Consider the following 72,089-nt stretch of genomic DNA (forward strand, 5'->3'; position numbering starts at 1 on the left):
TGTGCTGGACACTGAACTAAATTAATATAATATTCCCACTCCAATCTACATTTAATTAAGATAAGTGCTGGACACTGAACTTATTAATTTACTATTCTCAATAAAAACTATATTAAATTACAGTAGGTGCTGGACAATGAACTGAATACATTTACTATTCGCACTCCAATCTATATTTAATTAAGATAAGTGCTGCACACTGAACTTAATTAATTTACTATTCTCACTCCAACCTATATTAAATTAGGGTAGGTGCTGGACACTGAACTAAATTAATTTACTATTCCCACTCCAGTCTATATTAAATTCAAATAAGTGTTGGACAGTGAACTTAATTAATTTACTATTCTCACTCCAACCTATATTAAATTAGGGTAGGTGCTGGACACTGAACTAAATTAATTTACTATTCCCACTCCAGTCTATATTAAATTAAAATAAGTGCTGGACACTGAACTTAATTAATTTACTATTCTCACTCCAACCTATATTTAATTATAGTATGTGCTGGACACTGAACTGAATTAATTTACTATTCCCACTCCAATCTATATTTTAGTAAGATAAGTGCTGGACACTGAACTTAATTAATTTACTATTCTCACTCCCAACTATATTAAATTACAGTAGGTGCTGGACAATGAACTTAATTAATTTACTATTCCCACTCCACTCTATATTTAATTAAGATAAGTGCTGGACACTGAACTAAATTAATTTACTATTCTCACTCCAACCTATATTAAATTAGGGTAGGTGCTGGACACTGAACTAAATTAATTTACTATTCCCACTCCAGTCTATATTAAATTAAAATAAGTGCTGGACAGTGAACTTAATTAATTTACTATTCTCACTCCAACCTATATTTAATTAGAGTATGTGCTGGACACTGAACTAAATTAATATAATATTCCCACTCCAATCTACATTTAATTAAGATAAGTGCTGGACACTGAACTTATTAATTTACTATTCTCAATAAAAACTATATTAAATTACAGTAGGTGCTGGACAATGAACTGAATACATTTACTATTCCCACTCCAATCTATATTTAATTAAGATAAGTGCTGCACACTGAACTTAATTAATTTACTATTCTCACTCCAACCTATATTAAATTAGGGTAGGTGCTGGACACTGAACTAAATTAATTTACTATTCCCACTCCAATCTATATTAAATTCAAATAAGTGCTGGACACTTAACTTAATGAATTTCCTATTCTCACTCCAACCTATATTTAATTACAGTATGTGCTGGACACTGAACTAAATTAATTTACTATTCCCACTCCATTCTATATTAAATTAAAATAAGTGCTGGACAGTGAACTTAATTAATTTAATACTCTGACTGAAATCTATATTTAATTATGGGATTAGTTAAATTCAAAAATAAATTTAAACTTTCTAAATATTAATATTTTAGAAATTAACAATATATAAACATGTTAAATTAACTTCCCACCCTTATCCCCTATAACCCAACATTCCGCTCCTACAATTATTTGTAACATTCTAAAAAAAAATTACAATTTCGAAATTTTTTTTTTTTTAAATTAACAGATATATAAACATTTTTACAACACTTCCCACCCTTATCCCCTATCAACCAACATCCCGCAGCGAAATATATTTGTAAAAATCGAAAATTTATTTCATATTTATTAATTTTTTAAAAAAATAATTAACAAATATATAAAAAAAAAATTAAAAAATCCCACCCTTATCCCCTATAAACCAACATCCCGCTCCTAAAATTTTATTTAAACTTCAAAATTTAATTTACAATTTCTAAATTAATGTTTTTGTTTTAAATTAAATAATATATAAACATTTGTAAAACACTTCCCACCCTTATCCCCTATAAACCAACATCCCGCTCCTAAAATTATTTCTAAAATTCTAAATTTAATTTACAATTTCTAAATAAATTTCAAAAAAATTCTAACAATATATAAACATTTTTAATACACTTCCCACCCTTATCCCCGATAAACCAACATCCCGCTCCTAAATTTTTAAAACATTTCAAAATATAATTTAGAATTTCTAGAAATTTTTTTTTTTAAATTTACAAATATATAAAATATTTTAAAACACTTCCCACCCTTATCCCCTATAAACCAACATCCCGCTCCTAAAATTTTTTTAAAAATTCTAAATTTAATTTACAATTTCTAAATAATTTTTAAAATAATTCTAACAATATATAAGCATTTTTAACACACTTCCCACCCTTATCCCCTATAAACCAACATCCCGCTCCTAAATTTTTTTTTAAAATTCTAAATTTAATTTACAATTTTTAACTAATTTTTCAACAAATTCAAACAATATATAAACATTTTTAATACACTTCCCACCCTTATCCCCTATAATCCAACATCCCGCTCCTAAAATTAAATATACATTTCACATTTTAAATTAAATTTAATAATTAAATTTTACAATATATTAAAAAAAAATATTAACTTTTTTAAAACACTCCCCACCCTTATCCCCTATAACCCAACATCCCGCCCCTAAAACAATATAAATATTTCTCATATTATATACATTTTAAATATTTATACAAACAACTTCAAAATATTTACTAAACACATTATAACGATATTTTCACATGTCGATATTATTACGAACGATATTACTTACATCGACATATAAGTAAAAAAAAAATAACGATATTTTTCACATCGATATTAGCTATTTCGATATTTTGGACATTCGGGTGCCGATTAGGATCCTGGAAAAAATTTCCCCAACCTAATTGAATCTGGACTTTTTTCCGTACAAATGGCAAAAGCGCCGTACAAACTGCCAAGTACGATTCGTATGGGAAAAAGTCCATACAAATCGCATTGGGAAAATTCCCCCACACGTCCTCGGGTCGGGAAAAGTCTCTGACACGTCCCCGGACATTTTTACGTACAAATGGGAAAACTGAAGTCCAAATGCGCAAGTACGATCCGTCCCATCCGTCCGATTGTACAACTGTATGGAAAAAAGACGGTCCGGAGCGAACTCCCATAGCAACCATGGAGATGTCCAAACAAGTGCCCGGTATGCGCCGTACCCCCCCCCGCCCCCCGTATGTTCGCGCCATACCCCCAGCCCCCCCGCGGATGGGCGCGCTGTACCCCCCAGCCCCCCGTATGTATGGAGCGTACCCCCAGCCCCCCGTATGTACGGAGCGTACCCCCAGTCCCCCGTATGTACGGAGCATACCCCCGTAGCCCCCAGCCCCCCGTATGTACGGAGCGTACCCCCCAATCCCCCGTATGTACAGAGCGTACCCCCGTACCCCCCAGCCCCCCGTATGTACGGAGCGTACCCCCGTACCCCCGGCCCCCCCGTATGTACGGAGCATACCCCCGTACCCCCCAGCCCCCCGTATGTACGGAGCATACCCCCAGCCCCCCGTATGTACGGAGCGTACCCCCCAGTCCCCCGTATGTACGGAGCGTACCCCTGTACCCCCCAGCCCCCCGTATGTACGGAGCGTACCCCCCAGTCCCCCGTATGTACGGAGCGTACCCCCGTTCCCCCAGCCCCCCGTATGTACGGAGCGTACCCCCCAGTCCCCCATATGTACGTAGCGTACCCCCCAGCCCCCCGTATGTATGGAGCGTACCCCCCAGTCCACCGTATGTACGGAGCGTACCCCCGTACCCCCCAGCCCCCCGTATGTATGGAGCGTACCCCCGTACCCCCCAGCCCCCCCCGTATGTACGGAGCATACCCCCGTACCCCCCAGCCCCCCGTATGTATGGAGCGTACCCCCATACCCCCCAGCCCCCCGTATGTACGGAGCATACCCCCACCGTACCTGCACCGTACATACGGGGTGGGGGTACGCTCCATACATATGGGGGCTGGGGGGTACGGGGGTACGCTCCGTACATACGGGGGGGCTGGGGGGTATGGGGGTACGCTCCGTACAAACGGGGGGCTGGGGGGTACGGGGGTACGCTCTGTACATACGGGGGACTGGGGGGTACGCTCCATACATACGGGGGGCTGGGGGGTACGGGGGTACGCTCCGTACATACGGGGGGCTGGGGGGTACGGCGCGTCCATCCGCGGGGGGCTGGGGGTACGGCGTGAACATACGGGCGGCGGGGGGGGGGTACGGCGCATACCGGGCCCCCTAATCAGCTCGCATCGCTGCGTACTTAGCTTTTCCGGCACTTTTTAGGTGCCGTAAAAATATTCCCATCCGGACTGCAGTCGGTGCGAATCGTAATTGCTGGTACGTAAAAACATGCCTAACTCCGTCCGGACGTCACATCCGCGGTGTCCCGGATCATATTTGTATGTATGTTTCTGTCGGTTGGTCTTTTTTCCGATTCGGACGGAAATGGTGTTTCCGTACGAATCGTAATTGCATGTTTGTAAAGTTTTACAACCCGGTACGAGTCGGACGGAGAAAACGCTCCGACCCACGGTTTGTACCGGGTTTTTCCAGGATCGTAATCGGCCCCTCGATATTTTTGACTCGATATTTATGTCCATCGATATTAAAAAGTCGATATATAGACTGCTCACCTGCTAAGTCCCCCTCAGCAGTTCCTTGGCTTTCAGAAAGATTTAAAAATGTACAGATCTCTGCTGCCTGTCCAGTTGTATCGTACTCAGGAGAAATGTGTTGATGGTTGTGCTGTTGGTGCTGTTTGTTTTTCTTTCTTTTCCAGAGGTAAACAAAGATGGAAAAATGCACTTACCCACACTTTTTCTTTGTGAATCCTCGCCTTTCACCCCCACAGCGTCTCCAGTGCTTCCGCTCTTGCTGCCTCTATTCAAATTTGAGGAGCTCTTTACGGCTCCAGCCGTATCCATCTGGATACAAGATTTCCCTCTACCAGCCTTTGTAGGCATTTCCAGGTCAGTTCTGCCCACTCTCGGCACGTAGTTCCCTGCCATCGTGGCAGACACATAGCATAAAAATGCCAATACCACGGCGATCACCATGCAAACCCCAGGGCCCGCAGCAGCCTGACACGTGAAGTCACCGAAATGGTCCTGTTCATGCCGGACCAGGAGAGACAGGTGAGTACAGTTTATAGTCAGTGGGGTTTAGCATAATTTTAAGATGCAGGTAGGGGGGCCGTGGAGCGCCAGCTTACAAGTCCAGCAGTGCGGACTCCATCTTGCCTCCCATCCACCATCCATCATTGACAAGTTACTGTCCAACTACATAAGTGTAGCAACCAAACTATAAGCTCAAGATAAATGTGAGTTTACCAGCCAATCCCACACCTGCATACCCGGACCTTTATTCTGTACCCAACCCGAGTACCTGAATGTTGGTGTAGATCAATGTCAAGATTAGTAGGCACATCCTATCACATGGTGATGTTGTGTAACAATCAGGCTACAACAATCTTGTACACAACTTCTAGAGAGTACACCAGCATCCCCCGTGTACCTCCCAAGGCATCTGATTGGCAAATTGAGGACCCCAAAAGTGTGTTTAATATTGGCTCATGCACGTATGTGTGGCCTATTGTAACTCTGCTGAGACACTGTGGTTGTATCGCGATCTAGGGGTTTGCCCACTTGATCCTACCACAATCTGGGAATAAAACAAAATCTAAACATGTGCAAGTGTGGGAAAAGATACACTGGAAATATAAATGAGAGAAAATATTAGTTAATCTCTCTTGTGGCATGACATTATGCCAACCATAATTTCTTTGTCCCTTCAAAAATACAAGCAAGAACCTCTTCAAAGCATTGTAGATTGTTATATCTCGCAGACAAATGAAGACAAAAGAACATTCACAAAACAGATATGACATATATAGTGCAAAACATCGAAAACATATTAGATAACATCAAATAATACTCAATTTCTCTTCTGACATGTGATTTGTCAATTTGGCTGCAGAAATTCATTAAGCAAAGCAGTCCACAAAGAAGATAGTCCCATACAGGAATACATAAAGGACACCAATAATAGGCCTGTTAATCAATCATAGAGTGTATTCTCAATCAATGTATTATTCCTTAATTTGATTTGCCGGGCTTCTCCAATCCAGAACATCTGTTGACGTATTTCAGCCAATTCATTCAGGCCTCTTCAGGACAATGTAAGAAGAGACAAAAACGCAGTCACTCTGCTGGCAAACAAGCCCTTGTTGCCATACGGGCAAGCCAATACCCCTGCTACATGCAAAGTGTGCTAAAAGATACACGGTCACGGGGGATCCGAGGAGCCTAACCGGTCTGCCTCATTGTCACGGAAAAAAGAGTCTGTGAAATTCAAACAGGGTGGTGAAGATACACCTCCTGGGCGTATATGCAGAAGCTCAAAAAATGTGATACTATGGTTGGACATCTGTAGGGTGTGAGGAGGTAGGGAGAGAGAGCATACTCAGTATCACCTGCAAAAAAGAATGGGTAATTTGTAACAAAAGGGGCTATATTTAAATTGTACTACACCAAGCCTACCAACATGCAGCGTGTGTCAGGGTAATCTGCTGTGTATTATGTTATAGTGTTTATTAGTTATGTTTGATATGCCACCCCCAGTTGCAAATGTGCAGATATCAGCCCAGTGAAAGGGATTACTACTTACTAATAAGTCACATGCCACTGAAATCTCCAGCAGCCAAGCGATTTGCAGGATGTGAGTGTGAGAAAAGGTAGCTGTAGTGTGTGTTTCCAGGAAAGGCAGTGTAGACATCAGTGAAGAGGCCCCTGACATTGGAGACAGCCTGCATTTTGATGGCGCATGATTAACTTAATTTTGATTTAAATAGGTATATATTTGCACAATATTGAATTATTTTAAACATACCTTTTCTGAAGTTTACTTTAAAATAACACGTAAAATAAAAATATGACATTTTTATTATGCATTAATAATTATTAGAAGTGATGTATAAAAATTAATTTCATAAAAAGTAATTATATTTTATTGAAAACTAATCTTACATTAATTATTAAATTACAAAAAGATTGTTATCATACTTTGAAATAAAATAATATATTTGCATTGGTTTCCAAAATTGTTGGTAACATACAATTATATTTAATTATATTTTGAACAATTTAAAAAAAAAAAAAATTAACATTATTTCTTATGGGTCTTTTTAAGTCCTAAACTCCATTATTCCCTATCAAGTATGTTGAGGTTCCTGTGGATGGCCATGTGTGGTGCTGTTTTCAGCTCTAAGCTAATGTTTTGGATCGCTTTTCGGTTGTAGTAACTTTAGATTTGTAGTTTGGCAATAGCAATGGGCTTACTATTTTTTTGGTGGGTGCATGTCCCTCCTTAAACCCCTCCTCACCCTCCTTAAACCCCTCTCTAGCCCTATCTAAACCCTTCCTTACTCCTCTCCTAACCACTCCTCTTTAGCTGTAAGTATTGCCCATTTTTCAGTCACTCCATCCTCTCTCCTATATTTACTATAAAAACATATACTTACTTACATGCAAGGAGACTCCACAGTCGGGGTGGAAATCTCTCAGAAAAAGAAAGGACTGGCGGAGGCGGAAACTCTGCATGTGAGTTTGTGAATAGCATTTTGTAGTACGATTGCAGTGCTACAAAATGTTGCTTGTGAATTGGAACCATTGAATTTAAGTCAGTGAATTTAAAAATATGACTTCCATCCTCCCATTGCAACCTTTAATAGCTGTTGTTACAAGACTGTAGAAACTTAAGTCAAAGAGAACGATTTATGACGCGTAACAAAATCTGCACTAAACATTAGATAAGCCACCCCTATGACTAGCCTAGAGCCTACGAGTGTTACAAGGCATAAAGTGGAGAGCTCAATAATAAGATTAGCATGTCCCTGCCTTGACAAGAATAAAAGTTAAATGCTACTGCACGGAGTGCAGTTGTTATTCCCTATCATAGTGAAGACAGACATTAATAGATGTGATATACGTTCTGTGAAGAAAAATAGGTCTTGAACTACTGGCAAGAAGGAGTTAATTACAGGCCATTAGCCTGTACTTAGCTTGTATTGTGGGAGAGGGAAGGCTACAGGAACAACGGATTGGCATTACCAAGCACAGCCTGTAATCCTTGTAGGCGGGGGTCAGGACCTTAATGGTGATCTAGTCTTGCACAAGCTGTATTTGCTGCCAGTGGAGGACTGGGATTTAGAAACAGCCAGAGATAGATTTTAGGGGGCTTTCCTGTTTTTTATTGAAGAGCTCCTGGGTGTGGATTTAGATTTCTGCACTTAAACAGGAGTGCAGCCAATTTCAAGTACCTGAAGAACAAGATTTCATGGTATTGTTTGCAGTAACGAAACAGTAACTATTGAAAAGCAGGACTACCTTGACTTTAGAAACTTTCTTTGTATTGGGGTATGACTTATCACCAATTAATGGATACTGCTCATTATAAAAAACAGCTTCTAAGAACCTCAGAACAAGACTTGGGGAAGATAAGGAGCGGGAGAACAGACTGTCTGATTATACTTAGAAAAGGCAAGAGCCCTGGGAGCCAGCTCTTGCACCTAAACTTTGGAAGTGTTTTAAATACTCAGGCCAGCTAGACTACTGTAGTCCACGGGCATAAAGGACCAGATTGGCACATTGCTGAAGACATAGATGATCAGTCAACTAACCTATGCTGGATCCCTGGCTGGAGTGAATTGGTAGGCCTGCATCACTTTGATGTCTGTGACTAGTTCTTGTGGAAGTTACCCCTAGCAGTTTGTGAGAACTAGTAGAAAGGACGTATCCCGCCTTTGAAAAACTGACACTATTGGCGGTGTCCTAAGGAGGCAGGAGGGTAAACAAATTATATTCACTTGAAATAAAGAGGGAGTTTTTAATTAAATATGTATGCCAAAAGGTGTTGATCACATTGGGTATATTCTTGTATCCCAAAGCCATTAGAGTAGATTCCATATGCCATGAGGAGCAGAGCACCTGGTCAAATTTCCCACAGCCCCTTCCTCAGGGTGTAACAAAAGGAAACCTACAATGGTCCCGTACCTCTAGCCCAGCCACAGACTAGTCCTTCATTACTAATGTCCCCTCAGCTAACCAGTCACATTAGCACTCACTTGCAGAATGCATAGATTCTTATATGATGCATCTTTATTATGCAGTAACCTAGTATAGACCATATGTAGAAAAATGAAGTAAAAATCCTAAGAGTATTGACAAAAGTGAGCATGGCAAAAGTATGCAGTATGCAGGATATTGAACATAAACAATATGTTGTGTGTGTCCTACATAGCTAGCATCCTAATTGGTAGTAGTTAACAACCTGCTATTATCAAAAGTGAGATATGAGAGCCATAAACTTGCAAGGTGTGAGCACATCCATGGGTGAGTGGGTAGGATAACATGTATCCTTGTAGACAGAGTTCCCTGGCGGGTTCAGTCCTCCCTGTCTGTGTATGGAGCAAAAATAATTCTTCATCCTACTGATATGTCTCGGGACATGATAATACTGCTTCAGGTTTAGAGTGGCAAATAAATTATTCAAAACAGGAAGCAAGGAATTCTGGGTAGTTCCCAAGTTTAGGTTGAGAACAGCTCCCTTATGTAGAGCACCCTATAACACCAGCAACACTCGGAATCTTCTCACCCCAAGTGTCTGTTTTTTCAACAGAGATTTAAGCAAAGGATTTACACAGTGCCATCCATGCTGAGCTAGAAAGAGACAAAACCTTTTGCTTTTCCTTTGGACTTGCTAGCACTCTTTTTTCCATAATTTATTCAGCCCTCTAAGCTTGAAAGGGTATTGTCTTGACTTATACTGAGTGCTCCCTTGTGTGTGGACAAAGGTGTACCTCTCTAACTAGAGCAAAATGTTTGTCAGGAGTTGCTTGTATTCATTTCAGGTTGTCTGGGATCGTATTTTACCAATCTAAAGCGATAAATATGGGCCCGGAGTGGTAATAGGCATTTGCAATTTTTCGTTTCATGCTAATCCTATGTATCAAAGACGTTGCTGTAAAAATTGAAAAAGGCTTTGTCCCTTTCTAGCTCGGCATGGATGACACCTTCATAAATATTATTGGGGCAGTGTGCAGGACTGAATCAGAAAATAGACCCATGTACTATATTGAAAGTTGTCCCCATTAATAAATCAGACATTCCCTGCCTTCCAAAATACCGATGAGGAGCTGTCATATACATAGGATAATGTATGGTCCACTTGAGGCCTTCAGCGCTTAGAGGTTGACCCATGTGCCAATTACTGAGGTGCCCTATTTTACTTTATGTACTGTGGCAACAGACTGCTGAATGAATCAAAAATTCACCCAAGTCAAGAGATCTAGGTTAAATCCATGATGCACAATTCCACAATAAACAGGAAACTTCTGATCGTGGAATTCAAGGAAACCTTTACGTAGATTCACAGTTACATCTAAGTGAGTAGGGGCATTCGGACACTGCACACAGCAGCACAGACTGGGAAATGCTGGTGTCTAGAATAGCGGTACAAAAGAGAAGGTCACAGTGGACAACTGTTTTTCTGATATACGTACATGGAACTCAATTCAAATGAATTAAATAGTTCAGACGTCACTAGAATTAAACAAACAATTAGTATAGGATATTAATCAACATAGGTACACATTGGTGCTCAGAAGAAGAGGGAGGTAGTGAGTGCTCAGGGAGAGTTGAGTGATTGTGTACGGGAACGGAAAGGTAATGTGGTTCAAATGCATTAAAGTTTTTAGAACCGATCCACCTTTTTACTTGGCAAATTAATATACTCATAAACATAACATTCTAGGCACAGATAAACATGTCTCTGTTGCCTATGTTTGATTTCAATAACAATGTGTCAACGTTTCGACCCCTATTGTCATAAAGGTAGCTTCGTCCTTATTGGGGGGTCTTCATCAGGACTCTAGGAAATAGCAAATGAGGGTAAGGAGCACCTAAAAGTAAATAGGCCAAAATTAGGTGACGTCAATAGTGAAGCAAAGCTATATTACAAGGTAGTCAGTGGTAATTACCATTAGATGACAGCATGTGCAATCTGGCTGTCTTTTCAAGATGAGGGCCCGTAAGCTCCTAAAAAAGAAATCAGATGAGGAGACATACGGTCACAATGACAACTACCAACACAGTCTCATAAAGATGTAATTACAGTGAGACTCACTTAGGAAAAACAGACCAAGATTTAAGTAAATTAGAGTGATGGGTGCCATGAGTTCAACTCAGTATCCAGGCAAGGTTGCTTAGTAACCTGTAGAATACAAAAATGACCAGGAAATGCTTCAGACTGTAGCAAATCATAATACCAAAACATGAAGATAACATACGATTAGTGGAGAAAGCGCAATCAGGTCATATGGATATGCACAAAACGCAAAAACAAATGTAACTCAAGAAAAAGCGGCCTTGCATGGACCAACCTACTAAGGTTAAGATACAATTGAAACCTGTAAATTGTATGGAACTCATTCATACGACCCATTGATCTCAAATAAGCAAAATGAGTCCGGCAATATTAATGGTGTAAATAGCACTGGTCAAAAAAGCCAGAAATGCATATTTAAGCAAAGGCACACCGTGCCGCACACAACTAAAAGGGCCCTTAAACTTAAAGTATGTGTGGCTAAATGAACAAATGAGAAACTCACGAGTTTCATCCAAGTCACCGTAAAATTCAGCCCTGAAATATAGAAATATATCATATCAAAAACCCAGTGGCTAATTGCAAAGAGGATTATAAAACACCCGTACCACGAGTTCACCTCAGTATCCAGGCAGGGTGGCTTAGTAACCTGTAGAATACAAAAATGACCAGGACGTGTTTCAGACTGTAGCAAATCATAATACAAAACAGGAAGATAATATACGATTAGTGGAGCAAGCGCAATCAGGTCATATGGATATGCGCAAAACGCAAAAAAAACATGTAACTCAAGGAAAAGCTGGCCTTGCATGGACCAACCTACTAAGGCTAAGATACAATCGAGACCTGTAAATTGTATGTAACTCATTCAAACGACCCATTGATCTCAAATAAGCAAAATGAGGCCGGCAATATTAATGGTGTAAATGGCACTGGTCAAAAAAGCCAGAGATGCAAACTAATGAAATATGACGCATCTACAAACCCGGGTCAAGTTGCAATAATGATTATAAACCCTCCGGTGCAGAAAGAACCCCGCGTGAAACACTAAAGACAGGCTCAATCAGCATAAAGAAGAAGATCATAAAAAAGAGAGAGAGAACGAGACCTTTGTGTTGGGTTGCAATGGGGTGGCGGCCTATGACCCATACTTAAACAAAGGCACACCGTGCGGCACACAACTAAAAGTGCCCTTAAACTTTAAGTATTTGTGGCTAAATGAACAAATGAGAAACTCACGAGTTTCATCCAAGTCACCGTAAAAGCCAGCACTGAAATATAGAAATATATTGTATCAAAAACCCAGTGGCTAATTTGCACAGAGGATTATAAAACACCTGTAAAGGAAAGTACTGAAACCAGGCTAAGTCTGCATCCTAGGATGGAAACTCAAGAAGAGTCACCAGGACCTTTGAGGTAGTATACATTGTGACTAGATTCTCGAAAAACAAGCAAACAGAAAATCGGGTCATTGCCTATGACCCGTATTAACCCCTTGTGTGCCCTTGACGGAACCACGCCGTCATGAGCCACGGGCACCGTGTGCTCATGACGGCGTGGTTCCGTCATGGAGCGGCCGCTCCTCCCACGCGGTTCGAATTCCCCGCCTGTGCGGGCGAATTAGAGAGTGGGCGGACTCGTGACGGAACCACGCCGTCATGAGCACAGCTCGCCCGTGACTCATGACGGCGCGGTTCCGTCATGAGCACCGCGCCACCGTGCTGCCCCCAAACCCCCCCAGCGCTGCGGCAGAATTCGCGCCGCAGCGAAGGGGTTAAAACACAATATCTCACTTTGCCGCACGCACACCAAACTAACCGTAAACTATGACTATGAGTACTAAAATAATGGCAGAGTAAATCATTCACCCCCGGCGGCTCTGGATTAACTCGGAACGGCAGCACAACCGCAGTAGCGGTGTCTATTTCAAGGGAGTGTAGACGTGTGCATTTGGGTTACGTTTTTCAAAAGACCCTCGATGCTGACTATAGCCTCACAAGAAAGTATGGGGCATATCAGCAACAACCGGCGATAATTATCGCTAAGCGCACTTAGCGCTAGGATAATTATCGCCGGCTAGCGTGGATTTTTATCGCTGAGATAGCGTGCTATTAGCAACGCTTATCTCAAAAATGATAAAAATCCTAGCGCTAACTGCCTAACGTGAGATTATCGCTGGAAACCCAGCGAGAATCTCACAAAATGTGGCGTTAGTTTGTTGATAGGGACTCACAAACTTATCCATGATATCCACCTTCCATAGGATATCATGGCTAAGTCAGTCCTGAAGCAGGCGTAAGGAAAGTAGCGATAACAAGGGTTAAGAATAGGTGCGCTAATGCAAGATTTCACGCGTTAGCGTGACCTTGCTAATTAGGCGATAAAATTATTGCTGCTTTTCGAACGGAAACGGCTGCATAAGCGGTGATAATTTTCTATCGCCACCTTATAAATATGCCCCAAATTAACTTAGAAGACATAGTAAAAAGACAGGTTGTTCTGGAAAGCTGACTGTGTTACAAATTGGAGCCCAAATTGATTCTGCATGGAAATACTTATCATATTGGCATTCTGCGCAAACAATAAAACGTTGGAACGTTGAATCAATAAGAAGTGTCATACTGCACAGAATCTCTTGATTTTTACAGGGTTCTTGCCAACTTTGAAAAGATGTACAGTGTGCAAATGGCCAAGCATGTTTGCATAATTCATTTTGGGCCCTGTTGCCGACCATCACCATTATGCTGTAGTCAATATATGCTCTAAATGTTATACTTATAGTCACTGTCCAACAAAAAGGCCCACAATATATATGTAAATATAGCATGTTGGCATATATTAGCACAGAAACTTAAAACACTATACAGCTTCGATGTTATCTGTGATTGTAAACTTTCAGAAAAACATATTTAAGAACAGTGTAAATGACCATTGGACACAGGTCCGAGGAAGATCCCGAACTATTGATGTTCTTCAGATTGGGAGGAGAGGGGCATGTGGGGGGCATAGACAGGATGCTACCAAATGTCTTCATTTTATGCAGATCTAAAGGTGTATGCATACTAATCTTTAAACAAAACAGACAATTGGGCGTATGTGGCATCCATCTCATTCAGGCCATCTCTGACGGAATTAAAAAGATCCATCCATTTACACTCACAAATGTTTAATATTGAGTCCAGGTCACCCCCCCTGGGTCCCAATGTGATTTTCTCCAGAACCACCCATTTCATAGATTCTGGTTGGTGATTGTTTGCTTGGAAATGTTCCACCAATGGGGCTTCAACAGTGTTACACCGAATCCTGCTGCAATGTTGGAGTATCTGTGCCTTTATTTTCTGTCTGGTTTGGCCAACGTAGATTAGGCCACAAGGACACAGAATTGCATATCTCAAATCCTGCATATTACAGTTAGTGTGTACAGTGAGATCAATCTTGTGCTGCCGGTAGCAAAATTGTTTGGTTTGTACAGTCATTTTGCAAGCTTTACAGCGGCTGCACTTAAAATGGCCAACAACTGCCAGAAGGTGCCACAATGTCTGGATAGTTGGCTCCGGTGGTATTGCAAGTAAGGATCTAACCACATGATTCTTAATGTTCTTCCCTTTCTTAAAGGAATGCATTGGAGGATCCTGTACCTCCAGATCGTCAGCAAGCATTCCCCAATGCTTGTTGACGGCTTGTCTGATAGCGTTGCTGCAGGTATTGAAAGTTGTGACGCATATCATCCTTTCTTTGTTATCAGTGGTTCGGTCTTTCGGAGTAAGTAGTGTGTCACGTTGGTTGAACCAAGCCACTTTCCTTGCCCTCTTCACCAGCCTTTTCGGGTATCCATGTTCGATCAGCCGTGATAGTAGGTCGGCACATTCTAGAATAGAGCAGGCCAGGTCACAGGACATGCTTCAATACGAGGCATACATCATCTCCCTTGATGCACAGAGATAAGGAGGCCTCATGCCCCAGTGATTATTTATTTGAATGCAAGAACATTTTAGTCTCTCAATGTATCCGGGTGGCTGCAGCAAGATGCTGGACTGCCTATCAATCACTCAGGGCCAGATATACGACCGGGATTTCGGCCCCTTTGCGACCGCAAAATAGGTCTGCCCAATGTACTAACCCTATTTTGCGAGTCGATAACCTATTAGTGACTTGAAAAATAGGGTTAGAGACTCTTAGGAAGGGGTGTGCCAAGGGAGTCCCTTCCTAACAGCGGGCCCTTGTGCACTGTATGATTGTTTTGCGACAGCAATTTTGTTTGCAAAACACTTGCAGTTTACCAAGCATGCACAAACAGGAATGGGTCCCCAGGGGACCACCTTCCTCTTTGTGAATTGAAGCGCAAATATTTTTTAAGAGAAGGCAGTGGTCCCAGAGACCATTGCCTGCCCTTAAAAAATGAAACTGAAAAGTTTCATTTTTTTTTAAAATGCATCCGGTTTCCCTTTAAGGAAAACGGGTTGCATTTTATTTTTAAACTGCTTTATTGACAAAGCAGTCCCAGACATGGTGGTCTGCTGACCCCAGCAGGCCACCATCCCTAGGAGTGCTAGCTATTCCCAATGGGGCCGCAAATTGTGAAAGCCTCTTTAATGTTCATGAGGCATGCTATTTGCGACCCCATTGGGAATTGCAAACAGTGTCTGAGACACTGTTGTACATTGAATTTTGCGACTCGCAAATTGCGACTCGCAAAATTCAATGGTCGCACATTTGGCCCTCAGAGTATTGACAAGCACGTTGTGTCTCTTGCTGCACCATTCCCTTTCATGCTGTGCTTCATGGTGCCGCCATTAGTGGATAATGGAGGGACGGACTAAATATAGGCAGAAAAAAAGCATTCCAAGTAATACTTCTGAATTTGATCTCAAAAGGTATGGCACACTTTCCTACTTTGATTTTAGAATGTTATCCCACTTTGCCTCATTCTTTCATTTGCAATCACTGTCCATTAGTATCATTTGATTAATGCACGTTATTACTTTTCCTATCACCTTATTTTTCTTTACAGCCTCCTTTTAGGAAATTTGATGGAGAAAAACTGCGATGTGATGTATCTTCTACAACAAAAGTAGGTTCTCCCAGGATGAGAAATGCTGTAAGTTGATTGGGAGAGCAAACCTCAGTAGTTTATACATTATTTACAGGTTGCCCGGGGTCTGTAATTAAAAGTGAATCGCATTGCATTCTAGCACCATACTTAACGAAACACGCTCTGATTACAGCACATCAGAATGGAATAATTTATTATTGAATGATTCATGGAATACTGACACCTGATGGGTAGTGGAGCTGAATTGTTAATGCTTTCCTTCTCCTCCTATCCGATAACCTACAGATTTTATTTTTAACAGTTGAAGCTTTTTGAGATGCCCTTTAATGATTTCTGTCCAGGATAGTATGAGAGAGCGTTCTGGGTAATTGTTTTCCAGTCAGTGCCTGCCTGGCTCACTAATGCGTGGGTATACTCCCTGTTTATGTATCTGTTTCCTTTGACGAAAGAATGGACCGCAGGTCATTGGCTCCATTGTACTGCGGTGCAAAGCCTGTCATTGGAAATGCGCTGTATGCGCACCTACAATTAGGTCTTTTCAAAGATGTGTAATCACTCTCACCTTATTTGTCCGCGAAGGTTCTTTTGCGGAAAATGGAGTGTGGGCAATACTTTATTGTAATCAGTTTCTACTGTATAAATACAAAAACTACAATATATGAATTGTTTTCTATTGTCATGTTGGGCTATGGCACTGCAAAACCGCAGACATGAAAATCCAGTCACAGCACAACCTTGTGTTCTAATGGAAAAAGGTAAAACAGCACCTTGCTTATTGCGCCCAACTACTGTTTTATTGTGTTCACCTCAAAGCGCTTGGAGGGTCGGGAGGCCATTTTTGTTTTTGATTCGGCAATCCAAGCGTTTTACGTTTGGTAACTGATGTAAGCATTTGAGTAACTGCAGCTTTGAATTTTTGTATTATGATATATAATCATTTAACATTATTATAAAGGAAAACAATTAACTCAGATTTTTCCTTCCTCATTTAGAAAATATAGGCTTGAGGCACAAAGACAACTTTTTTTTAACACTATGTCATTCTATAATTTACACATTTTTTTGTGTGGCCCTCTTACTAGTAGCATACATAAGTGGTTTCTCTTTCTCTGAACAAATTTAATTTTTAATTTTCCTGACTCAGTGTTAACCAGGGGAAAAAAGGTAATTGTTGTCAAGAGTATTCAAACTGTCAGAATATCCTTCAATCTAAAAGCTGTTAGAATCTGTGCAGAAGTAATTACTGAAACTCCATTCAGCTATAATAATAACCTGCCACTGATGACAGCAATTACTGGTAAAAGTGTAATAGAAATCAAAGGCACATTTTTCTCTGACAAGTACATTTCTAGCTAAGGTTTGCTTTGCCTGAATAGTGTTGACAATGCTGATGTGCTGTATCATTCTTAATCACTGCTGGCATGATGCTACAGTCTGAGCTGCTCACTGTAAGAGGGAGGTTAATTGTGTGTTTTATTTGTCACTGTCCATACTTCCACTGCAGAGGGGTGGGGGGTATGCATTTTAGAGGCTGGGCGTTCGTTTTGTTTGACTGGCTCACATCCCTTGTAAATGTAGGGTATTAGTATTTCTATATATAAAATAAGAGCTCCACATGTCCTCACCAAATTGGTGACAGCATCATATGCGTCTCTAATGTGGCCCGCCATACTGTGAGGTTGACTGGCCTGACTTTAAAAACAAAATGGACAACAGCATTGAAAAGCCCTCGCTCTCGTGTATGATTCTTGACGAGAAACCTAGATGTGAGGCTCAGTGGAATCTTGTCAACAATACCGAACTCTCGAGCGTCCGCACAAGAACTGCTGGATCTTGTGACGAATGCAAGCTCTGTGCATCTATTGATAAAGGTTATAACAACAACTGGATTTCTATTTTAGTTTTAAATTCCAGCGCTATTTCAGTTTCATGCACTGTAAATAACAAGCATTACTATTACAAATTCAACAGCACTGAAGGTCATGGCCAAAGAAGCATTAAAGGCTGAGTTGGTCTTCCAAGAATTGGCGACATGCAGGTCACACACCGATGTCAGCTGCTACTCTTGAAATGATGGAAGACCCAGGACTTGTTCTTGTTCTAAATGTCACGTGAGCACGCCTTATTAACATCCACCTTACTTCAAGTCAGGTTCCATAAACTATTATAAATAGAGACACATTGGCTAATTCACTCGTGTCATGAGGGGGATTTTCAGTTCTGTTTTTTAAATCAAAGAATGGGTCCTGATGCCCGTGTACCCATATTTATACTCATTGCTGCGAAACTACAAATTCCAGCATGCTTTGTGCTGCGAGTTGAGAAACCAGGGCTGATGGGTTTAGGTGACGGATTAGCAGGTCACCTTAAACATGCAGGGGCAGATTTACAAGCCCCTTGCGCCACTTTTGCATCATTTTTCCCATGTTAAAAATGACGCAAAAGTGGCACAAGGGGCTTGTACATCTGTCCCGCAGTTTACAAGGAAATGTTAATTCTCTCACAACAAGTCACCCAATTAAAGTGCGAGTTTTGGGTTAGAGGCAGAAACTTGACATAAAGTTAGAATAACAAATACAGATAAATGCATTTTACAGTGAAGATGAGACGATGATACTTCTAGATTTTGTCAGAGGAAGAAACAGAAACGTCTGCATGAAAAACGGCAGGGATGCACGTGAAAATACAACTGAGAATGAACCACAATAGTTGTTCCAATTTCTGTTAACCTGGCACTCCTCTGAACAACAACAAGAGCATCATTTGCCAATTGAGGAAACATACCAGCTAGGATAACCTCATGGGGGACAATTGCCCATTGAATGCAGAGACAGAGGCCAGATCTTTCTTGGAGCCACCATCCATGCAGCAAAATTTGTTTGCAATGAAGCACAGATAAACACCCTTCGAGGGTGAGATTGGTCTATTGGGCAACCTGGCAGTGCCCGAAAGGATAGTCTAACATATAGGCATATTAGATGTTTTTTGGCTGCTTGTAAGCTGATTTTATTGTTGATTTCTCTGATATTACCACAAGCATTGCCTGCAACAAGCACACATGCATGGTCTCTCATAGCTTACAAAACACCTGTATAGGTTGTCTTTGTAGTTATAAAGTTGCCTTCATTTCAAAATGTAGGCCGTAAGTATAAAACTGCCTCCATATGAAAATGTAGGCCATTCTTTTGAATGTCTGATTCATTAATGGGTACCTCTTTTAATTTGGTGCATGGGCCTTTTTTCTGATTCAGTCCTGCACACTGCCCCAAACACATTTATGAAGACGCCTCTCTGTGCTACAATGCATCGGTACTTTCAGAGCAGCACTGAGGCCTAGACAGATTGTAATACGCTATTGTTAAACCTGGCATCCTTGGCATAATTTCCCCAGTCTTTTTGCCTCTACTTTCTGTATTTTTTCACTGTGTGCTGGACTTGGTTTTTGTACTCTAGGCAGTTTACCACTGCTGATCAGGGCTAACATGCAAGTGTTCCCTGTGTGAATTGTGATTATGATTGGTTATCCATGATTGGCATATTTGATTTACTAGTAAGTCCCTAGTAAAGTGCACTGTGCGTGCCCAGGGCCTGTAAATCAAATGCTACTAGTGGGCTTGCAGTATTGGTTGTGCCCTGTAAACTTGTCTCAGACCTGCCATTGCAATGTCTATAAATGCAGTTTTTAAACTGCCATGTCAACCAAGCAAGTGCACCCACTTGCTGGACCCAACCATTCCCTTTTACAACATGTAAGGTACCCCTAATGTAAGCCCAAGGTAGCCCAATAGGCAGAGCGCAGTGTATGTGAAAGGTAGGACAAGTACTGGTGTGTTTTACATGTCCTTATAGTGAAATACTGCCAATTATGTTATTCACAATTGCATGGCCTATCTCTCCCATAACTTATCATTAGAGCTGCATTGTAACAGCTTACAAGTGTAACTTTCAATTGGGAAGTGATGGAGATTTGGAGTTCGGGTTCCCTGAACTTAGCATTTAAAATACATCCTTTAGTGAAGTTGGTTTTTAAATTGTGTGTTTGAAATTGGCACTTTTAGAAAGTGGGCATTTTCGGGGCGTGACAACGGCAGCCACCAAGATAGCCGCAATTTTGTGAGGTTCCAGCAGTAGTGGCCTCTATCCTTGCTGAATCACCGCCATCATTACCCTCTACTCCAGGACGATGCCCAGCTGCTGCTCCTACATCAGGCAAATTCAGTGCAGCAGTAATGAGGGTTAGAGAGTGAAGGATCCAGCTCCTTTAGGTGTTGCCTCTCGTGGAGGGGATGCCCTGGAGGGAATCTTTTTACAGAAATAAGTCACTTCCACTGGAGTTTCAAAGATGCAAGACTTTCCATTGGGTTTGACTTGTAGACAAGCAGAATGGAGCATTGTGTACCTTAGGCCAAGTTTGCGTAGAGATTTCTTAATGTCATTGAATTTTTGAAGGGACTCCTGCAAAGTAATGGTGAAATCCGGATAAAGCGAGATATTGGTGTTCTGATAGTGAAGAGGCTGCCGCTCCCGAGCCAAGCAAAGAGCTAGGTTGCTGTCTTTATAATTGAGGGGACGGGCTATAAGAGAGCGAGGTGGAGCGCCATGGGGGCAATGGGGCCGAGGGAGCGGTAAGCACGTTCTACTGTGAAGGTAGACAAGAAGCAGGTGCGATCTAAAAGCTGAGTGAGTAGATGCTCCACAAAGGCGCCTGGTTTCTCTAGGTTCGTTGTTTCCTCAATACCAGGAATTTGAATGTTATTTCTTTAGGACCTATCCCCTAGGTCCTCGTTCTTGATAGTGATCTGCTTTAGGATATGTTCCATCTTATCCAAGTATTTTAGCATAGCAGCAGCACCATCCTCCAGTCCAGAAATCCGCTCATCTGCACCATTTATTACTGCACTCTGGTGATCAAGACGCTCCACCAATCAATCGATGAGGCCAATCAGGGTTTTGAAGAGAGTGTTCATAGCACGGAACCCTACCTTGAGTTCTGCCAAAATGGCAATTGTGCTGCTGGTGCTATCAGTATCAGGTTAGCTACTCAGCGGTTCCTCCATATTGGAATGGGAGCCCTGTCCCCTCTGTGGCTTTACCCTGTCAAACTCAGTTTACGCTTTTTTTGGTCTGTGCAGCCCACTTATGTGGGAGTTTGGATTACGACGAAGAGCAGTAGGGGGAGGTATGCTGCCACAGTAATGAAAAAGCTGCAAAGAAATATTGACAGTCAAAGCCTTGGTTAGAAGGAGATATAGATATGGGGGAGGAGTTGAGATGTCCAGTTAATTAAGCAAGATCAGGAACAATAGCAACAGGTGAGAGGATGCAGTGGAGTTGAGGGTGAGTAGGTAACAATATCAGAGTAGGCCTGCAGCAGTACTGAGTGAGTGTCCCAACAGTATAGGCCAAGGCAGCGTAAGATGGGTAACAGGGCAGTGGTTATTGTGCCAATGAGCAATCCCCAGATAACATTCAAAGACCAAAGGAACACTGCTAGAGAACCAAGGAGTCCAGGCTACCAGCCGAGGAGGAGTTCAATAAAGAGAAATTATTGCTAGGCCCAGGGAAGGCTAAGGGCTTGTTAGCTGGGTTAGCAGAAGATCATGGCAAATACAATCAGTTGACCCTGGGGGGAGCACTTACCACTTACACAGGTGGGCCAGGTGAGGCTGTTGAAGAGGTCGGGCACAGGCTCCCAGGTTGGCGGTCAGTAGCACAAGTAGGCCCAGCCACAGAGCAGTACGGCGGCAGGAAGTGGAAGGCACCCATCACTGCGCCACCGACAATCCCAACCTGGTAGCACTAGGGCCGGCGATGCTCACAGGCCAGAGCAGGAGCAATTCTGCGATGCCCGCAGGCCCAGACTCCTTGGGGCTCTGTAGGTTGCACAACACTACCACCAGGGAGAGGCTAAGCACAGGCCTCAGTGTTGAGGCCGGTCACAGTAGCCCATGGCAACCAAGGAACAATATAAGGGTGGGGGCATCCCTTGAGCACAACACATCCACTGGTGTCTGCCGGATGACAAGGTTAGAGTGTGGCACTGATGAGATTGGGGCATCTTGGCCTCTGGCTCGCCTGTCACAGCGGGGCCTCTGAGACAATGCCAGGCCCCTTGGTCAGGAATGATGCCTTAAAAATGTCAGGAGCACCCGGACACAGCATATTCGGCAGGCAGGAGTCAGGTCACCCGGGTCACTCTCGACCTCCTCTAGCCTGCCAAGAATGAAGAGTCGATGAAGCAGTAGAGAATACAAGCAAACTAGTTTATTAAAAAAATACACTGCGTGGAGTTCAATCAGACCAGCCTCCTATGATGGCTGACAAGGGACTGACCTTAACAAGGATAAAGTTACATTATGTATGTTGCGGACTCCACAAAGACCCGCCTACGATGGAAAAAACACTGGTAGATGTCTTAATACAATGTGGTGCGTAACATAAGTCTCGATTCCGCAGCCTGGTACAAGCTATCTACTCTTCAAGTCCGTCTGGCCTATCCTCCCCTCTAGACAGGTGGGAGAAGGCCTTGGTCAAAGAGAAAAGGCATGCGCCAACGAGCTAACATGGGCATTGAAGAAACAAAACTTACCAAGGACCATTTCTCATAAATGAACAAAATACAGTTTTGAGTATGCAAGTAACAGTTTTGATTGCATCAGAACATGGCTTCCTTCTAACTAAACTGGTGGCACAGATGTCAACCTAACTGACGTGACATCTGTATAGACTGATTACGTCTTACACTCACTATGAAACTATATTGTATTAGCTATATGAATGCTAACATATTGTAGATTAAAACACACTTGAAGTAGTAAATCTACCTTTTAACCCCTTCAGTGCCCATGGCGAGCTGGACTCGTCATGGGCTGCGGTGGCGCTGTGCCCATGACGAGTCCAGCTCGTCATGAACTCCGCCCGCTAATGCAAGGCGCGGCACTGGGCGGGGAAAGGGGCGGGCATGCAAGGGGTTAATTCTATCAACACCTGAACCATGTCCTTCATATTGTGTATCACTCATTTGTCTATTATTATTATAATAAAAAAAAATTGTAAATTGATACTTGTATAGTGCACTACTCACCAGCAAGGGTCTCAAGGCGCTTGTACGAATACCGCTGTGGAACCCATCCTGGCTTTCCCTGTGAGGCGTCCACTCCTGGGCACCCCCAAGGTGGAGGTCAGGCATCCTTAGCGTTGTGGGAGCTGCTGTGGAGATTAAGCAAGCTTTTGCCCAGAGTTTCACTCCATGATTGGAATAGGCACCGAGGCGAGAATTATCAGGTCTGTGGAATTTTTGAGCCCAAGACCCGCCAAGGCAGGGAATTGAACCCTGGTCCCAGGGTAGACCTCTGCAACAGGGACTGCTGCTCTAATCATTGAGCCACACTTCTCCACTTTGTCCATGTTGTTATTGCATATATGTGGTTGTTTCTCCTTTACTTTTCAGGGACCCTTTTTCTTAGTAGGCTGCATCATGTCGAGTGGTCACCTCGCTCCAATGGTGAACACCACGTTTATACAGTTGGAATTGTTTTGTATTCTGTTTCCTTTTATTGAGATTTGCTGGATATATTATTATCTGGTATGGGTGGGGGGGGTCGGGGTTACAATTCTTTTTTGTTATTGGTTAATTTTTCTTTATCTTTGCTTGTTGTTACACATCACCCAATCTATGCACCACTCCTTGACAATGTGTCATACTCTATACACTTTACTTTTTCACAATGCCTCTCCCGGATCGGAATAGAATGGCTAACATTTCTCTCATTACCTGGAACACACCTGGAATTAACAACCGACGAAAGGGAAAGCAGGTATTATCTTATTTGAACAGAAACTGTGTTAAAATTGCCTTCCTACAAGAGACACTTCTCCCCCATAGCACTGACCCTCCCTATGCAAAAGTTTTGGGACCACATTGATACTTCTCCTTTTATAGTTCATATTTCCATGGCACATGCATTCTCATACATCAAAGTGTCCCCTTCATTTTCCACAATTGCCATTCGTAAAAGAATGGTCGCTATATTCAACTTCAGGGCATCCTCTACAACAAACATGTTGTATTGCTAAATGTCTATGCCCCTAATATAGATGACCCCACATTTTTCCAGGAGCTCTGTGTTCATATGGGACGCCTGGACATTGAATATATGATACTGGGTGGTGATCCTAATATGTTGTATTATCTGCAACTTGACTCTACCAACATCCACCCCAGAAGTCAATCTGGAGCTCGGGATGTGTTCCGCCATGTCATTGACACGTACACATTATGGGATGCCTGGCACACTCAGTATCCTTCTGACCCCGGATCCACTTTCTATCCCGCTCCCCACTCTGTGTATACAAGGTTGGCCTATTGTTTCCTCTCCGCTAATATCTATCTCAGTGTCACTGGGGTCACTTTATTATTGCAGACCTTATCTGACCATAGCCCAGTTCTCCTACCATTGCACATGCCATATGGATGCAGCTCAGATCGCACCTGGAGGTTCTATGATGAGGCCCTTTTTGACCCAGTATTCCAGAGCGAGATTCTAGACTCTGTCAATGAGTAGTTTACATTGAATACTTGAACAGTATCAACACAAGCCACCCTTTGGGAGGCATTCAAGGCTTTCATGGAGTATCCAAACACACTTGCATTCTTCATGATAGCCATACCTAGCTGCAACATATCGAGGCGTTATTGCGAGATTTATACCGAATTGCCACCTCTGATGGAGATCCTCAGTTACATCACCATTCAACCCTGTTGGTCAAATTCTACAATCTTGCTGATAGGGAGATTGCATATCTTTGAGAAGTATACTCGGGCCATGCTGTTATGGTGAGGGGAACATCCGGGCCGCACCCTTACACTACTTTTGTATCCAAACAGGCTCAATAACATATGTCGCTGAACTGCAGATGGACTCTGGTTCATGTATGCGGGACGGTGAAAGTGTCCTGGTCAAATTCCAGCGATATTATGAATGTCTCTATGCTTCCAGTATAATTTACTCTCCATTGGAGATGACATCATACCTTGAGGAGAATGCGATGGTCTGGCTCACTGATGGTCAGAAGTACTTTCTTAGCAAGACGGTTACGGTCGAATAAATAATTCAAGCCATCGATTCCTTGGATGTGTCTAAAGTACCTGGACTAGATGGCTTAACAGGAGCCTTCAATAAAGATTTTAAGCATCAACTCTCTCCTCATCTTTTAGCATTGTACAATGAGTCTTTAACAACTGGTATATTACCCCCTACCCTATGAGAAACAGTTGTTACTCTCCTGCTGAAACCAGGCAAGTATCCCCATCTCTGTGCCTCCTATAGACCCCTCTCCCACTTAAACCTCAATAATAATATGTTAGCTAAGTTCCTCACTACTAGATTATTCCTTTTGAAGGAGCAGAGTATCTCCCCTGTCCAATCTGTATTTGTACCTCTTAGATCTAAATCCTTTAATCTGCACACCATGTTTTAGGTACTTAATAACATTTCCCTGTCTATAGCCGCAATGGTGGCTTTGTTGGATGCCGAAAAAGCACTTGACTCTCTTGAGTGGTCCTTTTTGAGAGCAGTATTGTCAAATTCGGTATTCACACACCCTTCATTTCCTTGATCATGCTTTTATATTCCAAACGGGTGGATTATCTGTGAGTCAATGGCTCATTAACCGAAGCATTTCCTATCATGACAGGGACTAGACAGGGGTGCCCACCATCTCTTCTCCTTATCATCATCACAATGAATCCCCTAGTCTGTTACATGCAAGAACGCTATTCCCATCGCGGCCTTTAACTCACACACAGTCCCATTTTGCTTTCTTTATATGCAGAGAGCACATTATTATTTATACATAATCCATCAGATAATCTTTTTCCACTCCTGCAAGAGAATGCTTGATTCTGAAATTTGTCTGGGCTTCAGATTAACTGGACCAAATCTGAGATCGTCCCCCTCACAGATGTCACCCAACCCGCACCAGCAGACTACCCTTTAACATGGGCTGTAGATAGTACTAAATACCTGGGCATTCAATTCCACAGAGACAAAGACCAAATAGTACAGCTTAATTGTGGCCCAACATTAGCTGCTCTTGTCAAGCAAGTAGACCTCTGGATTCAATTACAGCACTTCCTGGCAGGACGTGTAGCCAACATTAAAATGGTCATACGCCTTTGTTTTCTGTAACTTTTCCCATCGATCTCACACAAAGGTTTCTTCATTTTCTGTTCAGTCCTACTCTGTGCTTGGAGACCACCCTCGTGTCCGCTGGGACACTTTCATTCTACATTTTGACCGCAGTGGATTTGGTGTCCCGATCTTTACGTATATTATCTCGCAGCCCAATGCCAATATCCACATCAGTGGTATCACCCAGGTGCTCGTATTCCATATCTGAGGCCTGATCAAGACCAATATGGTGGCCTTTCTCATCCCTCAATCCTGCCAAAAGACATTCGCTTGGATGCCAATGACATCCAAACCGTGTCCACAACATGCTGGGCATGGTGGAGACTTTGTAGGCTATTGGATGGCAGCCCTCTCTATTCCCCTGCTCTTCCATTAAAGGATAACCCCTGGCTGCCATCAACACATGAAAAGTTGGTGCAAATTGCACTTCATCATCATAACCTGTTCATTTTAGGGGACCTCTTTCCTGGCAAACATGTCCTGCAACCTTCTGTCGATTCCCACCTACATGACGTTGTGTACATGGACCATTTTATTTTTCACAACACTCTATGATTCCTCTTCCCTTCTTATACATTGGCACAAGAGGATTTTCCAACTCTCATTCATGTGGTGTCTGACATAGATGGCGAGCGGGTGCTCTCCAGATTATACCTCCTTTGCATTACTATGAAACCAGTTACCACTGTGGACCTACAAGAACCTTGGGCGGAAGAACTCAGAATGGCCCTCACCGATAAAATATGGTTTTACTGTTGTTCTCAGATCCAACACAGTTTAATTAACGCTAGACACAAATTGGTACATTTAAATTACATCATTGTTTTATCTTCCCACCAGACATTGCTAAATTCAACCTCATAGGCTCCAACCATTGTCTCAAATTCTTGCTCTGGGAGCAGATTTTGCATATCTGACACAGACCTGCCCATTGATATCCATGTACTGGACTCCTGTTTTCATCCATATCTCCGCTATGACTGAAGTAGCGCTCACACCGACCCCCTTCTCACCTTTTTAGGCTATACCAGTGAAATACTGTGACCTATGTGCCCACTGGCCTCAATGGCCTTTCTCTTAGCCAAGAATGAGATAGCTCTCCATTGGAGCAGAAATAAAGTCCCTACTTCTTCATCTTGGCTTAAAAGTATGACATATTGCAATAGTATCAGTGAGGATTATGCCCTTCTTCAACCCCCTATGTCCCACCCCAAATATTTCAGGTAACACTTGCATGATTACCTGCGCACCTTTGAATACGAATCTACAGATTGAATTACTGTCCCCCTTCCCTCATTTGTTGGCTTCCCTTTATTCTATGTTCCACCTACCCACTTTATAAATGAATGTATTGATCATATCAATTTGTGATCTTTTTCCTCAAGCTCAATTATGATGGTGCTCTCTATCTGTCATTGTATCTTTACAATGTATCTCTATGATGAATGTTACTAATGTCTCTGCCTGCCTGTGGAATTAATGTCTGTTCAAGGTGGTTTTGCTGTTTTAAGAACTGAAAATCTATGCATCACCTTTTAGCGCCCTTTTTCCTTCCAAAAGCTTGCAATGCAGTTGAGAAACCAATGCATCAAGCCAGTGAGACTGAAAAATCAACACAGCTTCTGCTCGCAGCCTGAAAAACTGCCACAGCCCTAGTCCAGAGCACCCAGTCTCCAAAGTCCGAGATCCCCGCTCTGACTTCTGCGCAGGCCCTGCTGTGTGGCTGAAGGAATCAACGCATCGCCTGTCTGCAGCTGTGGAAATTGATGCGGCACTTTTTTAACCGCCACATTGACCTGCATCACCTGGATTTTCTCGCACATCGTATCTGTGCACTAAATATTCCTCAACAGCGCCCGGCAGATACAAAGCAAGGCAGAGTGGCTTAAATTCAACACATCAATTCCCTTGCAGTAAGCATTTGACGCAATGCTTCTCCTGTGCACAGAAAGAACTGATGCCTCCACTCCCCTGGGTTTAAGGAATCGATGTCTCACTTGTGTTTTCCGATACATCCTCTGTTATGGCTGTTTTTCATGTTGAATTTTAACGCATCACAGGTACTTTGTGTAAAATTATCACATCCATTAGGTGCTATGGATAAAATTGCTAAACCTTTTACAAGTGATATTTTAAGTTCTGTCTGTTGGATTCTTGTCATTTAGGTCTTGTTTGGTTGAGATAAAGAGTGTATATTTTTCTAAACTGGTGTGGTGTCCATTTGTAGTGTTTTCACAGTGTTACTGTGTGTGTGAGTGTGGTGCAGATACTTTACACTTTGCCGCTGAGATAAGCCTGACTGCTCATGCCAAGCTATCAAGGGGTTGACCAGGGGTTATCTGAGTGTGTAACTCCCTTATCCTGACTAGAACGAAAGGTCCCTACTTGGACCGGGTGCATACCACTGACAACTAGGGACACCAGTTTCTAACAGCTGTAAACCAGCCAAATGCCTCTTCTGGCAGCTAATTCTCAAGAGGAAATGAAACAGCTATCCATTTTCAAGTTGATGCTCGTCGATGTATTCACATAAATACCTACAGAGGTATGGATAATTAAGATAGGATGACTATGACAGGATTACTTAAAGATCATTGTATTGTTTGTATCACCAGAAACCATGAATACAACTCAGTGTTATTTAGATCGACTATATGATTTTCCTATTGGAGGACAACCTCTTTAAGAGTAAATAGGTTATGCACTCACTCTGTGGCAGATATTTTTCTCTGGGATGGATGCTGTAGTCTTCATTGAGAGGAATCTTATGGCTATCCTGTCATTTGACATCGTAATCAGGTAAACATGGCAAGGCATTTACCAGAGCAAGGTCATTGAGGGACACATATGAAGAGGAACCAGCAGCATACAATTGAAAAGCTATTTTCAATATATACATAGTCAGTCCTTTCTGAAGTACTCATGGGACTCATCTTGAGAAGATGATTTATATCTGTAGAAATTGCATCTTTTGTGCATGGTCACCCCATATCCATGGCCTATTCCCAGACCTTATTTCTGCTAGAATTTGTAATTTATGCAAATGACAGCTATTCAGTGCCACAGTTTGTGAGGTCTGGACATAAAATGCTATTGGTAAATCTGGTTTCATGCAATTGTTCTGTGGAACTACCATGTAAGGCTATAGTAGAAGCATAGAAACTGCACAGCAGGAAAATTAAATATATGTTGGCTGCAGAGTGTATTTACATCATCTACGGATATACCAAAAAAATATATAGCTGGGCTGCAGTGTAAAGTCCCAGCAGTGACGTATGGCAGGGAAATGTGCCTTCATCATGCAGGAATATACATTTTAATAGATAAATAGGTCTCGCCTAAAGTCTGCCTTGTAAATCCACAAAGAAATGTGCCTAATATGTAAAAAAAAAAGCGACACACTGTATATTTATTAAGTGTGCCCTCACATTATTTGAAGCTTTACAATGTATTTCACTGTGTAGGTTCAGGTTCAAATTTCCATAGGGCAGACCAAGGTGAGATTAATTATTTAACCATGTATCTCCACATGGGAAAATGGTAGCAACGTATTTTCCCACCAAATGTTCAGAATTTGATTTAATTGTGATTTTTTTTTTATAACTTGGATGGAAAAGTAACTGTATAAAAAATGTACTTTAGACTCCTGGAGCCAGAACCGTTTAAATCGGTTATGCCTCTCATCACATATCCAGGCTTAGACTATACATCCTTGGTTGGGAGAGTTAATGACCGAGGCTCAGAAGACAATGTCCTGCCTCTGATCCCAATAAAGAGAGGTTTCTGTTAACTGCTGATCACTTAGCTGAGGTTAGCTACATAGGAGTGGACAAAAGCAGCAGGCAGAACAAAGGCCGCCCTTAGCCTTAGCACCACCTCTTTGACTGGAAGTTGCCAGGGAAAACTTCTCCTATTCTATCCTTTGACATTTTTATCCAGCCTGGCTCCTGTTCCAGTTGGGGAGAAAACTAGTTTGGAACTTAAGAAATGGTAGGAGAGTTCATCTAAATTGGGAAGTGACTAAGGAGCGGAACAAAGAACTGCCTGTTGTAATAAGTGTTTACCATATTGAAACTGGGATAACTGGGTAATTTTAAAGTAAGGTAAAGAGGACATGCTAAAAAAGGAGTTGAGAGGACTGCAAGACAATAGTTGAGCTTGGGTGGCAGAATTTATCTGAATTATTGCACAGGACAAATCTGATTTCTCAACCACTACCTCTGCTGAACATTTCTGTACATTACCCAGAAAAAGACTCCTAAGTCTTGACTCTTGCTGTAGAAGAGGATTCACTCAAGGGCTCCAGTCTCCTACTAGCTCCCAGGGGCTGGAAGAGGCAAGTGGTTGACCTACTATTTGTCTGCTTTGGGGACACAAAAAGGAGAAGTACTTCAGGTTTACCCTGCTCAGGGCTTTTTGCTATGCTCAAAACATGTTCAGTGGCATCCCGCTGTAAAGGAATCAAACCTTGGGGGCCCTGCCTGCCTGCAGCTTTCAGCCTTGCCCCCATGGGAATGTTGTCTTTCAAAAAAGGTGTATAAGTCAAAAGGAAAGATTTTGGTTCAGGCTAAAATGGCAAATTTATCTAGCAGACAAAGTACCATCAGCAAACACCAAGAGCATTTTCTCACCAAGAGCCCAAAGATTTACTTGAATTTGTCGGCAACAGACCTGGACTTTGCCCTGCTTTAAGATTTAGACTTCCATTTCAAAATGTAGCCAGGAGGTCAAATCTTTGACTGCAGCAAAATGCTTGATGCATTAGGCCTTCGCACTATCGCAGTCTGCCTAAAATAATGCCTCCGTCCTGGTCAATAACAAATTGTTGTTCTTAAATGCACTTTACTATTTCAAGGCACTTTTTTTACTTTCAACTTTAAAAATTCATATCCCTTGTTACCTTTATCCTATTTTAATATTATTGGTGCAATATTGCTTATTAGACTAATTTTACAAAATTGGTTTGGGAATTTTATTGTGCTGTTTTCTTACCTTAAAATTTTAGATACTCCTTAAAAGAAACATACACTTCTCTGGGCATTGCCTGCTTCCTGTGCCACTACTACGAGGACTTCGGCAGAAATGCTCTTAGAACTGTGTTTTGGCTTAACTAGATTGTATTCATTAAGTTGATAAGGGGCATTGTCTCCTAAATTATCTATCCAATTTCTTACAATACCTAAACAATATATAAACGTAAAACAAAGAAAATCATTCTCAGGTTCCATATTAGTGCTGTTTGGTGTACCATGAGGCTCCATAAGGGTATCAATTATTTTCTTTCATTATATTACACCCCTAGGAGATCTTTCTGATGAACTTAGTGTGTTATGCCAGTATTGATTTACGGAAAATATCATTGAACAAAAAAGATTTATGCATCTTATAAAAAATAGATGAATCAGAGTATGCTCCCTGAACATCGAACCAGAATATCGGCAGGAAGAAATATCGAGGACAAAATATAAAAAATAATAATATAAAAATATGGACTGGATAGTCTAGATTTTCTATACCTATGTGGAACCTATATCTTCAAGGTACATAGATGTGGTGTTAGGAATATTGCATCTATACTTCACTATATGCATGTTCCTTTTAAGTTTTTGTCTCTCAACATTCTGTCCTCCATATTCTTCTACCATGATATTCAGGCGTCAATATTCAGAAGTACAATCATACAATCACGAGGCACCATACGTCAACTTCCTGAAACTGCATTGCTCCTTTTCACTTATAGTCCTAAGATTACAACAAACAAACAAGAAGATATTTTTGAACTTTTATTTGCTGATATCATTCCAAAATTGCCACCTCAATCATATTTTAGAATTCGCTTTAGATGAACATCTTTATACCAAATATCAAATTCAAACTATGGCTAAAGCAGCACAGTGCCAACTTCAAAAACTTTGAATACCTACTATCTGAACAGGATCTCAAAATCTGTATTGAGGTTCAAGGGGTACCCACATAAGAGTTGATGTTCACTCCTTGTACGTCTCCCCAAAAATGTTTCATCCCTGTAAAGAATGCTCTATATAACATCCTTCTTATTGTCTAATGTCAAAATATTTATTGCATTATTCAGATTCTCACTACATTTACATAGCTGCCCATGGAAGTACAAAGAACTCCTGAAACACTTCCTGTCCCTCATTAGCCACCTTTAAATACCACAAAATATTTAGTACAATAATTCAAGATATCTGGTGGCTCTAGGCATCTCAAAATCAAAGATGAACTAATTCTTGCTATCTCACTATTTGAAAAATGAACAATGTGGTCAGAAAATTCACAGGCCATGTCCCAAAAATTTAGAATTTTGTCCTTGCCTAAACCCAAAATGTTCTCTTTATTCCTATCTTTGAAAGCTACCTTAAACAAACTGCACTCTGAAAAACACCTTATGCTTCTAACATACATCTGAATTTGATCTGTAAGCAGGGTATTTCACTTCTGTACCCTTGGTGTAATATGTGCTTCTCGGTGGACATACTGGTTTGTGCTTCAATCTTCTCTGTTAAGAAAAATATTCAACTTATTTTTTTGTCCTAAAAACGAAAAAAGATAGTGTTACTTTTTAATATAATTTTTGAATGCCATTTGCTCTTGGATAGTCATAATGGGTTCTCTTCTGCCTTCCCCTTAGATTTTACTGAAGACCCAGCATCAGCATCTGGTACCCTCCTACTATTTTTTCATTACTTACTTTTTGCTTATTTCTACTTCATTCCCATTAATTTCAGTGAATATATATTCACTGAAAAAAAGAAAGGTTACAGGTGTGTTATGGTTAGGAAATAGATTAAAACAACTTAAAAATTCCATGAAAAATACAAAGGTTACAGAGACAATATAGTTAGGCTCAGATGTCACTCATATAAAACCAGAGAAATTCAGCAGTTATGTTTAGCTGAGCTAACTGGAACTCGTGCCCCCGCAATGCACTGCTCATAACCTCACATATGACATCACTCATGACATGGTCAGTGACATCACTCATTGCATTACTCATAACATCTCAAATTAAATCACTCATGACATCATTCAGTGCATGTGAGTATTTTTAAAAAGTTTATGAGTGTGAAAAATATATACCAAAGTGTATTGGTGAATCCGTGGGTGTATGAGTACCTGTATGGATGCTTGTGGGTGCATGACTGACAGTATAAGTGAGTGATTAGGTCTCTCAATGAATGTATGGTGAATGACTGGTTATGTGAATGTCTGTATCAGTGTGTCAGTTGGTGTGTAAGTGGCTGTATGGGTGTGTGATTGCTTGTATGAGGATCCGTATGGGTGTCTGAGTGTCTGTGTGGGTGGGTGAGGGAGCATGTGATTGCCAGTATGGATGAATGAGTGATGTGTCAGTGGTATATGGGTGAGTAACTGCAGATGTGAAAGGCAGTATAGGTGAGTGTTGGAGTATATGAGTGACTGTATGGGTGAGTGAGTGATTATGAGAGTGGCTGAATGAGTGAGTATGTGCTTGTGTTAGTAACTGTTTAGGTGAGTGAGCATGTGCTAGTATCTGTATGAGTAAGTGAGTGGGTGTGTGTATAAGTGTATGGGCGAGTAAGTAGCTGTGTGATTGACTGTATGGGTGAGTGAGTAGGTGGGTGAGTAGCTCTATGGATGACTGACTCAGTGCGTCGAGTGGATATGTCAGGGGCTGTTTTAGTGAGTGAGTGAGTGGATTCATGAGAGGCTGTATGGGTAAGTGAGTAGATGTGTGTGCGGTCCTAAGGATCAGGGAGTGAATGTATGAAAGGTTATATGGGGTGTGAGAGGGTGCATCAGAGATTCTGCAGATTATGTCATCAGTGATCTCATTTGAGATGTAATTTGAGATGTCATCAGTGATGTCACTGACCATGTTATGTGTGATGTAAGATCTGGGGTCATAAGCAGTGCATCCATAGAAGCACTTATACACTTACTCACACCCCTATGCAATCTCTAATATACCCACCCACATACTCATACACTCATACAATCACTTACATACCCATTCACAGACCCATACAGCTACTCATACAACCAATCACTTACCAATACAGCTACTCACGTAGCCACGCACTCACCATACAGCTACTCACACACCTAATTATTTACCTACACAGCTACTCACAAACCCACTCACTCGCCCATACACCATTTTAACACTCACTCATACACCCACACAACTACTCACATACCCATTCACCCATACATACAGTCACTCACATATCCGCTCGCTTACCCATGTATCCATTCACATAGACACTTATTCTACAATAGCCACTCACACGCCTACTCTCAACCAACCACATACTCAGTCACTCACTCATCCAAACAGCCACTGACACAGCCAGTTACTCAATCATGCAGCCATTAAAACACTATCATAGCCTATGAACAAGGAAAGACGTTTAATAGAAGAGCATTTAAAATCTAATAATGACCTCACTCACAATGATCCTATCAATATAGTGTTCTACTTTAACTCTGCTTACACCCAAAGTGTGTCAAAAATCTAATACATAAGTTTCTAAAAACCTTTAAGGCACAGATTGCATCGAAAAAGAACAAACAGCAAACCTATCTCAAATATATATGTAGCTCTTCGTCCACATTCAAACCATGCAGCTCTTTGCTATCCAAATCCAATATAAATCTAGTCTGTATCTATATATCTTAGAAGTCTATCATCGGACGGTAGCACAGGTTGGGAATTTCTTTGTGACTCAGGAAAAGGGGGATCAAAAGCGGCATCCCCCAAAAACAGAAAACCCCTGGTTCTCACAAGATTGTAGGGCTATGAGACAGACTCTATCTAGAGCCATTAAATCCAAGGATCAGCTAGCTATCACCAATGCCCGGAAAATGTATTATACCACCATAAGAAAGGCAAAGCGTCTGTGGGACGAATCCCTCTGGCAGGATTTAAAGGTCGCAGCCCTACTAAAAGATTCATCCTCCTTCTGGAATCTTATAAACATCAGTACCAGGGGCGGGGCAGATCCAATCCCGAATCATATAACGGGGTCCCAGTGGCATTCACATTTCTCTAACCTTTATTCATCCAGGGAAAGAGAGGGCCATGAGGAGCAGTTGCCGGCATGGGAGCATTCGGAACATCTGGAATTAGAGCCCGTCTTTGGCCTAAATGAGGTCCTTTCTGCAATTAATACAATTGCCCCGGGAAAGGCAGCTGGCCCCGATGGTCTCCCAGGCGATCTACTGCTCCATGAAAAAGATCTCTGGGCAGAATTCATCCTTCGGATCCTAAAAAATCTAGCTCTAGGCTGCCCAATTCCGGACTCCTGGAAGGGGGCGGAGGTGGTGGCCATTTATAAGAAAGGGGATAGAGGGGACCCTGCCAACTACAGACCGATTAGTTTAATCGACGTAATTCAAAAAGTGGTTGGCAGAGTCCTCTTGACCAGGATTAAGGAGTGGATAGACGAGGAGGGCATTCTGAGCCATCTACAAGCAGGCTTTAGGGAGGGAGTAGGTACCATTGACCAGGTCTTTAGATTCTGTATTATATACTGGAAATCCGTGGTCATCGAAAAAGGCAGCCTATACTTGGCATTTATTGATTTAAAAACAGCCTTTGACCTGGTGCCACGCTCACAGCTGTGGCAGGTACTGCATGACCTGGGCATCCCTCCCCTAACTCTGGACCTCCTGAAACGTCTCCACGTAGGCAATTTTGCTAAAGTCAGGTGGGGACAACAGGGGCAGCTCACAGAGAGGATCTCCGTCGAGAAAGGTGTGCGCCAGGGCTGTGTCTTGGCCCCGACCCTGTTTTCTCTCTACATAAATGGTGTGGCAGACTATTTGAGAGACGACAGGGTCGATGCCCCAACCCTGTGCGGGGAAAAAATATCTACCCTACTCTTTGCTGACGACACTCTCTTGATCTCGAAAAGCCCTATGGGCTTACAAAGACTGCTGTCCCGCTTTTCAGAGTTCTGCGACTCCAGGGGGCTGCAAATAAACACGCTGAAAACTAAACTGATGGCGCTATCTCCCTCTAAAAACTTCAAGAACAACATCAAGCTCAATGGTACATCTCTTGAGCTAGTGGACGCTTTTGATTATCTCGGAGTGAGGGTAAATAACAAGCTTAAATGGGCCCCGCACCTCTCAAAAATGCTCCTTGCCCACAAAAGAGCTGCAGGTGCAATATCGAGACGTCAGAGGCTCTCATATAGCAGGCCGATAGCGGCGGCTGTTAAAGTCTATGAGGGGAAGGCACTGTCTGCAGCGCTCTACGGGGCGGAATTGTGGGGTTTCGAAAATCTGTCAGAGCTACTTAGATCCGAGAACAAGTTCTTTAGGGACTTAGTCTTGCTTCCCCTGTCCACCCCGCTGGTTCCACTCCGTAATGACCTCGGCAGACAAAACATCAGTAACATGGCAAGGTTGCGCCCTATACTATACTGGGCAAGGATTAGAAGATCCCCTGAACTCCACCCCTTTGCTTCTGCCCTGGACGAGTTACTAAATCTGGGAGCAGATCATAAGATTCCATGGGTATCAAACTTGAAAAAACATCTGCAGAAGATTGGTCTGGAAGAAGCCTGGGCGAGCCAGGTTCCCCCTCCCAAACTTACGATAAAAAAAATCTATTGGGATTGGGTTACGGCCGATACCCTAAGAAATCAGGAGGGTGTGCTTACTGTAAACTTCCTGGATACAAAACCAGCTCCCAGCCTGGAATCCTTTATGGACCTCATTGAATCACCTGAAGACAGATCCCTATATCTCAAATTGAGATATGGCACGCTCCCACTCTATGATTTTCAAACCCGCTGGAGTAAGGTCATCACACACCCAAAAGGCTGCCCAGGGTGTGCCTCGCCCACAGAGTCTATTTACCACTTCATGTTTGCCTGCCAGGCGTACAGGCAACCAAGACTAAGGTGTCTTAAACCTGTTTGCAATAATCTGGGTGTAAGGTCCGCTAGGGTGGCACTGCGTATCTTGACCTACGACACTACTGTCCCTAGTGTAATCTGTGGGACTGCCAAATACCTGGGATGGGCCTGGAGATTAAGACGTAGGTTGCTCAAGGCGCACCACCGTCAAGCTAACCACCCACTCCCCTGACCCTGTGACCATTATTGTTCACTCTATTAATTACAGGGGATATGTGAAATTGATACGTGTATATAAATGCTGTTTTTTAGTCTTTTTAACTATGCATGGATTGAAGCCACTTGTTGTAGTATATTTTTAAACTGTTTTTATCACACATTGCACTGCACTTTTATGATATTTTTATATGTCGAATAAAGTACTACAACAACAATATATCTATATATTGTGAGATGATCCAATTGAGACTCTCTCTTTTGTCACTTTTTGAGCAACACTGGGGGGTTATATAAAACCTACTGCCGGTAGCTAGTAGGTAGTTCAAGTTAGAACAATGTCTCTGAAGGAAAAGCCTTTTTTATATTGCCAAGAAAATTGACCAATCTTCATGACATTTTTCAAAAACTTCCCCTTTATGGTTCAGCTGCTGTGCTGGTAGCTGAGGAGTGATCCCTCAAGTGGGGCTGAGAAAAAAGAGGGGTCTCAAAATGCATTTTCCCCATGCATTTTCCCATAGGGATTTTGAACAAGACTATCGCCCAAACCGCTGAACGGATTTACACCAAATTTGGCAAAAAGCTAGATGTTTGTCCAGAAAGAATGCTTTGTGTAATTTGGTATAAATCCTTTCAGTAGTTTCAGGGATTTTTGAGATTAAAAAATATAGATATCTGGGGATGCAAGTCCTTGAAGTAGACTCGCAGATCCTACTAAAATTTGATTAGCTGCCAACGCTTCAACCAGAAAGTGTCGGCAGCCATCTTGGGACTCAGCTTGAAGGTGAGTCCCACAAAAAGTAAAAAGTAAAGACAAGGGGCAGCGAAGGAATATCCTGCCCCCCCAGATATGGTGAGTGGGGTCCAACAGGGACTATGCAGGGCTTTAAAGAATTTTGTTTTATTTTACAACGAATTCGCAGGTGGATCCACAAATTTGCAGCAATTTTTAAAAAAAAGATGTGCGGGCTCCTCTGTGTCTTTTATATGAAGCACCTGGGTGGCCAAATCCTGGGGGCATGTTAAAAATAAAGGAGGAGGTGCATGGACCCCCCCTCCTAGAGTTTAATCTAACCCTGGGGATCACCACCACCCCGTTTTTTTTTAATTTTAAGTATGCAGGAATATTTCAGACACCCCCAGACCCAGGAACCACCACCTCCCCGGGGCTTTACCTTTTATTAAGGGAAGGCACACAGAGTCCCCAGCACCGGGGACCAACACCTCCCAGGGCAAAACATGACATAAATGTGGGGGGGCACGCAGCCCTCCCACAGCCCCAGGCTACCCCACCATCCCAGGGCTAAATGGTAAAAAGTATAGTGGGGTGCTGTGCAGCAGCCCCCCGCAGCCGTGGAGACTAAGTGAGTGGACATGTCAGAGATTCTATGGAAGATGTCATCAGAGATGTCTTCAGTAATGTCATCCGTGATGTCACTGGCCATGCCATGAGTGGTGTATTATGTGAGGTCATAAGCAGTGCATTGCGTGGGTGCAAGTTATAGTTAGCTCACTAACTATAACAGCTAAATTTCACTGGTTTTGTACGGGTGAACCCTAAGCCTAACTGTAACATCCATGTAACCTTTCTTTTGTTCAGGGAATATATATATATATATATATATATATATATATATATATATATATATATATATTACCTACTGGCGATCGCCAGTAGGTAGTTATAGTTAGGACCACGTTTCCATAGGAAATCCGCAACATTCTATATTGAATAACTTTGGCGCCGGTCGACGAATCCTCGCGAATTTTTCAAAATAGGTGGGGCGCTCCGCTCCGCTCCTACCCTGAAAGTCTCGGGGGGATTCGTCAAGCAGGGGCTGAGATAAAAGGGGGTCCCAAAACGCGTTTTTCCCATGCATTTTTCCATAGGACCTTTAGACACAGCTACAGCCCGAACGGCTGAACAGAATTACTTGAAATTTGGCAGAGAGGTAGCCATAAGGTCAAGGAAGTGCCTTTTGCAGGTCTGGTGTAAATCTGTTCAGTATTATTGGAGAAAATAGCATTTAAAAGCATATATATATCTATATGCGCGCAGGGTGCGCGCACCGTGCGAGCACCGTGCGAGCACCCTAACGTGCGCGAGTGTAATTCTGATTGGTGGTTACATGTTAGTCAACGTTCGAATCGGTCGAAATCAGGAAGTGTCGGCCGCCATTTTGTTTGTTTTCAGTGTGAGAGTGAAAAAGGAAGGTGGCGAACCAGAGAGCGCAGGACTATTTGAAAGTGCGGGTGTGGCAGCATCCTGATTACTACAGTGGCATCCGAAGAAGGCGTCATTAGCCGAAATGCATCATGCCTTTAAGCTGTGTGGAATAAACGCTCCTGAATCTTTTCCCCGTGTGGCCTCCTCCTTTTCCTGACTGAAGGGGTTTTGTGCATGTTTTCACGCCGTCCAGTGGCGTGTTGGGAGGCACCGTCCTACAAAGTGGCTGAAGTACTGCTGGAGTCTGCTGTTGCAGTTTGTTCACTTTTCCGAGGATTCGGATTACTTCAGCCCACCTTTAGAGTGAGATATTTCAAGGCTGCTGTGCACTACAGTTCGTGACTTCACGTAGAGCAGGTCACATTGTTTTCCTGCTCACGGCCTGCTGAATTCCCATTTCATAAGGCTTGGACGTCTAAGGAGAGATAAGGAAGCGTTTTTGGGACACTTTAACACCCAGGATTATTTTATTTCGGACACTCTGCGCTAGTCCTGCCCAGCATTTCACTTCATCTGGACGGAATCCATCATGTCCATCCCTGCGCAGCATCCATCCCGGTGAGGTGGTTTCTGGGAGTCGCAGTGTATTCACACTGCTTCTGATGTGCGATCATGTGATAGGGGCTGGCTGGTACTCTCACCAATCAGAGAGCGCAGGACTATTTGAAAGTGCGGGTGTGGCAGCATCCTGATTACTACAGTGGCATCCGAAGAAGGCGTCATTAGCCGAAATGCATCATGCCTTTAAGCTGTGTGGAATAAACGCTCCTGAATCTTTTCCCCGTGTGGCCTCCTCCTTTTCCTGACTGAAGGGGTTTTGTGCATGTTTTCACGCCGTCCAGTGGCGTGTTGGGAGGCACCGTCCTACAAAGTGGCTGAAGTACTGCTGGAGTCTGCTGTTGCAGTTTGTTCACTTTTCCGAGGATTCGGATTACTTCAGCCCACCTTTAGAGTGAGATATTTCAAGGCTGCTGTGCACTACAGTTCGTGACTTCACGTAGAGCAGGTCACATTGTTTTCCTGCTCACGGCCTGCTGAATTCCCATTTCATAAGGCTTGGACGTCTAAGGAGAGATAAGGAAGCGTTTTTGGGACACTTTAACACCCAGGATTATTTTATTTCGGACACTCTGCGCTAGTCCTGCCCAGCATTTCACTTCATCTGGACGGAATCCATCATGTCCATCCCTGCGCAGCATCCATCCCGGTGAGGTGGTTTCTGGGAGTCGCAGTGTATTCACACTGCTTCTGATGTGCGATCATGTGATAGGGGCTGGCTGGTACTCTCACCAATCAGAGAGCGCAGGACTATTTGAAAGTGCGGGTGTGGCAGCATCCTGATTACTACAGTGGCATCTGAAGAAGGCGTCATTAGCCGAAATGCATCATGCCTTTAAGCTGTGTGGAATAAACGCTCCTGAATCTTTTCCCCGTGTGGCCTCCTCCTTTTCCTGACTGAAGGGGTTTTGTGCATATATATATATATATATATATATATATATATATATATATATATATATATATATATATATATATATATATATATATATTACCTACTGGCGATCGCCAGTAGGTAGTTATAGTTAGGACCACGTTTCCATAGGAAATCCGCAACATTCTATATTGAATAACTTTGGCGCCGGTCGACGAATCCTCGCGAATTTATCAAAATAGGTGGGGCGCTCCGCTCCGCTCCTACCCTGAAAGACTCGGGGGGATTCGTCAAGCGGGGGCTGAGATAAAAGGGGGTCCCAAAACGCGTTTTTCCCATGCATTTTTCCATAGGACCTTTAGACACAGCTACAGCCCGAACGGCTGAACAGAATTACTTGAAATTTGGCAGAGAGGTAGCCATAAGGTCCAGGAAGTGCCTTTTGCAGGTCTGGTGTAAATCTGTTCAGTATTTTCGGAGAAAATAGCATTTAAAAGCATATATATATCTATATGCGCGCAGGGTGCGCGCACCGTGCGAGCACCGTGCGAGCACCCTAACGTGCGCGAGTGTAATTCTGATTGGTGGTTACATGTTAGTCAACGTTCGAATCGGTCGAAATCAGGAAGTGTCGGCCGCCATTTTGTTTGTTTTCAGTGTGAGAGTGAAAAAGGAAGGTGGCGAACGTGAAAAGGGGGCAGGGTAGAGAGTTCCTGACCCCCTAGCCTTTGTCAGGGGGTCCCTGAAGGACCCCGAAGGCAAAAAAAAAATTTTTTTTTTTTAAAAATCGCGTGAGTTATAGTTGCCTGCAGTAACTATAACGGGGGAATTTCATTGGTTTTTTATGAGTGAAATGTCCAGCTAACTATAACATGTGTGAAACCTATGTTTTTTTAAGTGAATATATATATGATTACGATCCTGTCCTCAAAGTATGAATCCAGAGAGAAAAGGGACAGCACACCAGGAAACAGCACAAATTAACTTTATTTGTGCACTAGCTTAATTTAGGACGACGCGTTTCGGCGTTAGCCTTTGTCAAGTAACTTCCTGTGTTCCCAACAAGCCATAGAAATACACGGACATGGTTGATAGACATAAAGGAAATACTGCTATTGATTTAAGCATAGCGTAAAAAATGCATTAATTCAACCAGAAAGTCATCCTCTATAATTCCGTTCACATCCATCAATGACAGTCGAAATCTATTTACAAATTCATAGACTGAAACTGAAAATATTCTAATGATACCAAAATATTGTCGTAATTCAATGCGGTCATGTGCTATAAAAATAGACAAAGTATTGAGTCCCTCATGGTCATGGACGAGGAACAACAAAAGAAAAAGACTAAAAAGGAACAAACACGGAACCTCGCATATGTCAATTTCTTATATGGATGACCAAGCAATAAACAAGTCAGTTGTAAACCTATCTGCTAGAAATCTCAACGAAGCGGAAGCCTCAGTACTACAGCTAGGCCTGTCATTCTGCCCAAACAGTAATTTAAACTATACGAATACCAGAATTGACTTATTCCTATATATCCGCAAACTCAAATTACTGAAAATGTATGAAACACGTGTGAAAACCAAGGTGAAACAATCATCATCTACATCAGATAGTCCTGAATTATACAATTTACAAGTCCAGGATATGGAATTACTGAAAGTTATGCATGACTTAGAAATGGGTGGAAATAAGGATGAAAGTGAGCATGGCTTACTACAAACATGTGGAGCTCTGAATGAGCACAGTGGACTGAAAAGGAAATCCAAATTTAATCCCAATGTACCCTACGACAACATTGAAGCATACAGCTCTGCTGTCATCACTGAACTAAAGAGAATGAGAAATACATTTCAAAATTCTAAATGGGATAATCTAACAAGGGTGCAAAGAAATGCACTTAAGACCTTGGAATCAGATCCCACGATCGTCATCAAGCCTTCTGACAAAGGGGGCAATGTTGTGGTAATGAATGTCGAAGACTACAGATTAGAGGCTATGAGGCAATTTATGGATGAAACATGTTACGAACTCATTGACTGGAGCCGATATAAACAGACCATCTTGGATTATCATAAACTCCTAAGCAATTGGTACTTTCTAGGTCTAATTGACAGTGATGAATTTAATTTCTTAAGAACTGAGAAACCACGTGTACCATGTGTGTACTTCCTGCCGAAGATACACAAAAATGCCACCTCACCACCAGGGCGTCCAATTGTCTCCTCAAATGGGGGACTCTTAGAGAATACGTCTATTTTCCTTGATTCATACCTGTCTAAATAAGTGTTAAATTTAATGTCGTATTGTAAAGACAGTTCCGATTTTTTGCGCAGACTACATGATGTGCAATGGGAAGAGGGATATATGATGATCAGTCTGGATGTCTGCTCTCTTTATACATGCATTGACCAACACAAAGGGGTAGCGGCATGCATGGATTTTTTGAAAAGTAGAAACATTGATTATTGGGAGCACAACAGAATGCTAGAAACAATGATGCTTTTCTGCCTCCAAAATAATATCTTCCTTTTTGAGAAATCACTGTACCGACAGCGGTCTGGTACCGCGATGGGTACTTGCTTTGCCCCTAGTCTAGCTAACCTGTTTCTGGGGTGGTGGGAGGAGCAAGTGGTATGGACACAGCATCTCCAGAAATACACTGATCACATACTAGTATGGATCAGATATATAGATGACCTGTTCCTTATATGGAACGGTTCAAAGAGTCTAGCCAAGGAATTCATCGAGCAATTAGGAATCAACAATTTAAATCTACGATTTGCACACACCATAAGTACAACTTACTGTGAATTCCTGGACATTGCGGTAGAGATAAAGGAGAAACGGATTACCACCCGTCTTTTTCGTAAACAAACCGCCGGCAATACACTATTACACGCTGTGAGCCACCACCCAGTACCATTGGAAAGCAGCATACCATATGGGGAGCTGCTGAGAGCCCGCCGTGCATGTAGCACCGATGATGATTTTCTGCAGGAACAACAGACCATGTTGACCCGCTTTAAATCAAGGGGATACAAGGAACGAACCCTGACAATAGCTAAAAATAAGGTCAAAGATCTGAAACAACATGACCTATTATTCAAACCATCGAGAACTAGTACTAGGAAGAAAGAGGATGAGGAGACCAAGTCCAATGCACCTAGAATGATAACACAGTACAGTAGGGGTGCATGGACATTGGAGAGGATCATGAGCAGGCATTGGAATTTATTAACTGCAGATCCAATTATTGGTGATCGTATAGGATCAAGACCACAGATAACCTACAAAAAGGCAAGATTGCTGAGAGACAGACTAGTCCACAGCTTTCAGAATGAGGACATGAGATCACAGTGGTTGAAAATGCCTAATGGCTTCACCACGTGTGGTATGTGTAAAGCTGACCGAAATGGCAAAAATTGCAAAGAATACATTACGGGCTCTGGACAAATACGTCCAATCAAACATATCATTAACTGTACCAGCGATTTCACTGTCTACGTCCTGGAATGCCCCTGTGGCCTCCAGTATGTGGGCAGTACGAAGCTGCCCTTAAAACTAAGAATTCTACAGCATCTACGTGCCATCACTAATTGTGATCACAATTATCCTGTGGCACGTCACTATTCAGAACTTCACAACAGTGACAACAGTAGTTTAAGGTTCTAAGGAGTTGAGAGAATTTTGAAACACACACGGGGAGGTGACCGAGAAAAAAATTTAAGAACACTTGAGTCCAAATTTATTATCGATCTGGACTGCAAGGCACCCAAGGGACTCAACAGTGGGGAAGAACTCGCGACCCACATAGGGCTATAGCTTGGGAATTTCATTGGTTTTTTATGAGTGAAATGTCCAGCTAACTATAACATGTGTGAAACCTATGTTTTTTTAAGTGAATATATATATGATTACGATCCTGTCCTCAAAGTATGAATCCAGAGAGAAAAGGGACAGCACACCAGGAAACAGCACAAATTAACTTTATTTGTGCACTAGCTTAATTTAGGACAACGCGTTTCGGCGTTAGCCTTTGTCAAGTAACTTCCTGTGTTCCCAACAAGCCATAGAAATACACGGACATGGTTGATAGACATAAAGGAAATACTGCTATTGATTTAAGCATAGCGTAAAAAATGCATTAATTCAACCAGAAAGTCATCCTCTATAATTCCGTTCACATCCATCAATGACAGTCGAAATCTATTTACAAATTCATAGACTGAAACTGAAAATATTCTAATGATACCAAAATATTGTCGTAATTCAATGCGGTCATGTGCTATAAAAATAGACAAAGTATTGAGTCCCTCATGGTCATGGACGAGGAACAACAAAAGAAAAAGACTAAAAAGGAACAAACACGGAACCTCGCATATGTCAATTTCTTATATGGATGACCAAGCAATAAACAAGTCAGTTGTAAACCTATCTGCTAGAAATCTCAACGAAGCGGAAGCCTCAGTACTACAGCTAGGCCTGTCATTCTGCCCAAACAGTAATTTAAACTATACGAATACCAGAATTGACTTATTCCTATATATCCGCAAACTCAAATTACTGAAAATGTATGAAACACGTGTGAAAACCAAGGTGAAACAATCATCATCTACATCAGATAGTCCTGAATTATACAATTTACAAGTCCAGGATATGGAATTACTGAAAGTTATGCATGACTTAGAAATGGGTGGAAATAAGGATGAAAGTGAGCATGGCTTACTACAAACATGTGGAGCTCTGAATGAGCACAGTGGACTGAAAAGGAAATCCAAATTTAATCCCAATGTACCCTACGACAACATTGAAGCATACAGCTCTGCTGTCATCACTGAACTAAAGAGAATGAGAAATACATTTCAAAATTCTAAATGGGATAATCTAACAAGGGTGCAAAGAAATGCACTTAAGACCTTGGAATCAGATCCCACGATCGTCATCAAGCCTTCTGACAAAGGGGGCAATGTTGTGGTAATGAATGTCGAAGACTACAGATTAGAGGCTATGAGGCAATTTATGGATGAAACATGTTACGAACTCATTGACTGGAGCCGATATAAACAGACCATCTTGGATTATCATAAACTCCTAAGCAATTGGTACTTTCTAGGTCTAATTGACAGTGATGAATTTAATTTCTTAAGAACTGAGAAACCACGTGTACCATGTGTGTACTTCCTGCCGAAGATACACAAAAATGCCACCTCACCACCAGGGCGTCCAATTGTCTCCTCAAATGGGGGACTCTTAGAGAATACGTCTATTTTCCTTGATTCATACCTGTCTAAATAAGTGTTAAATTTAATGTCGTATTGTAAAGACAGTTCCGATTTTTTGCGCAGACTACATGATGTGCAATGGGAAGAGGGATATATGATGATCAGTCTGGATGTCTGCTCTCTTTATACATGCATTGACCAACACAAAGGGGTAGCGGCATGCATGGATTTTTTGAAAAGTAGAAACATTGATTATTGGGAGCACAACAGAATGCTAGAAACAATGATGCTTTTCTGCCTCCAAAATAATATCTTCCTTTTTGAGAAATCACTGTACCGACAGCGGTCTGGTACCGCGATGGGTACTTGCTTTGCCCCTAGTCTAGCTAACCTGTTTCTGGGGTGGTGGGAGGAGCAAGTGGTATGGACACAGCATCTCCAGAAATACACTGATCACATACTAGTATGGATCAGATATATAGATGACCTGTTCCTTATATGGAACGGTTCAAAGAGTCTAGCCAAGGAATTCATCGAGCAATTAGGAATCAACAATTTAAATCTACGATTTGCACACACCATAAGTACAACTTACTGTGAATTCCTGGACATTGCGGTAGAGATAAAGGAGAAACGGATTACCACCCGTCTTTTTCGTAAACAAACCGCCGGCAATACACTATTACACGCTGTGAGCCACCACCCAGTACCATTGGAAAGCAGCATACCATATGGGGAGCTGCTGAGAGCCCGCCGTGCATGTAGCACCGATGATGATTTTCTGCAGGAACAACAGACCATGTTGACCCGCTTTAAATCAAGGGGATACAAGGAACGAACCCTGACAATAGCTAAAAATAAGGTCAAAGATCTGAAACAACATGACCTATTATTCAAACCATCGAGAACTAGTACTAGGAAGAAAGAGGATGAGGAGACCAAGTCCAATGCACCTAGAATGATAACACAGTACAGTAGGGGTGCATGGACATTGGAGAGGATCATGAGCAGGCATTGGAATTTATTAACTGCAGATCCAATTATTGGTGATCGTATAGGATCAAGACCACAGATAACCTACAAAAAGGCAAGATTGCTGAGAGACAGACTAGTCCACAGCTTTCAGAATGAGGACATGAGATCACAGTGGTTGAAAATGCCTAATGGCTTCACCACGTGTGGTATGTGTAAAGCTGACCGAAATGGCAAAAATTGCAAAGAATACATTACGGGCTCTGGACAAATACGTCCAATCAAACATATCATTAACTGTACCAGCGATTTCACTGTCTACGTCCTGGAATGCCCCTGTGGCCTCCAGTATGTGGGCAGTACGAAGCTGCCCTTAAAACTAAGAATTCTACAGCATCTACGTGCCATCACTAATTGTGATCACAATTATCCTGTGGCACGTCACTATTCAGAACTTCACAACAGTGACAACAGTAGTTTAAGGTTCTAAGGAGTTGAGAGAATTTTGAAACACACACGGGGAGGTGACCGAGAAAAAAATTTAAGAACACTTGAGTCCAAATTTATTATCGATCTGGACTGCAAGGCACCCAAGGGACTCAACAGTGGGGAAGAACTCGCGACCCACATAGGGCTATAGCTTGCCACTTTCGCCGTATTCTGCAATCTCGTAATTAGTAGTGTGTCTTTTCCCAACCTATGTGGGCTGGGATTTTAATGGTAATGGTATTCTATTTTTTATTTTACACATTTTATTCAGTTAGGGTAATAGGATACCGATGGATTGTGTTATATACCCCAATAGGGGTAACATGTATTACTAACCACAATTGTGGTAGATGTAGTCTGTCCATGGCATGTCCTGATACCCTTTCCTGTTTCACTTGTAATCATGTACTTCACTCCCACACTTCCCCATCACTTCCTCTATCTAGCACTTAATAAAGGCTTCTTCCTGCTTTCCCCGCAGCAGATACTATTGCAGGGCACTCACCCACATGAACTATCATACATGAACGGGGTTAAGATAATTGCGCAATTGCGCCCTTACCCCGTTATTGAGATTTATGCTTTATTTATTTTCACTGGTGATGTACTTTGCTACGTTAATATCTTTTACAATGGTACCTCATGTTAAAAAAGTAAATAAATGCAAAATAATCCAAAAAATGACAGAAACATGACAAAAGTAGCATATGTATTCATGTTGAAATCGAGTTTGATTGAATTTGTATAACTTTATTGTACATGAAATTGTTAAAAACATTTGTTAGATGAGACATAGCTTGCAATTATATTGCTATTGCCTATTGAATACACTTGCATGAGTCACTAATGTAATTTTATATTAGGCCATGTCATGACCATGAGGGACTCAATACTTTGTCTATTTTTATAGCACATGACCGCATTGAATTACGACAATATTTTGGTATCATTAGAATATTTTCAGTTTCAGTCTATGAATTTGTAAATAGATTTCGACTGTCATTGATGGATGTGAACTGAATTATAGAGGATGACTTTCTGGTTAAATTAATGCATTTTTTACGCTATGCTTAAATCAATAGCAGTATTTCCTTTATGTCTATCAACCATGTCCGTGTATTTCTATGGCTTGTGGGAACACAGGAAGTTACTTGACAAAGGCTAACGCCGAAACGCGTCGTCCTGAATTAAGCTAGTGCACAAATAAAGTTAATTTGTGCTGTTTCCTGGTGTGCTGTCCCTTTTCTCTCTGGATTCATACTTTGAGGACAGGATCGTAATCATTTGGAGTGGTTACTGCTACCACTGACGGCACCAGCGTCGTAGGCACGGGGAATGCTTTAGCAGTGAACCAATGAAATATATATATATATATATATGTACTCATATACATTTCTCTGACTGTGAGAGTGAGTTTGATCATGTGTGTTTTGGTTTTTGAGTGGATGTATAAATATCTATATGGTTTTTTAAACGTTTTCCCAGGTGTGTGGATCCCCCCTCAAGTTTACACAGGAAAGACTGGTGCACCAAGTGAGCCCTGTTTGTGAGGACAGTTTTCATTCAGTACATGGTGAGTACATGTCCTCTCATAACACCAATGTGACCCATCACTGTGTGGAGGAAGTAGGGTGACCAACTGGATGGGTGCAAATTAAGGACGGTTAGTGTAAATCAGGACAAAGGGTCAAAATTCAGGACAAAAATTCAGGACAGAAGGTCAAAATTCAAGACAAAACTTTGGGACAAAAGGTAAGTTTTCCAGACACATCAGAGGAGGTCGCGCAATAATATATAAGTAAATAGACAACAGACATAAGTACAAGTCAAAATACGTTTATATTAGGCTGAGACAATCGGGCACTTCACAGTTTTTCACACAATTTTGAGCAACTGTGCAGGTCTTTTTATGGTCTTTTTGTGGTATTTCATATGCTCATGATTTATATGGTTACTGTACTGGGTTGTCTAGTCTGATATTTTGTTTACCGTTCAGGGTTCTGAGCAGGCATGTTTAGTGAGAGAAGTGGTCGGGAAGATCTGCTTGGATGGACTTTGCTACTAGCTTCTCATATCTGAGTGCCACTGTGAGATGTAAAGCAGCACGCATAGACTGGAGCCAATTGGACTTGAAGTGCTGGACTAGAATTCAATACTCTGAGTAGCCATCTTTGTGTCAGATCGCTTCGGTAGTCCATGTCTATTCAACTGGTGATGACTGGTTTAAGGGCTGGTACAGTACTGAGTTAAGGGCCCAGATGACAGTTCTTGTATGAGGACAGGAAAACCGAGTTATTAACCAGCCTGCATGAGCTATAATTGGTGACAAACTACTGAGTGTTATGGTACTATTGTGGGCCAGAACGGTAAGATAGAAGTTGTCATTACTATATAATGTCCTGGCTAGCCATATATCAGCCCTCCTTATTTTACCTGTATATGATAAATCAGCCCAATCAGAATGCTGATTGGGCTGTTTCATTTGTGTGAGATGTAAACTGCAGATTTTATCTGATGCACAGAAGTGTGCTGCAGACCAGAAACTGTATACTTTGGTGAGGCATTATTCTAGGTAAGAAGGAGGCCCTGTCTTTTAAATGCAGAACATTTAATTTTGAAATGGAAGCACAATGCCAACATGCAGCTCTACTGATAAAACCACATTGCACACAAATATTAATGGGTGGAAATGAGGTTTCAGCACCTTTATCAGGTGAGCCTGTTTTAGAGTACAGAGCCGGCATTGAGATGAAAGGTCAGGAAGCACACTCAGGGTATGACAAGAATTGATTCCTCACTTGTCTAATCTGTTTCATTTAAAGATTCAAATAAAGTAAAGTAGTCTTTCTCCTGATGTTAACGTTTGTTAGCAGGTCCATATGACCCAAGACCACTTGTTCTGCTGCAAAAGTCTTAACCTTATATAATGCATTGCACACATTTCATCTAACTTGTTGCTCGTTTCACACTCACTTCTCGTAATTGGCATGATTAGCTATTGTTTTGTGCATGCTGCTCCCTGTAGTCTCTCCCTGGGCCCTGTAGTCATATCCCAAACTTTACACTCATTAATTTCTAAATAATAAATATAAACGTGTTCAAGTAACTGTATTGCTCCACCTACATTTCCCATGCATTACATAAACTTGCATTCCCTAAAAGTGTTTTCTTTTTTGAGGATGTTGTTACGTTTTCTTTTCAATCATTTTACTCTTGCCTCCCCTCCCTTATAAGCTATTTCCTATTTTCTGTTTTTTCAGTGCTGCAAGGTCATATAAATGACAATATAATCACTCCACTGCAAAAGTAAAAAAATAAAGTAAAAAAACATTGTTATTCTCAATGCTAAAAACTCTAGCTTTTACAAATGCGGGACCGATTGGGTATGCTTGTTTTTTAAAAGTAACTGACAATGTTACTTTCATTCAATGTGTTACTTTTTTCTTTCTTGCCTTCAGGCCCACCACATGCCTTAACTTCCCAGACTGACCCATTGTCATTCTGTATGTGGCAATCAGCCGGCATATAGAATGATAATGGTTCCATCACAGTCTGTGAGAGGCCAGTGAGGGGCTGCTCTTGAGCACAGAGGAGTGCGAGGCGGCACCAGCAGGGAGTTCTCGGAATACAGAGGCTTCTCAAAGGTGAGCAGTAATCCCCCCAAATTACGGAAAAAAGGCGTCCGTTAAAGGGACTATATCGGACAACGGACGTGAGATCCAAATAACGGACGGTCCGTGAAATTTACGGATGGTTGGTCACCCTAGGAGGAAGGGTCCAGGAGTGAGCAGTGACTCATTAATACATGATTCCAAAACTGCTAAATGCAATGGAAAATGTGGTAATAAAAGCTTCGTTTTTAATGAAAGAAAGCTGTATTATTCTACTTTGAAAGTGTGTCATGAAACTTTTCAGAAAAAACAAAAATAGCTCCCAGGCATATAAAGGGACAAGCTACATTTCCCAGAATGCTTTTCACTCTATATATGATATGGAAGAGAAAGAAATTAGTTACAAAGACTAAAACCACTTTTAGAAAGATAAATATTGAAAAGCGTTGTGTTGTCCATATATATATAGGATCCCACAAGGACCCTCAGCATACAAACATACCCCAACCATTAGTGCACAAGAAGGTGCATTTGCAATGTGGTGGAGAAAGGGGGCAGGGCCTCCGATGACCTCTCAGCAATCCCGCTGTTTGGGACTTACAGGAGATAACAGGAGTGGTTCTTGGCCCCCAATGACCCTCAGCATACAAGAACACTTCACATCCTAACCAGTAGTGCACCAGGTGGCGGATTTGCAGAGTGGTTCAGAAAGGGGACGGGCCTCTGGCAGATTCCCCTGGGTTCGTGTTTTTTGCAAATTATTTTTTATTGGGGGATGGGGGCCAAGCAGTCACCCTTCCCAGGCCCATTTTGACCCTGGGGACCCCATCCCTAGGACCCAGCCTATTAAAAAATGTATTTATAATTAGGGAGGGGGGTCAAGCGGCCCCCCTCCCTGGGCCTATTTCGGCCCTGGGGACCCCATTCCCTGGGCCCACCCATTACCTAACGAGGTAGGGGGCTGCAAGGCCACCCCCCTCACCCAGGGCCGATTTCAGCCCAGGGGACTCCATCCCCTGGGGCCTGCCCTTTTCTTTTCTTTTTTCATTTATAAAAGAAGGAGGGGTCATGCTTCCTCCTCACCTCACCCCCAACCGATTTTGGCCACAGGGATTCCATCCTTCAGGACCTGTCTGTTTAGAATTGGGAAGATGGGCCACATGGCCCCACTCCATTGCAGTACAGAGCCCTAGGGAGGTGGTGGTCCCCGTGACTGTGGGGGTCTTAGTGGCACCCCTTAATTGAAAGGAATTTCCCTGGGGAGTTGAGGCTATAGAGGTGCTCCACAGGGTCCCCGCATTATTTTCTTGTTTTGCCCTGGGGAAGCGGCAGTCCCTGGGACACAGGAAACCAGAGTTGGCCCGTCCGCCTACATCATAAACAGTGACCCAGGAAGGTGGCAGTCCCCAGGTGTGCCCCACAAGACCCCTCGTAAATTTCATGTTTTGCCCCGGGGAGGTGGTGTCTCCTGGGGTGCGGGCATTTCAAGTGGCCCCGTCTGCATTCATTTAATTACTTTTGCCCCAGTGGGGTGGTGGTGTCCGGGGGCGCAGGCAGGTCAAGTGGGCCCACCTGCATAAATCATACACAGTGCCTCAGTGAGGTGGTGGTCCCCAGTGCTTTGATAAACCCTAGGAGAGGGCTCCCATATGCCCCTTCCTATTTTTAATATATGCCCCCGGACCTGGCCCACCCTGGCAGTTCATTAAAAACAAATCCCGGAGCCCTTTTTTCCCATGAATTTTTGTTATCCTTTTTTGGCCTTGGGGGGGTCCCTCTAGAACCTACCCTGCCCTCTTTTCATTTTTTAAGGTTTTTTTGTGGGACTGGGGTTAATCTGAGCCCCAAGATGACTGCCAACACTTCCTGGTTGCAGTGTTGGCTTCCAATCAAACTCTGCATTTCCCTGCACATGCTTGTCTTTCTTTGTAAAGTCATCACGGCCACAGAAATCAAAAACTTTTCTTTTTTTAAAAATGTTTTAACAACTACTGAACAGATTACACCAAATAACTGAAAGTGTCATCTGTGTAACCAAATCTACCTTTCTTCCAAATTTGGTGTAATTCCATCCAATGCTTTGGGCTGCAGCTTTGATTAAAGGTCAATATATATCAACAGATTATCCCTGGTTCCACCACAAAGGAAAAACGCACGGGCACTGACTCCAAGTTGAAGTGTAGATTTTTTTTTTTTAAACAAAGTCCAAAGGACGTACTTCGGCCGTCGACCTGAGGCCTTGATCACATAATTCTCTACGTGCAAGTAGTGTTTTAAATAGTCAGGTAAGTTTTGTCTGAGCTTTTTTTTACTTACATTTTATTCACGTTCATTTCACCATAAAGTGCATTACAGCCAGGCCCAATGTGGTCATATCAGAATGACATATCACTAAAACAATAGCCATTGTAGGAAGACTCGCTGAAAGTTGATATATATGCGAGACCCTTAAAACAAAAATCAGAAACATGTGTAATATTTGCATAGGTCACCGAAATTAATCAACCGTGTCTAACTGCACAGTGCAAGATTTAAGGTACTTAACAGATGATTTCAACAGTCCGAATCACACGTGGCTTGTAAATACAAAAAATAGAGAAACCGGATGTTCAACAGCATGGGACCAATAATCACTGAGTTCAAGGTTTACAGGCTAGTTAAATCGTAAATGCGTCTCATCATGGGACGGGCTGAGGTCTAATAAGTGTGTATACAATTGTATAACATTATAACTAACATGCAAGTGAGTAATTTCTAGAAAAAATGTCATGCTCAAGTGTGCAAAAAATGTGTATATACAAAACAAAAAAACAACTAATAAAGAAAACTAATGCTGAGTACTCATACTCATTATGGAAATTAAAAAAATGCCACAATGGATGTCCAGAGTCATAAGATATCATACAATCCAAGGTGTTAAATTATTAGCATGGCCGCATTCAAACACATATCTGCAAAATACATACATATGTGTGAGATGTAGCTAGGAAGCTCATCTCCATTGTACTGCTTCAATGCAGGAATGTGAATGAAAAAACACCAAACATGTGAGATATGTTATGGGGGGACCAGATTTTATCCCAAAGAAGCAAATCAATGCAACACAACCGGAATAAGTACATGGAATATATTAGCAGGGTAACAGAAGAGTAGCCACAGACATGTTAAATAAGGTGAATACAGGGTAGACATCATGAGAGAAGTAGAGCAAGAGGAGCATAGACTGATCAATACAATGATTATAGGTAATTGTATAAGACCTCACTGATATTTATGCCAGACGGTGACTTTGTGTTAAGTTCTAGTATGTAACATGTCTCTAACTGTCTTTTTTCTCATGGTTGCCACCACATCTAAGTGTAGGTACATTATCTATGAATACTTGAGGTGTTCAAGGTTGTTGTTATGAACCTCTTTGAAATGTCTGGCAACTGGGTAGGTTGGGTCATTGTTAACGATCACCCTCAGGTGCTGTAGAATTCTCTGGTGGACCTGGAGTTTGGTGCTGGCCACATATCTGAGACCACATCTGCATTGCAGAACATAAACTGCAAACTCAGTTCTGCACGTGAGTCTGCTTTTAATCATTATTGGTTCATTGTGAAACATGGCAGTGACTTCAGAGGTATTGATATCAAACATACAGACTCTGCAAGTGCTGCATTTAAAGAAACCTTTGATGTCAGGGAGCCAGTTAGTTTTGGCACTGACTTTAGGGCTAGTCTTCACTAATGCATCTCTCATGGAGAAAGCCGGCAGTATGTAATCGTGGGCCGTTTAGCTACTATGGGACCCAGCACAGGGTCAGTCAGATTGATGCACCATTGTTTGCTAACAATCGATCTAATGGCACATTCTTCTTTGCTATACGTAATGAAGAGACCAGAGTCAACTGTCCCAACATTGTTGGCATCAGGATTCGTATTAGGGTCATTAAGTGCATCTCTCAAATAGCCACCCAAAATAATTTCCCTAGGTTTATTGTTCGCAAGTGTTCTGGCTAAGGCAACAGTGCTTTCTGAATACCCACGTGAAGTAATTATGAGGTGGGCCTCTTTCTGAAACTGTTCCAGATCTCTATCAGAGCTACAAATCCTCCTGAGCCATATCATTTCTCCATAGAGGATGGTGGCTATGGGATGTCTGGGATGGAAACTGGATTCATACAGTGTTGAGCTGCCAGCAGTGGATTTATGGTGTAGTTTGGAATGGAGTGTGTTATACTCAATATAGATAGTGACTCCTAAAAATTTTATATAAGTAGTGCTGATGTTAGCATTAAATTCAAGGTTTAAATCATTGACATTTAACTCAAAAATAAACAACGTGCACTCTCACTGCTCCATTCCAAATAACAAAAACATTGTCGATGTAGCGGAGCCATGAGACTATATGATCTTTTATGCTGCATGGTGCACCACCTTGAGAACCTGCTCCTCCCACCAACCCACATGCAAACATGCATAACTAGGGGGGAAGCAGCCTCCCATTGTGACACCCTATTGCTGCTGATAGATCTCCCTATCAAACATAAAGAAATTATTATTGAGGAACCACTGATTCATAAACAAAATCAATTCATTATGTTTATATCAATGTATCTGTCTGTTGTTGAGGAAATGTTGACCCGCTCGCAGCCCATCACAATGCCTGTACTTGTGTAAAGGGAAGTAATGTCCATAGACATAAGTATATAGTTTCAAGACAAGGGAATGTCCATAATTTTAAGTAGACAGTCACTTGTATAAGGTAAGTATGATGGTAACTGGATGGCGAACTCTTGCAGACAATAGTCCACATATTTAGAAATGTTTTCACTCAGACTATTGCAGGCTGAATTAATGGGACGACCAGGGACCGTTGATATCCCCTATGCACTTTTGGGAGAATGTATAGCACCGGGAGCACTGGTGTTTCATTGTGTAAAAACTAAAACTCATCTGTGTCAAAAGCCCATCAGATTTGTAGTGATAGAGTTGTCTTTTTAGTTCTTTGCTCTTTGTTGCTATTTCTTTAGACTTACATTTACTATAACAAGCATTATCATTGAGGTGTCTGTATGCCTCTTCAAGATAAAAGGATCTTGGCCATAACACAATATTGCCCCCTTTGTCAGGTTTGTTAATGAAAACCTGGTTGATTTTTTGTAGCTTGTTCATGAGATCAAAATAAAGTTTGTTATGATGGTGGGTTTTATGTTGCTTCCATCTGCTTTTGTGATGGAGTTCTTTCAATTCCTCGATGATAACATAATTGAAAGTATCTATGGCATCCCTAGGCATCATTGGTGTGAAGGTAAATGTTGGTTTGAAAGGACTGGCAATGGCTTTGGAAATGTCAATCCCCTCTTCGCATAAGATGTGCTGAGTGGAACAAGGCTGATTTGTATATTCCAATGCATGTAAAGTCTAAATTGTTGGAATATCAGATACTGCCAGACAATTTCCAGTTTGTGAAGGTAGCAAGGGAGGGAAAGGAATAGCAGTATGTTTGATTTTGAAGAATTTGATCAATTTCCACTTTCCAATAAATTTGAAAATGTCAATACGTGTTCTGCTGTAGTTGAAACTACTCTCCGGGCAGAAAGTGAGCCCCAAGAGAGAGGAGTTGAGTTTCTGCTTTGCTGAGAGTTAGATCAGTCAGATTCACTATAGTATTGGAGTTTAGGCTTATTTCCGCCTCCTACGTTTTCTCCTTTCCCATCTTTCCTGGTTTCTTCAGTGCCTTGTTTCTTTGCCAACCGAGGCAACCGATCTAGCCTTAAAAAATAAAATTCCTCAGCGAGGGTAAAGTTGCATTGGGCTAACTCACTGCGTCCAGAACCGACTCTCCCTGATTCCGAGTCAGTTTCACTCTCCATTGCAGAGCTCAAATCAGATGCGGAAGCTTGATCAACCTCCTGTGTACTAGCTTTGTCACCATATGCGGTCATGTGCAGATTGTTTAATTTATATCTCTTTACATTGTCGTACTTCCTGGCAAAGGTAAAGATATGGCCCGATTTGTAGTCAACCTTATCATGGGCGAACTTGAATGCCTTCCTGGTTTTCATTGTTTCTTTAAGTTTTTTCAGTCTGGCTGTAATATCGTCGCAGCCCTTAGTAATTAAATCCTTTTGTTCCAATTTGTCAAGTTCAAAGTTGATGCGCTCAATTTCCTTCATTGTAGCAATGCGATCAATTTCACATATTTGATTAGGATAATAATCAGTCTCATTGAGGTTCAAGGTTTCTTTCTACCCATTCTTTCAGCATTTGAGGGTTGGGATTCTCAAAGCTAGGGGCTAACATCATTTTTAGTCCACGTGGAACACGCCCCACATCATGGTATTTTTGCAACGATTTGCCCTCCCACCATTAGGGGAGTTCCGTTTTCATATGTTTTTCTAAAGTTTTGAGCATCACTTTGTAGTCGTTGTTGCCGTTACTCTTGTTGAGACCAGTAGCACTAGATTGATTATGGACATCCAGCAAATTCTCAAACGGTGCTTCAGTAGCTGCTTCGCACTCACGCAGCACTTCAATGGACATCTTGATAATTAAAGTTAGAAATGCGGGATTGTGGAAATGACAGCGAATGCAAGTGCTAACTGCTGGTATACCTAACCCACACACCTCTTCAGACCTATCACTCTCAATAAAGTGCATAGACTCATCACTTGGCGATTTAAGTGATACAAGCATCCTCTACACGCACGTACGCTAAAACAGTAGTAGACAAAATGCTCATTGAGGCAGGGGGCAGTGACTAGTCCTTTTTCCTCCTGAAAAATCCACACAAGTCGGCAGCAAGTAGTCACAGTTTCACAAAATAGATTTGAAAAGAGTGCCTTTGCCGCAGAGACAGCCATCCTCCGCCGTAGTATCAACAGATATTCCCTGGTTCCACCACCAAGGAAAAACGCACGGGCACAGACTTCAAGTTGAAGTGTAGATTTATTTAAAACAAAAAACAAGGTAAAAATTAAGCTTTTCAGCCGCCGACCTGTGGCCTTGATCACATATTGCACAACGTGCAAGTTTTGTTTTAAATAGTCAGGTAAGTTTTGTTTTAGCTTTTTTTACGTTTAATTCACGTTCTTTTCACCAGCAAGTGCATTACGGCCAGACCCTATGTGGTCACATCAGGATGACACATCAATAAAACAATAGCCATTGTAGACAGACCCGCTACAAGTCGATATACATGCGAGAACCTTAAAACAAAAATCACAAACGTGTAATATTTGCTTAGGTCACCGAAATAAAATATGAAAGTTACATGTTTATATATATATATATATATATATTCACAGAAAAAAACATAGGTTTCAGGCTTGATATAGTTAGGAATTAGCATTTAAAAAACCTTAGAAATTCACTGAAAAAAACAATAGGTTTTAGGGGTGTTATAGTTAGCTGAACATTTCACTCAAACAAAACCATTGAAATTCCTGCGATATAGTTAGTTGTACTAACTACATCTCGCGTGCCCGCAATCCACTGCTGATGATGTCACATATTACATCCCGAAACGACTGAGTAGGACGCAGACGCCGCCAGTATTCATATCCATGGGACTATACCAAGCCATATTCTAAAGACCGCTATCCGTTTAAAACCTCGTTCTTCAAGAGTTGCATAACAAAATTATCGTGGAGACTATCACTGAAAGACGGAGTATATAAATAGAGTTACTTTTATCCCTCGGAACGCATACTGTCTAACAAACCCCCGTTTGGACACAATATACAAAGGAATATATCTATAATCCTCGCGAATAAAAACATTCACGAGTGTTCAGCCAAATCATATTGATATACACACTGAAGGAAACACGGTCTTTAATTGCTGGAAACATAGAGGAGATATAAATATAAAGTTTACGTGTGGCTTTTTCCTGATGAAGACGCAGTTTGCGTCGAAACGTGCGTCGAAAGGATTCAACTTGTCTGCCACTAAGAAATGTTCACTCATGTAATTGTATTTACTGATGAAAAAGAGTAATAATATATTTTAATATTCACATATTTTCATTTCAAAAGTGTACTATGTAATGTTTTTTAATGTGTCATTAAATGAATGTTTTTAAGTTTTGAATAGTGTTTTTTGGGTTTTATATTGTTGCACTCAGTTTATTGGAAATAAAATTGCACCAGAGGGGCATCTATATCGATAGATTAAATACTTCTTAACCATATTGCCTAGGGATATATACTCTACTTGCATAGTACCCTGCCCTAGGAATTGTACATTTATTGGAAAGGGGGCCCTTGTTATTTCTTATGTCACATATTACATCATTCATGACATGGTCAGTGACATCACTGATGACATCTCAAATTACATCACTGATGACATCACTGATGACATCATCCAGTGAACTTGGTTTGGTTCGTTATTTAAATATGTATTATATATATATAGCAATTTGCATTGAAGAATGAGTGGATACATAAATATAAATATCTGGATGGAGGATTTAGTAGCAGTGTGATTGACTGTTTACTTGACTAATTTATAGTGTCTCACTAAATATATTGGATAGTGACTGTGTGAATATCTGTATCACTGTGTAAGTTGTGTAAACTGCTGCACCAGTTGGTTACTAGCTACGTGAAAGTCTATATTATTTATTGATTAGTTAACTCAGTATTTGTATGGGAGAGTGAATGTGTGTGTGGTTCAGTGGGGGGGAGGTGTGACTGCCCAAAGATGTGTGAATAGTTGATTCAGTAGGCATATGAGGTTAAAACTACATGTTATAACAGTTGTTTGGGTGAGTGAATATCCTTATGGGTGTGGTGATGAGCCAATATATGTCTCAATGGTACATGTCCAACAAACTAGGAAAATAAAATCCAGTGTATGTGTCATTTGTTGTATATAAATAAGTATATATATGTCTCAGTGATTGTATGAGTGACTGTATGGATAACTGTATAAATGTAATAGTGTTTTTATAACACACTAAGTATGATTTATTATCTATATGAATAGGTGAAGTGGTGTTTTTATAAGTGTATAGCTAAGTAAAAGTAAGTATGACCCATTGTTTGCATAAGTGAGTAGGATTACTTCATAAGTGATTAGGATGTGTGCTGGTGTGTAATGTCGATATAGGTGTATAAGTGATAGTGTTCTATTGATCATTGACAGCATGTATGAGTGAATCTATAGGTAAGTGATTAGATGTGTGTATAGATCTAGGAATCACTGAGTGGGTGTTTAGAAACAACTTGTATTGGTGTGTCAATGGTTTTAAATCTGGCACTCTGTATTTTACAGTGAGTGATGAAAGGTTATACTAGTGTATGATGAGGTGTATCTGATTGTCCCGTGGATGATGCTATCAGTGATGTCATCAGTGATGTCATTTGAGATGTCATCAGTGATGTCACTGACCATGTCATGAATGATGTAATATGTGACATCATCAGCAGTGGATTGCGGGCGCGCGAGATGTAGTTAGTACAACTAACTATATCGGAGGAATTTCAATGGTTTTGTTCGAGTGAAATGTCCAGCTAACTATAACACCCCTAAAACCTATTGTTTTTTCTGTGAATTTCTAAGGTTTTTTAAATGCTAATTCCTAACTATATCAGGCCTGAAACCTATGGTTTTTTCAGTGAATTTCAAAGGTTTTTTGCATGCTAATTCCTAACTATATCAGGCCTGAAACCTAGGGTTTTTTCAGTGAATTTCAAAGGATTTGTAAATGACAATTTTTAATGTATTAATTGTTATACAGATTTGTGTTATACTGATTTACTACATTTTTTAAACTTTATTTGTAGATATATATTTTTTAATTACATTATAATTACATTATAGATTACAATACAAAATATACTTTCTCAGAATGAATTACTTTAGTTTAAATACTTGGCAAATAGGCAACAGACTTTTAAGTACAGTAGTTACAGTTGTTGCAATGGGCAACACAATTTCAATCATAAAGCAACATTGAGCTCAATGTGAATTTCTAATTAAATGCAATTAGTTACTTTATGGATTACTTTTCTAACCACAGGACTGGATCCTAGATTCAGTCCTTGGACATCTCCTGTAAACAGTTGAGTAAAAGCGTTTTGGTTACAGTAGTTATTTTTAAGGAATATTATTGTATTTTAAAAGTTGACAGAACATTTTTCACATAGAGTCACCAATGTTATCCTATAGCAGAAAATTCACTTAGCAGGTAAGTAGTGTTGTCGTTACTTTTTCTTACTCAGTGGTGGATCCTGGATCCAGCACTGGCCAACCTCCTGTAAACAGTTGAAAGAATGTGTTTAAGTCATACAGACGATTTTTTAGGAATATTTTTAGTTTGTGTAAATAGACACTTCGAAACTTTTCTGCTGAAAACCACACAATGGATTCCTATGAAAGGAAATACAAGTTACTGGTAAGTACGCTTAGAATTACTTTTCAGGGTCAGTGCTGGGCTAAAAGATGTAGCACTTGGTTCTCTCCTGATAACAGGTGAGTAAATCGGAATTCGTAGTTCTGCTGATTTTAGAGGAATATTTGTACAATGGTAAAGGAAGGGGGCGGGGCCTGAGGTGACGTGTGCAAACACACCCTGTGGTGCGTTTTAAGTTGGGGAATTACTTCCTCTTCAATCCTGAGGTCCCCTGGGGGCCAACTAGCCAACCAGGTACCTCCAGTATGCGCCAGGGAGCTGCATTGCAGAGAGGTGTTCAGAGCCCACGCCCCTTTTTACAACACTCTGCAACGCAGCTCTGTGGTGCTTACTGGAGGTACCTGGTGGGCTAGTTGGTCCCCAGGGACCCTGAGGATTGAGGAGGAATTAATTCCCCCAGTTAAAACATGCCACAGGGGGTGTTTGCACACATATCACCTCAGGCCCTGCCCCCTACCTTCACCAATGTCCAAACGTGCCCCGTGGGGTGTTTTAAGTTGGGGGATTAAGTGCCCTTAAATCCTGAGGTCCCCTGGCGGCCAACTAGCCCACCAGGTACCTCCAGTATTCGCCAGGAAGCTGAATTGCAGAGAGGTGTTCAGAGGCCACGCCCCTTTTTACAACACTCTGCAACGCAGCTCTGTGGCGCTTAGTGGATGTACCTGGTGGGCTAGTTGACCCCTAGGGGACCTCTGGATTGAAGGGGAATGAATTCCCCAACTTAAAACGCACCACAGGGCATGTTTGCACAGTATCACCTCAGGCCCCGCCCCCTACCTTCACCACTGTGCAAACGCACCCCGTGGCGCATTTTAAGTTGGGAGATTAAGTCCCCTTGAATCCTAGGGTGCCCTGGCGGCTAACTAGCCCACCAGGTACCTCCAGTAAGCGCCACGGAGCTGCGCTACAGAGAGGTGTAAAAAGGGGCGTGGTCTCATTACACTTCTCTGCAACGCAGCCCCTAGTACTTACTGGAGGTTCCTGGTGGGCTAGTTGGCCCCCAGGGACCCCCAGAATTCAAGGGGAATTAGATCCCCCTCTGCCATCTCGCCAGGGGGCGCGTTTGCAGAGTGGTGCAAGGAGTGGGCTTGGCCTCCGGCCCGATCCCTTCTTTTTTTTTTCTTTTTCTTTTTTTAGAAGGGGGGCTGTGTAGCCCTCCCTTCTTTTTCTAATTTATTGGCCCTGGGGACCCTATCCCCAGGGCCTGCCCCCAATTTATTTTTTTAATTAAAGAAAAAAAACAAAATCGGGAAGGAGGCTGCGTGGCCCCCCTCCCGAGGACATAATTTGCCCCAGGGACCCCATCTCCTGGGGCATGGCCCTTTTTTTTTGTTTGTTTTTTGGAGGGGTGCTGCCTTGCCCCCCTCCTGTGGCCCATTTTTGCCCCGGGGGATGTTTTATTTTTATTTTTAGGAGGTGGGCCGTGTGGCCCCCCTCCCGGGCCACTACTGGCCCCGGGGACCCCATCCCCCGGGGCCTGGCCACCTTGTTGGGGACCGTGGGGGGGTCCCAAACCCCCCACGGTCCCATCTGGCTCTCGCTTCCTGCGGGAGCCAGCATTGCTTTTCCACATGGGGAGCAGCTAACATGCTGCTCCCCATGTGGAAAAGCAATCTGCCTTGCTTCATTGAAGCGAGAGCAGGTTTCCCTGCTCTGGCTTCAATGAAGCAGAGCAGTTTGCAATGGCAGGGTGGGAGCCGCGAGTCTCCTGCCCTGCCATTGCAAACAGCAGTGTCCCGGGGTGGGCACCCCGGGACACTGCAGGAGCTGGCCCTGGGGGGTGGCAGGCCCCAGTGCCATCATTGGCTACAGGGGGGGCGGCCGCGCGGCCCCCCTCCCAGTTAATTTAAAGCCCTGGGGGTGGTAGTCCCCGGCGCTTGGGGGTCCGTAACGGACCCCCTATTTTAAATATTTATTGCCCCGGGCAGGGTGGCGGTCCCCGGGGCATGTGTGGGAGGGCTCGAGCCCCCCCACACAGGGTTTTTAAAAACATTTTTTTTAAAACAAGCCCCGGGGTGGCGGTCCCTGGGGCTGCGGGGGGGCAATGAGCCCCCCGCATACATTGAAATAAAGCCCCGGGGGGTGGCGGTCCCTGGGGCAGTGTGAGGGGGAATGGGACCCCCAACACTTTTTTTTTAAATTATGCCCCCGGGGTTTGGCCCCCGGGGGCAAATTAGAATATTCTGGCGGAATTTGCTAACTGTGTCCTGTGGCTGCGATATATAGATGACATCTTTTTAATCTGGAATGGTGACATTGGTTCTGCCAGTTCCTTTGTCAAGAAACTCAATGAGAACATGTACAACTTGGTCTTTACAGAACACATTAGTAGGACCAGTGTTGAGTTTCTGGATGTTGTAGTGGAAATAAAAGATTAAACCATACATACCCAACTATTTCGCAAAAAAGCTGCTGGAAACAGCATTTTAAGCGCTTCTAGTTCCCATCCGCGTAAGCTGGTTTACAGCATCCCTTATGGTGAGCTATAACGCGCTAAGCGTAATTGCAGTACTAAGAGCAGCTATTTAAGGGAAAAGGAAACTATGACGCAACGCTTCAAAGAGAGAGGTTATAGTCAAAGAACTATAACAGAAGCATGTAAGAGAGTTGATGAGGTTACGCGTAATCAGTTATTGCAGCCAGTAAAACAATAAACTGAGTCTGATATTTTGCGATTCATTACCACGTACTCAGGACAAGCGCAGGATGTGAGTCAAATTTTAAAAAAACATTGACATGTACTGTTAACTGATAGTAATTTGCAGAAACATCTGAATAGCTGTCCACAAATTACTTTCAAGAGGAATAGATCACTAACAGACGAGTTAAGTCCTAACTTTTTGACCAATACCATCAAACCCAGGAGCAGTGGTCACCCTGGCTTCCGCTGCTGCAAAAATTGCGAAGCTTGCATAAACAGTATTGACTGTACTGTATTTCATATTTCCAGCATCAGTAAGGAATTTGTTATTAAGAAAGCCCTTACTTGCAATACAATGTATTGCGTTTATGCACTTGTTTGCCCTTGTAACAAAGCATATATAGGCAGCACAATTCATCATGCTAAGAAAAGAGTGCTTGAACATACCAGAGCAATACGACACAATAACAGGCAATATCCTGTTGCTCGACATTTCTTTGATCATCATTTTCAGAATGTAAATTTGCTGAGAATGGTGGTTATTGATGCTGTATATGATAATGTGCGAGGAGGTAACAAATTACTTCTTTTGCGGCAATTGGAGCCTAAATATATTGTTGATTTTGAAACTATGTCTCCGAGGGGGTTGAATTCAAGTGAGGAACTGTCTGTACTCCTGCATAATTAATGTTTCTATCTGCAATGAAATTTGTAATTTTGCTGTTGTAAATACTTTTTGCATTTTATACTAAATTGTAAAAAAAAAAATCTATTTTAGGTATTGGGTATCTACTTTTTGAACAGGCTACTGATCGACGAAATATCTCATCTTTGTACAAATTGTATCATTGAATTAATAGCCCATTTGGGCATGAATGTTTGCTACATTTTTACTGCCAACTGGAGTCATGACTTTATTTTTGTCTAATCTACACGCCCACTTGGGTGTTATGTAGGTATTTTGCCTGTGAATTTGATTTAACTCACTATTTAGACATCATTGATGAATTTTGTAATTTTTTTTTACATTATGAATGATTTTTTAGCAATGTTGCTTCTCCAGTAAGCAGTTTGATTATTACTATAGTAACAGTTACCATGTATTACAAATGAACAAGGTAGAGTGCTAAGATGGCCAACACCTTTCCCCCTTTTTACTTATGAACTATTCACTATTGGTGTGACTAGTAGTCTGTCTTTTATGTTGTAAGCACTAGTTTAAATGTAGATGTGATACATCTTTGCTCCAAGCGTCCAAGCGTGACCAAGGCGAAAGCTGAAACGCATTGCGTTTTTGCAGTCAATAAATCTACGTTCCTGCATTCTTCCAAGGTGTCCATGCGTAACTTTTCGAATTGAACAGTGTGGTGCAATATATATATATATATGTATATATATATTATCTACTGGAGTTCGCCAGTAGATAGTTATAGTTAGGACCGTGTTTCCATAGGAAATCTCAAAATTCTATTTTGAATAACTTTGGCGCCGGTTGACGAATCCTCGGGAAATTTTCAAAACTAATGGGGCGCTCCGCTCAGCTCCTACCCTGAAAGTCTCAGGGTGATTCGTCAAGCGGGGGCCGAGAAAAAAGGGGGTCCCAAAACGCGTTTTCCCCATGCATTTTCCCATAGGACCTTTAGTCGAAGGTACAGCCCGAACGGCTAAACAGAATTACTTGAACTTTGGCAAATAGGTAGTCCTCAGGTCAGGGATGTGCCTTTTGCATATATGGTGTCAATCTGTTCAGTAGTTCCTGAGAAAATTGCAGTTATAAGCACATAAATATCTATAGCCTCGCACCGTGCGCGAGCGTAATTCTGATTGGTGGATTCATGACAGTCAACATTCGAATCGGTCGAAATCAGGAAGTGTCGACCGCCATTTTGTGTGTTGTGTGTGTGACAGGGAAAAAGAAAGGTGGAGAACGTGAAAAGGGGGCAGGGTAGAGAGTTCCCGACCCCCTAGCCTTTGTCAGGGGGTCCCTGAAGGAACCCGAAGGGTGAAAAAAAAATTTTTTTTTTTCAAAAAATCGCGGGGTGCGTGCACGGTGCGCGCACCCCCCAGTTGCCATTTTGAGTTTTAGAGGCAGAAGAGAGCTAAAAACACAAGTGGAGAACGTGAAAAGGGGGCAGGGTAGAGAGTCCCTGACGCCCTAGGCCTTCTCAGGGGGACCATGAAAGACCCCTTAGGTCACAAAAAAAAAAATATCGCGGGGTGCGCGCACTATGCACGTATGGTGTGCGCACAGCGGCAAAAAAAACATTAAAAAATAGAATTAAAAATCAAGTAAAAGTGTTTAGATGTTGGTTGGCTCTATAAAGAGCCGTTGTGTTCATTGAGTGTTTTTTTGTACCTACAAGTAAGTACCGATGCAGAGTCTAAAGTTCAAGAGGAAGACTCTGTTGCCTTCATCTGTGAAATGAACACCGTCTCCTCTATAAATGCCTTGCATGTTGTAACGCAAGTTGTTGTGGTATATAGAACCCATACCATAGTCTCTGAGGAAAGCAGAAACAGACTTATTGACGTGCTTTCTTGCTTTGTCAATCTGCGGACAATATTGGTTGGACCAGTTCCACTTTTGCCTTTGGCATATATTAGAATATACAAAGGTAGTTTGTGGAAAAAGTGACATCAATTGCACAAAGGTGTCCTTAACAAGCATTTCCAGACCTACCCCAGTTAAAGTGCCTAGGTCATTTCCACCACAGTGCACAATTATAAGGTCAGGCTGTGGGAGATGTAGAAAGGATTTCACCAAAGGCATTAATTGGTGCCACTTTAACCCTCTCTGACCAATCCATTTAATGTCTACATTTGGCAAAGCAAGGTCTTTCACAATACCTCTTTTTTCTGCATACTTTTCACTCCAGAAGACATAGCTATGACCTACAATCCACACTGTGAGCATCTTTCAAGGAGATCTGGATGCACTCAGAAGGTGTCTTTCAGTAGAATGGCAATATGAAAAGAAAGATAGTTGTAAAATGGAGGCTTACATACTTTTTTTTAAATAAAAAGAACTCATTGGCTGTTTCAGACCATTCAACACTAAAAACTAGGCTGTATGTTTAAATTTTTAAAAGCATGTTTTGTATTGGTTCAGAAAAATGTGTTCCCACAGAACATTACTTTGGATTTGCTGTTAGGTTTGAAGAGTCAAGCACTCTTGCTCTTTGGATTAGAAACATTGTGTGCTGAACTTCTGACCTCTCTGCTCACACCAGTGTTCCACGACCTGTTGCTATGGTAGCAGGCAGAAGTCATGTTGGGGGTAGAGATCATTTGGAAAGGGTTGAAATTTGCAACCAATAGAAATGTGTGTTTCCATTTGAAAAAATGTGGGAAGCACTGTGATTTGAAGTTAACATGTATATGTGTGAAAAAAGAGAGGGAAAGATTGCCATTTACTGGTTCTGCTGAGAGGTGTACAGTTCAGAGATTCTGGCTCTGATAATCTGCTGTGTGAGTGCCACATTTCTTTCTCAACTAACTACTTTTAAAGGTGAGTTATGAATTTGAGAGGGGATGTATGTGGTGCATTTTGATATAAAAAATAGAAATGTGATTCTTGTTTTAAAGTTGTGTTTTACATTTTATGTTTTTGAAGATATTTACTGCCTTGAACTTGTAAGATATTATGGAGTATGTCTTCGCCATAAGTTAAGGTGTACTGGTATCACCCAGGAATACTGTTTTCTGCCTAGAGTCACACCATGAGTCTGTGTGCACAAAGGAATTGTTGTCAGAGATTTAATTTGTGTTGGTCTGGTTCTGTAAGACTTGCATTCGTAGGACAGGGGCAGCTTGTTTTCTTGAAGTGTGATGGCTAGCATTCAGCACAAATCAATATCTCACAAATGAGAGGCAAATGCTAACACATTTGAAATCAACATGGTAGATTTTCCTTCCACTCCTGCAATGGGTGAGGTAGTTCCTACATGTTACAAACTCCAATTAAAACTTACCACACATGTACTCTTACATACATCTGTGCAGTCTTCATGCAGTTGTGCAAGTGTCCATGTAGATCTCTCTTGCACCTGACAATACACAGTCTCCAGAAGTACGCTCTTAGCACACAGGCAGCTGCTTCTCCTGCACTCCCATGCTAAGTATTCAGCACTGTGTGGTATTTTAGTTAGTAGTGTGTAACACTACCACATTCAACATCACCAAGGCTCATTTCCTTTGCTCTAGTCTAATCACTCACTCAGGTTCCACATGCTCATGGTCTCAAGTAGCTGTTAGGACATTTGCTGTTTTCTGCCTCTCTAAACTATAAGGACAATGTGTCAGGCTGTTACAGTAATTATCAGTTGCAAAACCACAGTAGTAAATGTGCTTTGAAATTGCCAATCAAATATCGTTTTCTGCCTAGAATCACACCATGAGTCTCTGTGTACAAAGGAATTGTTGTCAGAGATTTAATTTGTGGTGGTCTGGTTCTGTAAGACTTGCATTCGTAGGAAAGGGGAAGCTTGTTTTCTTGAAGTGTGATGGCTAGCATTCAGCACAAATCAATATCTCACAAATGAGAGGCAAATGCTAATACATTTGAAATCAACATGGTAGATTTTCCTTCCACTCCTGCAATGGGTGAGGTAGTTCCTACATGTTACAAACTCCAATTAAAACTTACCACACATGTACTCTTACATACATCTGTGCAATCTTCATGCAGTTGTGCAAGTGTCCATGCAGATCTCTCTTGCACCTGACAATACACAGTCTCCAGAAGTACGCTCTTAGCACACAGGCAGCTGCTTCTCCTGCACTCCCATGCTAAGTATTCAGCACTGTGTGGTATTTTAGTTAGTAGTGTGTAATGCTACCACATTCAACATCACCAAGGCTCATTTCCTTTGCTCTAGTCTAATCACTCACTCAGGTTCCACATGCTCATGGTCTCAAGTAGCTGTTAGGACATGTGCTCTTTTCTGCCTCTCTAAACTATAAGGAAAATGTGTCAGGCTGTTACAGTAATTATCACTTGCAAAACCACAGTAGTAAATGTGCTTTGAAATTGCCAATCAAATATCGTTTTCTGCCTAGAATCACACCATGAGTCTCTGTGTACAAAGGAATTGTTGTCAGAGATTTAATTCGTGGTGGTCTGGTTCTGTAAGACTTGCATTCGTAGGAAAGGGGAAGCTTGTTTTCTTGAAGTGTGATGGCTAGCATTCAGCACAAATCAATATCTCACAAATGAGAGGCAAATGCTAATACATTTGAAAACAACAGGGTAGATTTTCCTTCCACTCCTGCAATGGGTGAGGTAGATCCTACATGTTCAAAACTCCAATTAACCCTTACCCCACATGTACTCTTACATACATCTGTACAGTCTTCATGCAGTTGTGCAAGTGTCCATGCAGATCTCTCTTGCACCTGACAATACACAGTCTCCAGAAGCACGCTCTTAGCACACAGGCAGCTGCTTCTCCTGCACTCCCATGCTAAGTATTCAGCACTGTGTGTTATTTTAGATAGTAGTGTGTAACGCTACCACAATCAATATCACTAAGGCTCATTTCCTTTGCTGTAGTCTAATCACTCACCCAGGTTACACATGCTCATGCTCTCAAGTAGCTGTTAGGACATGTGCTCTTTTCTGCCTCTCTAAACTATAAGGAAAATGTGTCAGGCTGTTACAGTAATTATCCTTGCAAAACCACAGTAGTAAATGTGCTTTGAAATTGCCAATCAAATATCGTTTTCTGCCTAGAATCACACCATGAGTCTGTGTGCACACAGGAATTGTTGTCAGAGATTTAATTTGTGTAGCTTTTATTGTGTAAGACTTGCAGTCGTAGGAAAGGGACAGCTCATATGATAGGATTTGAAAAGCTCATAAAAAATATAGTAATATATTTAAATTACATAAAGGTATTTTTTTTCTAGTTTCTTTCAGGTATTGCTGAACAACACTGAAATAAATTAAAGATGCCTATAAAATCAAGAAATAGAAAAGTACAGCAAGAACATCTATATTTGAAGACAACTGGACAACAAAAATTAGTTGAAGAACCTCATGTTGGAAAAAAGAAAAAGTCTTCTGGTAAGCAGACTAAGGATTTCATAAAAAATATCCTCAAGCAAAGAAAAAATGTAAAAAATATATCCACTGGAAATAGTGTTTCAAGTAGAAAACAACAAGACAATCGACAGAATATACTAAATGCTAATGTACAATCAGAAGTAAGAAAGAATGACTTAAAAAGAAAAATAGATTTTAAAAACATTCGTAGAAAAATGTTTCAGAGAAGAGCGATGTTCAATTTGCTAAAGGATGTGAAAAAATATAGGAAGAAAGCCAAATTTTATAAGAAAAAGAAACATATTGAATCAATTGTTGCAAAGGCTTTGGAATTAAAAAGAAAACTATTCATTTTAATTTTGAACAGGATCCGTACATTAGATAAATTAGTGAATGTAATGAAGTCAAAAAGCAAAAGAAAAAGAGAAGTGAAAAAAAAAACTTTTGTAAAGTGTTCTTAGGAGAATGGAAGCATAGTTCAAGTACTGAACCATTTTTTAATGTAGAGAGTTATCTTCAAAGTAATAGTTTGCTGCATGCAGTTGACACCAGTGGTCGAGCATATGAAGTTAAAGATGGTTGTGTAATGGAAAAGGAGAAAATGGTTCCAAGAAATGAGGAAGAAGTGTTAGCTGATGAGTTTATGGGGAGACATCCTAAAACCCCAGTGTACACTTGGAATTGTAGTAGTATTGGTACTGTACGACAGGAATCTATTGATAAATTTCGTGACTTTCTAAGAGAATATAGTAAAAAAAAGTGTTACACAGAAGATTAAGGTGCTTCAAAGACTAGATCCATGCAGAGTGAGAGAGAATACTGGTTTGCAAGGACATTCTCTGGCTTGTCTTTTTAGGAAAGTTTGTCACAGTGTTTTTCACCATTTTAGGATGCTGGCAGTCTATCATACTGAAATGAGAAAGTTTGTGAGAAGATTGTATTTTGCTAAAAGTCCAGCACTAAAGTTACATGAGTTGAATAGTGCTCTGTTCCGTGGATCTGTATCAGATGTGAAGAAGGTTTGTGAGGATATTGAGTTTTGTTACTTTGGTCCAGAGCAAGAAAGTGCAGGAAATGACACAGTTATTGAAGAAAATGTGGAAGAGAATGTAGAACCCACTGTTAATAAAACATTTGAAGATCAAATGACAAAATGTACCATCATCTCTAATGAAAGACCAAATATTACTTGTATTTGTTGCCGAAGAAGCCATTATAAAACTCAAACAAGGAATGTTGATCTCTATAAATAAAAGTGAAAAAGAAAATAATTCTAAGTGGAAGGATTTTGCTTCATATTTGTTTCTGGAAAATTGTTTTGATTTGGGTGAAGATCAGCGTATTTGTAAATACTGTTATAACAAGTTAGAAGAAAATAAAATGCCAGTCAGAGCTGTACATAATAATTTAGAATTGGTTGATATTCCTGCAGAACTTAGTGATTTAAATACGTATGAGTCTATACTCATTCAATGTGTCCATCTGTTTCAGACTATAGTTCGTATGGAGCCCAAAACAGGTAAATTACCTCCTTCAGATTTACAAAGAGGTTTAAAAGGAAGAGTTGTCTATTTGCCATTAGATTTGAAAAAAATATTGAAACAATAGATGCAGATAGTTTG

This window comes from Triturus cristatus, chromosome 5_2 (assembly GCF_964204655.1).
Source record: "Triturus cristatus chromosome 5_2, aTriCri1.1, whole genome shotgun sequence".
NCBI classification, from domain to species: domain Eukaryota; kingdom Metazoa; phylum Chordata; class Amphibia; order Caudata; family Salamandridae; genus Triturus; species Triturus cristatus.